General features: G+C 46.7%; 15 protein-coding genes across 15 annotated transcripts; 8 read left to right on the top strand and 7 right to left on the bottom strand.

The window, feature by feature from the left end:
- Positions 1-334: 334 nt before the first annotated feature.
- Positions 335-1,255, top strand: EDB91DRAFT_470299 (uncharacterized protein). The gene has a single exon (XM_041327365.1). The coding sequence runs from the start codon at positions 458-460 to the stop codon at positions 869-871; it is 414 nt and encodes a 137-aa protein (XP_041176106.1). The 5' UTR covers positions 335-457; the 3' UTR covers positions 872-1,255.
- A 3,624-nt stretch (positions 1,256-4,879) lies between these two features.
- On the bottom strand, positions 4,880-8,232 carry EDB91DRAFT_1139342 (uncharacterized protein). The gene is made up of 11 exons (XM_041318920.1): positions 8,106-8,232; positions 7,652-8,054; positions 7,512-7,601; positions 6,568-7,452; positions 6,363-6,514; positions 6,205-6,310; positions 5,869-6,152; positions 5,709-5,810; positions 5,499-5,650; positions 5,393-5,443; positions 4,880-5,338 (listed from the first exon to the last, which is right to left on the bottom strand). The coding sequence occupies exons 2-11, from the start codon at positions 7,762-7,764 to the stop codon at positions 5,153-5,155; spliced, it is 2,121 nt and encodes a 706-aa protein (XP_041176107.1). The 5' UTR covers positions 7,765-8,054; positions 8,106-8,232; the 3' UTR covers positions 4,880-5,152.
- A 2,549-nt stretch (positions 8,233-10,781) lies between these two features.
- EDB91DRAFT_1139365 (cytochrome P450) lies at positions 10,782-13,732 on the bottom strand. The gene is made up of 14 exons (XM_041318921.1): positions 13,466-13,732; positions 13,098-13,409; positions 12,949-13,046; positions 12,755-12,890; positions 12,602-12,699; positions 12,314-12,543; positions 12,011-12,240; positions 11,888-11,954; positions 11,625-11,823; positions 11,400-11,566; positions 11,235-11,342; positions 11,138-11,185; positions 10,963-11,075; positions 10,782-10,913 (listed from the first exon to the last, which is right to left on the bottom strand). The coding sequence occupies exons 2-14, from the start codon at positions 13,348-13,350 to the stop codon at positions 10,885-10,887; spliced, it is 1,776 nt and encodes a 591-aa protein (XP_041176108.1). The 5' UTR covers positions 13,351-13,409; positions 13,466-13,732; the 3' UTR covers positions 10,782-10,884.
- Positions 13,733-13,855: 123 nt separating this feature from the next.
- Positions 13,856-17,330, top strand: EDB91DRAFT_1139375 (p115 like vesicle tethering protein). Its single transcript, XM_041318922.1, has 12 exons — positions 13,856-14,487; positions 14,734-14,921; positions 14,972-15,154; positions 15,204-15,284; positions 15,342-15,572; positions 15,633-15,693; positions 15,883-16,208; positions 16,263-16,375; positions 16,430-16,641; positions 16,697-16,750; positions 16,805-16,923; positions 16,978-17,330. The coding sequence occupies exons 1-12, from the start codon at positions 13,956-13,958 to the stop codon at positions 17,203-17,205; spliced, it is 2,328 nt and encodes a 775-aa protein (XP_041176109.1). The 5' UTR covers positions 13,856-13,955; the 3' UTR covers positions 17,206-17,330.
- Positions 17,331-18,848: 1,518 nt separating this feature from the next.
- On the bottom strand, positions 18,849-21,412 carry EDB91DRAFT_470690 (cytochrome P450). Its single transcript, XM_041327366.1, has 13 exons — positions 21,196-21,412; positions 21,045-21,142; positions 20,857-20,992; positions 20,703-20,800; positions 20,533-20,638; positions 20,409-20,481; positions 20,105-20,334; positions 19,982-20,048; positions 19,719-19,917; positions 19,497-19,663; positions 19,332-19,439; positions 19,223-19,270; positions 18,849-19,160 (listed from the first exon to the last, which is right to left on the bottom strand). Exons 1-13 carry the CDS (start codon positions 21,317-21,319, stop codon positions 18,971-18,973), a joined length of 1,644 nt encoding a protein of 547 aa, XP_041176110.1. The 5' UTR covers positions 21,320-21,412; the 3' UTR covers positions 18,849-18,970.
- Positions 21,413-24,566: 3,154 nt separating this feature from the next.
- On the bottom strand, positions 24,567-26,544 carry EDB91DRAFT_1249509 (PLP-dependent transferase; the record flags this gene model as incomplete). The annotated part of the gene is made up of 5 exons (XM_041323100.1): positions 24,567-24,902; positions 24,954-25,211; positions 25,266-25,637; positions 25,710-25,989; positions 26,048-26,544. The coding sequence occupies 5 exons, from the start codon at positions 26,542-26,544 to the stop codon at positions 24,567-24,569; spliced, it is 1,743 nt and encodes a 580-aa protein (XP_041176111.1).
- Positions 26,545-27,634: 1,090 nt separating this feature from the next.
- EDB91DRAFT_1139413 (pseudouridine synthase) lies at positions 27,635-30,206 on the top strand. Its single transcript, XM_041318923.1, has 12 exons — positions 27,635-27,712; positions 27,760-28,114; positions 28,173-28,258; positions 28,312-28,417; positions 28,472-28,553; positions 28,601-28,742; positions 28,794-28,872; positions 28,919-28,982; positions 29,040-29,060; positions 29,113-29,192; positions 29,248-29,532; positions 29,583-30,206. Exons 2-12 carry the CDS (start codon positions 27,932-27,934, stop codon positions 29,988-29,990), a joined length of 1,536 nt encoding a protein of 511 aa, XP_041176112.1. The 5' UTR covers positions 27,635-27,712; positions 27,760-27,931; the 3' UTR covers positions 29,991-30,206.
- Positions 30,207-30,264: 58 nt separating this feature from the next.
- Positions 30,265-33,174, top strand: EDB91DRAFT_470923 (general substrate transporter). The gene is made up of 15 exons (XM_041327367.1): positions 30,265-30,536; positions 30,592-30,937; positions 30,991-31,086; positions 31,134-31,233; positions 31,280-31,410; positions 31,467-31,663; positions 31,711-31,861; positions 31,922-32,077; positions 32,129-32,149; positions 32,197-32,243; positions 32,302-32,360; positions 32,423-32,559; positions 32,648-32,693; positions 32,768-32,918; positions 32,971-33,174. Exons 1-15 carry the CDS (start codon positions 30,534-30,536, stop codon positions 33,034-33,036), a joined length of 1,707 nt encoding a protein of 568 aa, XP_041176113.1. The 5' UTR covers positions 30,265-30,533; the 3' UTR covers positions 33,037-33,174.
- A 137-nt stretch (positions 33,175-33,311) lies between these two features.
- On the bottom strand, positions 33,312-34,384 carry EDB91DRAFT_1249511 (uncharacterized protein; the record flags this gene model as incomplete). The annotated part of the gene is made up of 3 exons (XM_041323102.1): positions 33,312-33,560; positions 33,618-34,202; positions 34,256-34,384. 3 exons carry the CDS (start codon positions 34,382-34,384, stop codon positions 33,312-33,314), a joined length of 963 nt encoding a protein of 320 aa, XP_041176114.1.
- Positions 34,385-35,871: 1,487 nt separating this feature from the next.
- EDB91DRAFT_471030 (uncharacterized protein) lies at positions 35,872-38,480 on the bottom strand. The gene is made up of 6 exons (XM_041327368.1): positions 38,262-38,480; positions 37,787-38,212; positions 37,188-37,718; positions 36,776-37,132; positions 36,442-36,713; positions 35,872-36,387 (listed from the first exon to the last, which is right to left on the bottom strand). Exons 1-6 carry the CDS (start codon positions 38,328-38,330, stop codon positions 36,078-36,080), a joined length of 1,965 nt encoding a protein of 654 aa, XP_041176115.1. The 5' UTR covers positions 38,331-38,480; the 3' UTR covers positions 35,872-36,077.
- Positions 38,481-39,047: 567 nt separating this feature from the next.
- EDB91DRAFT_471062 (peptidase M24, structural domain-containing protein) lies at positions 39,048-39,773 on the top strand. Its single transcript, XM_041327369.1, has 4 exons — positions 39,048-39,076; positions 39,139-39,303; positions 39,353-39,653; positions 39,700-39,773. Exons 2-3 carry the CDS (start codon positions 39,217-39,219, stop codon positions 39,560-39,562), a joined length of 297 nt encoding a protein of 98 aa, XP_041176116.1. The 5' UTR covers positions 39,048-39,076; positions 39,139-39,216; the 3' UTR covers positions 39,563-39,653; positions 39,700-39,773.
- Positions 39,774-39,796: 23 nt separating this feature from the next.
- Positions 39,797-40,441, top strand: EDB91DRAFT_471105 (uncharacterized protein). The gene is made up of 2 exons (XM_041327370.1): positions 39,797-40,258; positions 40,317-40,441. The coding sequence occupies exons 1-2, from the start codon at positions 39,984-39,986 to the stop codon at positions 40,381-40,383; spliced, it is 342 nt and encodes a 113-aa protein (XP_041176117.1). The 5' UTR covers positions 39,797-39,983; the 3' UTR covers positions 40,384-40,441.
- Positions 40,442-42,203: 1,762 nt separating this feature from the next.
- EDB91DRAFT_1224126 (isoprenoid synthase domain-containing protein) lies at positions 42,204-43,871 on the top strand. The gene is made up of 6 exons (XM_041320948.1): positions 42,204-42,861; positions 42,911-42,977; positions 43,032-43,110; positions 43,248-43,350; positions 43,407-43,525; positions 43,582-43,871. Exons 1-6 carry the CDS (start codon positions 42,330-42,332, stop codon positions 43,693-43,695), a joined length of 1,014 nt encoding a protein of 337 aa, XP_041176118.1. The 5' UTR covers positions 42,204-42,329; the 3' UTR covers positions 43,696-43,871.
- Positions 43,872-45,306: 1,435 nt separating this feature from the next.
- EDB91DRAFT_1082942 (uncharacterized protein) lies at positions 45,307-46,356 on the bottom strand (the record flags this gene model as incomplete). The annotated part of the gene is made up of 7 exons (XM_041315560.1): positions 45,307-45,416; positions 45,518-45,590; positions 45,725-45,838; positions 45,897-45,914; positions 45,988-46,043; positions 46,279-46,299; positions 46,338-46,356. The coding sequence occupies 7 exons, from the start codon at positions 46,354-46,356 to the stop codon at positions 45,307-45,309; spliced, it is 411 nt and encodes a 136-aa protein (XP_041176119.1).
- Positions 46,357-64,050: 17,694 nt separating this feature from the next.
- On the top strand, positions 64,051-64,378 carry EDB91DRAFT_1249517 (uncharacterized protein; the record flags this gene model as incomplete). Its single annotated transcript, XM_041323103.1, has 3 exons — positions 64,051-64,154; positions 64,213-64,287; positions 64,342-64,378. The coding sequence occupies 3 exons, from the start codon at positions 64,051-64,053 to the stop codon at positions 64,376-64,378; spliced, it is 216 nt and encodes a 71-aa protein (XP_041176120.1).
- Between the last annotated feature and the right edge of the window lie 237 nt (positions 64,379-64,615).

Raw genomic sequence — 64,615 nt, forward strand, 5'->3', positions numbered from 1 at the left:
TACATTTATGAGTAGTTAATTATCTTCAACTTCTTGCTGCTGTACCTGTGAAGCTCGGGATGCTGGTTCTTCGTGCTGGTTACCCTGCTATTGGTTGGTTTTCACGACCGGCGTATTGGGCACCTGAAGATGAATGCGGTTGCCATTAGCGTGATCACTTCTTCATCCGCACGGTAGCGTTCGTGTCAGGCACACTTCAAAGCTTCGATACCTACTCCGAGCTGTCTTCTGTGCCTTTGCTGCACGTGGCCACACCAAGGGAACGAAGGGGCGTAGCCAATACTCCGTGTCTTCTCCAACGAAAATGCTATATAGTCTCATCAAGGTGTCGTAAGCCTCAAGCGCATCCTTAGATTCTTATTCTCGCACACAGCCCGCGAGGTTTCTGGTAAGTCACTATAACGATGGTCCCCGTGAGTTTTAACGCATATGTTAGAAGATAACTAGTACTGGGACCATGCCTATATACCGCGAGCACTGCGTTCGATGCCATAAAGACTTCGCAGTCAACTACCCCTCGGCTTGCGTCGTGCCCCATGTATTCGACTCCCGCTGTCACCCACTTCGTCTTTACAGTGGAGAATTCCAATGGATGTCGGAGTGTTGTGGTGGTTACGGTACTGTGACAGAGGAAGAACCTGGAAGTGGCACCTTCCGCATGATGGAACTTACCGCCTGTTATCGTGGTCCGCACACGACGTCCAAGGATGTTGTTCGACTCCAACACAACGGTGTGAGCATCCTCAGGTGCAGTTACAACGGGTCAGGGAAATGTATCCGGAACCACTTGGTGCAGAGAAGCAGACCTGTTTTTGATAAGGAGGTGGTGTATTGCGATGGCGACGAACAAGACCATCACAATGATGGATAGAGGCAGAATGTATCGAACATTTTGACAGCTGAACGGACTAGAGGATAATTAGGAATCTTGAGATCGAACTTTTCACCTCTGTACACATAAACCCTCGGAACTTCGCAGCTGCTCATACAACGGTCCGTATGTCATCAAGTTTTTCGTCCACTGGCACAGTCAACTCAACCAAGACACTGGTGCGGTTTAGTCTGCCAAGAACAGATCCCAGTTGCTCGAATATTAATCAGGTCCTAACAAAAGTCGCGAAAATGTGGAGTCGCGCGAGTGAACCAACTTCCTCGACCATACCTCCATCGGGCACAAAAACAAGGGCATTCAGCAGCGCATTGTCACTACTGTACCAGCCCCTCTTCTCGTCGAAAGCAAACCACCGAAATCTAGGAAACACAGTTGCAGATAAGGGGTGCTGTAAAGTGAATAAGCTCACCGCTAACGGCCAGGGGACCCCTACTACATAGTTACTAGCCACACAACATGCAGCAACTCGGAGGTCAGTTAGAAGTTCTAGAACTAGTCCAAGCCCGGTGTGCCTTCGGCACAGGCAGCGAGCAGAGCGATTGTACTAAGAACCACAAAAGTTCTTGTCATGTAAGAAGAATAATTGATGTATTTTTTGGGGGGAAATGGAGTGAATCATTCCACCTGCGTGTCGCTCCATAGTATAGAAGAAATTCGTCTGCATAGTGGCCCATCCAGAGGAGACTGCGGTGTCGCTCAGATAATCTTTGATGCTGCGAGCAGAAAATGAATCTCTTTGACTCGGACACCGCGAGAGCAATTTTCAACACCCTGAGCTCGTTGGTGGAACGCTGATGACGATTCAGCAAGAGAAAGTAGAATAGATTACTGATTACAAGGCTGCGGTGGTAGAATAGACAAGATCAAAAGCAAAGAACAACGCCACAGACAAAGCGTGATAAGCATACGTTGAAGGTCCGCTAGTCCCGGAAATACTCGGACCGCTTGTTTCATCACAGCAACCTTGCCCAATTTAACGGCCATTCCAGAATCAACGGTTCTCGAACATCAAAACTCTATGGTGGGCGATATTATAAATAGAGCCAGGCTACCAGAGCAACGTTGGTGTTGTTAATTAGAGAAAGTAGGGTGTTTTTGCTAAGGATTTTTTGAGGTTTTCACAATGTAAAATGGCGCTCCACTTGATGCAGTATAAGTGTGGAAATGTCGAGTCGAAGTACCAAATCAACCTAAGTTAAATTGACCGTCCACCAACGTGATGAACCGATCGCGACGTCAACCCCTCGATGCCGTTCAACCATTTCTGGGCCCTGGCTCTTCAAACCCGTCACGATACTATCACAGACCAGCTCTCATTTTATGTCTTTGACTCGCCCGGCGTTAACGTTCAACGTTCAACGACGACTCAGAGAAGACTACGAAGATGAAGGACAGAAATAAGGTTCTCACATTTAACTTAAATCTGTCGACTCCAATTATTCAGGTTTAGTGTAAAATCGACGGGTCCTACATAAACCCTACTCAATAACAGTTTATTTCACCAGTTTATTTGCTGCTCAAACGATAAGCGGTGGGAAATAAACTGACAGCGTTATTGAGTGGCAGTTTATTTGCCAGTTTATTTCATACGCGAAGTTGTCGGAGTGAACTGAGAGTGATTGTGATGCCGAGCAGCCGAAGTACGATTGATGAGGAGCAAAAGTATACCAGCATCGAGTATGAGTGACTACTGGAGCGAAGACGGACAACAGAAGCTCGCACTCGAGCTTGCTTCATGGGACCACATCTCTCTTTTGCAAACCCCCGATTTTTCCGATCAGCTCTCTGCACCCGCTGAACTCAACTATGCTGTTGACCCGATAATTGGGATGCGTCGTTCTCCGCGCAAGCATCGAGATCAGCACCAACACTCACAAAACTATACCCTCCCACCAATTTCATCCCTACTCACCACCAGTTGGTCATATGGTCCTCGTCTACCGCACCTACCATTTCGTCTGTCCTGTCGACGGCGGTCCAAGGCCACCAATGCAAGTGAAACAGCAATGAGCTGATCTCCGGAGTCTTTCGCCTCAGCAAGAAGCACAACTGCGAGAGTTTCCAAGAGTTTCGTAGTAGATTCTCTCTCGCTGATCCGTTGGTGCTGACGTCGACGTCGTTGTCGATGCACTGAGCTATCACGCGCCATGAGTGTTCGTTTGCAGAGTCTCTCGGCAAGTCGGTCGGCGGCTCCTATTTCACTCTCCGCAACACGAATGCACGTCAAACCTTACTTGACAGTTTATTCCAGTTTATTTCGTCCTGCTCGCTCAAAAAAATAAACTGGCGAAATAAACTGTTATTGAGTAGGGTTATAGGTTGATGAAATCCTCGAAAATTTCCTTAGCAAAAACACTAGTGAGATACGAAGACACAAGGGGTGCACGAAGTCCCACTGCCTAATATGGATGCGTGACGACGCTGTGAAGACTCCGAAAGGTTAGTGTTTCTGCCGAGAAACCAAGCATAAAAGTTCTAATCTCTCATGTCTATGAGATCACGAGGCTAGTACTTAGACTCGAGGCTTCATAGAAGCAGACGAGTAAAAATAGGATCCGGAGAGCAAGTTACTAGATGGACTCACGGAAATTTCCTACATACGTATATATGCTTATATGTGTATCATATATCTCACGAATCTCACATACTCAGCGAAGTCCCGCTTCTTATGATTAGTCAATGCGCTCGGCTTGTAAGTCTCAACAGTCTCCTTAGCAGCCCTACAGAAGGATGGTTCCTTCTAACAAGGTAAGTAGTAATAAGTACCTAGGAAGGCAGACCTTTCTTTGAGCTGAATGTTATCGTTCCCAAGCTCAACTCTGTACTCTTCTCTCATGCAACTGCTTGTAAAACTGCCTTGGTGATGCTATCAGCGCTTGGCTACAGCATACTTGGAAGGCCACCACGCCAGCCCCAGAAGATTCAACTTGAGACTGATGTAGGGCCTGGACTTATATTTAACACCAATGCGTGTTTCTATCTATCTTAGTACCGAGGTAAGTAATGTCCGCGTGCACTCGAACACCTTGCGTGGGTGTGTTATGCGACTACTGGGATCTCATTACACACCACCCACGAGGGCGTTCAAAAACGGATCGAGGCCGCGGCCCGCCAAGACCAAGATCGATCGAAGCCCATCCACTTTCCGTGAGATTTTACCCAATGCACCTCTATTCACATGTAAGTACTCGACATTTGGATGAGAGATCATGTCCTTTGGCATTACACCTGTCATGCTAACGCTTTTCGAGGCCTCATCGACATCCTTGCCCACTCCCCGAGGCGTGCTGTTCATTCCAGTGCCCGTTTGACGTAAGAGGCATCAGATCACTGCACTCCTACTTACTAGTCTCCCCTAGTCCTGAGGGGTGACTCTAGTACTACACCGGTGGCAGACATAGTGACTGACAAGGAGAAATTAGACAGACTAGACAGAAGGAATATAGGTAACAAGATACAGCAGACTCGTAGCCGTAATCGAATTGCATGGTGAGACTAACCAAAAAAAACTATCGCGCTCATCTGAGGAAGTTATGCCAAGTGAGGACGAGTAAACTACATGATTCTATTAGTAAAGAAAGAAGGAAATAAAAATAAAATCCCCTTGCACGAAGCAAGGGCGAGCAAGGGTATGAGAAGCCGCAAGAGGTTTTGGGTGCCGTGAGCGTGTGGGAGGACATGATAGGTCAGCAGAGAGTGGATAGAAGAATGCACAGGAAGGAGGCGCGGGAGACCAGCGGAGGCATGGTAGATGGCTGGGGAGCGCAATAGTGTGCATGACGGCGCACAGTGCATTATGCATGACTTTTCCATGACCGGGTAATACTTGGTAATACTACAATGAATCACGCATGGGCACTAAATTACGGTTACAGTTGTTATGATTAAATCATTGCGGCAGTATTGCCTGCGGGGGGACAACATTTACCAGTCCAAGTTCTCATTAAGTATTTCCTATACATAAAATGCTCAATTTACATAAGTTGGGAGAAGTGAACCAATAGTGATTTCCTTGTCCAGAGAGAACAAAGCAAAGCATCGACATAATATACGCCCAAACCCTGTGTCGAGAGACCGGTCCAATCAAGAAGCTACATAGCTATACTACCCAGTCACCATATCTGTAGGTCCGAAAGTAATCCGAAAGCCCGTAAAGACGTACAGTGCACAAACATGCACAACAGACCCACCCTAGATCCTGCAGGCGTAACTAAACTAAATACCTAGCTAAAATAACGGAACGAGAAATTCTTAAATAGATCAGAACTGGATATGCTGAGGCTCGTGCTCCTCAGGTTCAATGATATCCCCCTCTGCATTAAGTGGCCAGAACGAGTTCCTAAAGAAGTTGTCAGGGTCATACTTCTTTTTCAATTCACACAGCCTAGCCCAGTTCTCGCCGTAGCAGGCAATGACACGACCGGGAGGTTCCTGTCTGCCTAAGAACTGTCGGCGATGTGAATGAAAAAAATCTGACGTGGGGACGGAGGAAACGCATACGCTTGGCAAGGGGCCACCGAGCGTCACCGGTGCCAAAGTTTCTGCAATCCACTGACGGCCATGGCGCATGAGCATAAGAAAAGGAATAGACGAAAATAATCCTTACCTCCTCCGCAGAATGGACACAGCGCGGGTCCTGGAAATCAATATCCCACTGATGCAACGCGGCAACAGTAAAGGAAGCCTGGCGTTGTGCCTTCGGTATACAATTATCTCCAAAGTCACCGAGGGCGCCACCAGCCAATTCGAACAGCCACGCTGCATTGAGAAGAATCAATAAGAGATCGAAAACGAGGACGGGACGAGGAAGACGTACTGCAGCCAACAGGCGTGTCCGCAAATTGGATCACCGTCTTATTCACGATATCGTCTGGAAGTGAGCTAATAAGCGCAGATCGTATGAACCATTTGTTTCCTGCTGTAATGGCAAGACACCTCAGAAGACACCTGTCGATTGAAATGATTCTGCTGCTGACCTTTTCCTCGGAGAACCTGCGCAACGCTATCTTGTTGATGAAGGAAGGACTTCTCGTCGACCTCATTGAGAAGACACCGTTCACCGTCCCACGATGAAATGGCCTGTAAGAACTCCTGGCCCTTCACCTTGGGACCGATGTAGCACATCTGGATGACAACTAGGGAATCCTGCCCTGCAGGCCCAGCCGTAAGCAGGACATTGGCATATAACTCCCGGGGAGCACCCTTCACGCAATCGCGAAAGTGCTTGATTAGTGATGGCGCAGTTGCGCGATGAAAACGGCTGAGAACAATAGTGTCAACTCCGATACGATTCAACGAGAGACAGTACTGACTAGATGAGATTACCTGCGAAGACAACGGGAACTGGATAAGCTCTGGCCTTGTAGCGTGTGACGACACCAAAGGCAGGGCCAGCACCGCGCAGTGCCCACCACAAATCTAGATCGTCAGTCAAGACCAGGTGAAATAATATTATATTTACAATACGTGCCTGAGTGTTCGTTCTGGCTGACGATCACGATTTGACCGTCCGCCATAACAACTTCTGCTTCTACCAAGTTGTCAGTGCTCAAGCCGTGTAAACGGCCCAGGAATCCAAAGCCTCCTAAGATCATGATTGCCGAGCCAACGGGATGAGCCGCACTGATCCGCCAGGTAAATTGGGATAGAGATCAGAGGAAAGAAAAAAGGCTTACGATGGGACGTGGTAGGGAACAGCGCCGCGTCCGCCAGAGAGTGCCATTGCTTCTAGAGGGTTTGCTGCCGAGAACTGATCGATTTCCTTCTGTCTCTTTCCTGCACCAAAGGTCATGAAGGCGTGCGAGTATATAGGCGTTGCATATGTCAGAATGTTGGTTGGAGACTCGAGGAAACTCGGTGTCGCAAACAATGCATTGGGCATGGACTGGGCAAGCCGAGAAGTGGAGGCCACAGGTACGGGATTGGTGGGGGTATCTTCCAGATAGGAAAATGGATCATCCAGCGAGGATAAAGATGGGGGCGGAGGTGGTGGGGTAACAGTAGTAGTGACACCATCCATGGATGAAATATGAGAAGCCAAGGAGAGGGTAGAAGCCACGGCGATAGAAGAACTAAGCGAGTTAGGGGATAACAACATCGTCGTGTTATGGCCGGAACTACTGCCCGACGTCGCAGAATAGGTGGACATCTGCTGGGTCTCCGACACGGGAGTTGAGAATTCCAGCCTTCGGCGAGTGACGGGAGGACGATCGGCGAATGGGGCGGATGATCCTCTCGGGTGTAGAAAATTTGCGATGGTTGGGGACGCCAGGTCGTAAGACCTCAGCTCGTCATCATCTTCCCTTCTTCGCTTACCGCTGGACATGGTAGCATAGCTATCTAGAAGTGATGAACCAGCTCTGATCTTCCCTTTGATGCCGAGCAAAGGCATGTCTCGAATACTAGTAAAAGAGCCATCGGCAGCGGGAGGTTCAATGTCAATGTCAGTGATCTTGCAGAGGTCGATGATAATGTCGCCTCCGACAGCCCAGCCAGCGGTGCCATAGCCTCCAGCTTTGACGGAAGCAGAAAGTGAATGCTTTCTGCAGAACACGATGACTCTACGGATGGAATTCGTTGAATCGAATACCTGACGGAGGACTGAAAGTTGCGAACTTACTGGCTAACGTCCGGAGCATCAAGGGGACATACGACAGCACGAGCAGAAACTTTGATGTCGCCGTTGAACATTCGAGAATATTCCAGAAAGCTACACTTAAGCCTATCAGAGGTATCATGGAATAATTCTAGAATGCATACCTAGGATCACCTCTCCGGTGTGCCTCACCGCGAACGGCCGATCTGAGTTCTTGGCAGAGTGCGTCGGATAGAGAGGGGAAGTTAGAAGTCGCATCAAGGTGGATTTCCTCCATGAATTGCTCAAAGCAAAGTTGAAGGCAAGTCTAGAAGAGGGGAATAGTGAGGTTCAGCAAGGCACAAAGCCCACTGGTTTTTAAGGAGGGACGTGATTAATCAGGAGGTGTAAATTTAGGTGTAATTTTCAAATGAATGGTATTAGTAGATCCTGCACAGGTCAGCCTGACGACATTTTGAGTAAATGGAAGGCGTTGGAGGCGATGTTTTCATGAACAGTCATGAACCCAATTTTTGTAGTTCCCGGGACCGTCTCAGCGGAAGTTGGTTTCTTGCTCCAACATTAATTCTGGATCGGCATTAGTTCTCCACCAGGATCAACGTTAACTTTCGGTGTCACCCTGAACTGTTCTAGATCTTACTGCGTGACTGACTTCGTCGCATAGGCCAACATTAATTAACCGGTCTCCTGGAAATTCTTCGGAACCCATCGACTTGTCAGTGAACGACGGAATCTGACGGTTGCTTCTATACAGCGCTCTGATCGAAGCTGTACGAATTTAGAGTGAGAATCGGTGGCTCCTGCAATTGTATGACACCATTGCCGCATGGTCATGGAATACATTGGGTACGTCACGCCGGTACACAGGCTCTTCCGTAGTACGTTGTCGAGCTTCTCATTGTTCTCACCCCAACCGCGGAATGTTGACTCGGGTAACTGTACCAATCTCATCATTACATGCTCCTGGCTCCAATCCTCCAGTGCTAGTGGTGCCACCCTCGACTTGTTATTCATTAGTCGGAGCCAGTCGCCATACCATTTAGCCTCGTGGCGAGCCAAATCTTAGGTTCTGATGCCATCCTGCTTTACGTCTCCGCGAAGGCTTAGTCATCACCGGCACATCCGCTCCAATCGCTTTTTTTATCTGATTGTCTCGTTCCCGACTCGCAAGAGTTGATCACTCCTGGGAATCTGCAACTGGCATGTAATATGTAAAATGTTCAAAACACCTCAATGCGCTGCTTGAATCACCTCGAAAAAATTCAGGTGCTTGTAGGCTACTTAGAGATGATGTGCTGTCCAAGTAGAATAAGTGTTGCAGCTGCGAGAGACGGAATAGTAGTGATTTGCAACCTTGTATAATCATAAATGATCCAGATCCCATAGATCCTAGAGAGATATTCAAAAAGTTACACCCGGAGCATATCAAACACCTTGCCAGGGTGTTAGAACACAATTTTGATAGAGGTCATTCTCTTGTTTTAAGATGCTATAGACAGAGGAAATATTGACGACATGTATGAAAGCGTGACAGCAGATAGGAGAGTACTAGTCTCCTCTAAGTGAAAGTTGACGGTGCCGTTACTGTGCCGATGCTGTGATACGACGTGACCATGGTACCAGTCAGACCCTGAATTTTCTCGGCCTTCAAATCCGACACTCCACCACAAAATCCTTAAAATCAGATTTATATAGAGCAGCTACGAATTTATAAATCCGTAGAAGAAAATATGAGGAGTTACAGAAGATTTATTGGGAAGTGTTGTAAAATTTTCGATCGGTTTTTGGAGTCAGAGGGTCTCTTTTGGATCGTGATCTTTAGATCAGTGGTAGAGACGGGTGGAGCGATTTCAGATTGGGAGTGAGAAAGTCAATGATGACGTCACGCGTCGTTCGCTTTCTTCGTTGATGCTGTCGCTCACGACGTTAAACTATGCGGCCTATGCCTCAGATCGTATTTTTCGAGGTTTGTGAACTCGCTTCTGTGTTATGGACGGCTTGTCTGAAGTTATTACTGGTGATCCCTTGTAGTTTTCCTGGATTGCCAGTGATTTTGCGCGTGTTTTTCACATACTCACTCTTGTCCAGCTGCGAGCGTGTATCTGACGCTTGCGTATTCGCTCGAACGGTACTCGCAAAGCTGACCGTGGATTGTATCGCCGATTTTATTTATTTTACAAACAGGTCACCCATGTCTATGCTCTGACTGAAGAGGAGCTTGAGGCGCTGCTCTCGTCCTCTCCTGTTGCCGAAGAATGTTGCGGTCGTTCTCGCCTGGATTCCATCAACAAGTACTTCGATGTCCTTTGCGGAGAGAAGATGATAGCTGCCATTCATGCTCCCAATGTATCTGTTGGTGCAGAACATATTGATTCCGCTTTGCCTTGGTTGGATTCGGATGCTTCTGTTTTGCTGGTTTTGCTGGTCATCAGGTTGTCTAGATTATCTATCTTGCAGCTTCGTGCGGCACTGGGAAAGTTTTATCCGGATTGCGTCCTTTCGGTCTCTGGCCGTTCGAAGAAGCCTTGCACGCGGGCGTTATTGGAACTCATACGCAACTTTACTGTCGTGGTGTTGTCTCTTGACGATGTTGGTTTCTTTATGTTGGTTTCATTCTCAGCTCACCATCTGATTTCCTCTTGTCTTATTTTGATTGCTGTTTCTTGTGCGAGGTAATGCAGGATGGGCTAATTCTTTTCTGCAAAATTTCGCCAACAAAAACATGAAAACGTGAAAATTAAAAATTATGTGACGGACCAAGAGCAAAACGCCCATGTGGTTTCGGAACGGCCACAGCCGGTGAGTCGTGACGTCTGTTTCTCGTGTATGAAGGACTACTTCCAAGGAACGCTCTGGACCGCTGGGTTGCTTTGTACCGTTTGTTCTCGATTGCATGCAGTATGATAAGCACGAGTCAGTACAAGTCTTAGCCACTCATCGTGTACCGAAATATAACGTGGAAAAGGCACGAGTCGGGGATTGGCGCCTCTGCGCCGCTAAGATCATACTAACGTGAGTTTCAATATTGTTTCAGCGCTCAGTCATGTTTGGTGCAAAGTGTCGACGTCAACGATCCAGTCTAAGTGGCGTACCAGATTCTGCTGGTCATATTCCATGATGCCTATCATTAAATGTCCCCAAGGGATCCAAACTTTTAGGATTAATGAAAACACGTTTGTAGCTCAGCAAGCTCCACTCAATGTCTGTCACCGGCTTTGGAGTCCCGCCAACCAACAACACTACGTTGAAGACAAACACGCAACTATTGGACGTGGCCTCATGACAGTCCTTGTCTCCAATCTGATAAACTTTGCATTGCTTTGAATACTGAGTAAACAGATAGCTATTTATGGGCAAGCCGGGGAACAGCTGCCCGACATCTCGGCGCGTATGACGCTTAGTACTCCTTGTCATTGCGTGGTGCCACTGAAACCCTCAACGGCAGTTGAACCCCGTTCTCAACCTCGCCCTCCACCTGTTGGAGTCATCACCAAGCATGCTTCCCGCCGAATCCGTTCTGTCTTATCAGTCGGCGCGAACTCAAACTTTCCGACTATCTCCGTAAGAAATGCTTGGATTTCGATCACCCTAGGTGAAGTATTAACATCAGGTTCGCTCCACCTCTGCTGAACAACGTCATTAACACTCACGCGAAGCGCCATCCAATACAAGCCCTCACTCCTCCGATGAATGTCATTCTAGACAGAGTTCATGCGTGTTGTTGCATGAGTGGAGACCAAAGCTTACAAGTTGGAGTACACCCCTATTGACGTGGCCTTCTTCTCTTTCGCTGTGCCATCGAGCCATCTATCCGGGTTGAAGACGTGCGCATCCTCGCCCCAGAGCTCCTTGTTTCTGTCCGAGATTCACACGTAAGAAGAAAAGATGTCGGCATTGTGTGGGACCTCCTACCGATTGTACGCTGCAATTGATGCAACAATTCGTGTGCCTTTTGGAACCGGTAGCTCGTAGATGACGTCTCCGGACCGCGTGGTGATTGGCTGCGACAACGGAAGGACGTCATCTTGGCTGGCGTACCGGTGCACATGATACACGATGCAGCAATATCTCAAAACTTCCTATAATTGCAGTGCAGCGTTATAACAGCCCAGATATTGTTTGCAAGACGTCACGCACCTTCATAACAGCAGTAGTATATGTCATAGCCTCGAAATCAGCGATTGTGAAGTCCACATCCCCGCGGGCGTGCACAGCCGCTTCTGTTTCCCATATCTCTGCCCGGAGGCGTGACTGAATCTCGGGATGCTTGGCTAGCTCAAGAAGCGCGAAACTGACAGTGTTCGAGGTCGTCTCATGACCTGCAAAGAGGATCGTACTGTATAGTTACAGCAATCCGCGATCGGTAAGTTGTGCAATTACGAAACACGGAACGGGCTCACCGCATCTGGGCAAACAGTTCTTCTTCCGTCAGCTTCGCCTTGGCATCTGTATCCATGTTGGCTTTGACTGTGCTTTTATTAGGTGCATAGATCTGAATGAAGCTATCGAGACCGGCCACCCACCAAGCAAGCTAAATACATCTCGACTGCCCTTGCCTTGCAATAGCATCTCTGCCTTGTCTTTCACCATCTGCTTTGCGACAGATGTTGCTACACTGCCTGTCTCACGTATGCGCACAACACGTGGGTTTTTGCTTGTATTTGCGAAGTATTCAAGAACCCGAGGTGGGATATACTTCGAAACCCCCTGAAAGAATATTTGCGAGTCTGACTGAGATCCGAACGCATCAGTCCTATTGCCACGAGACGCATTCAATCCAGATCAGTCAAGGGAAACCCAGATGCTTGGTAAAAGACAAGACTGACATCATATTTCTGTATGAGTGCCCAAGGGCACTTTCATTATTATCAATGGAGCTGAAGCGGATATCAAAAGCCGCTGAAAAACAAGATGATAAAAAGGTAATTGTGGAGCCTGCATAGCATGTACCTTGTCCAATAGCATCCAAGGTTGCGCGCGACAGCCAGGCAGACACATTCAACACTGCTGACTGCTCCTTAGAATTACTGATTATGTCTGTCCATTTGTTGCTCATCTGTAAGAATTTACGTCGTTAATGAGTGTTGAGGGTATTGAGTGACTTCAGTGCCTACAGACTCCGCGCAGCCCTTGAACAATGACAAGAAGGCTTTGGATTCCGGTGCACCGAATCCAGGAAGCATAACTCTTCGCTGTCGTTTGTGATCGTCACCTTCAAAAAGTTAACTCCAGACCATTCCACGGTTTTCTCATGCCCAAAGACCTACCATCCGCCCAGATAATTCCCTTTCCGTTGATCATCTGGGAGAGTACGCGGCGATCACACTGTTTTGGAAACCGATAGCCTGACTTTACAAAGATATACTGCAGGGCAGCCGGGTCGGAAATCATCAACTGGTCTTCCTATGAATCGGCGGAGAATCAGAAAATGTATGCCGCAAGTGCGAATGTCATTACATACGCCGAAAGCGCTCTTGAAGCGAATGACATTCCCATACTGAGCTTGCCACTTGAAGTCCGCCTCCGCTGCCTGTCCTTGGTAGAGTTCTTTCATATTCCCTGATGGTTACATCATCAGTAGAGGCATACGGTAAGAGGGAATAGGCATACCCATAATAAATGATGCAGAATCTGGACCGGGAACATCTGTCAAAGAGATACGAGTGTATCGACGATATACCCCGTAGACAATCACTAGAGCCGCGAAACCTGCAGTGACAAAGACAGGACCCATGGTTGCAAGAAATGGAATTTCAAGGGCGCGTGGAGCCAGCTTTATCAGTCTCTCGTATGAATTAGATGACACTTCAACAATGAGCATATTCTCCGGGCTTGCGCGTGCGTCGGACAGGAAGCTGCCCATTCCTGACCTCTTTACAAGTCGATGGTTGCGTGAATTCGGCGCTGATGATGGGAATTGCGCTGAAAAGAGAGAAATGAGATCTATATGAAGAGTTGGGTATGTCATAGGACTTTACACCTGACATTCCAATTCCAGTTCCCCGGAACTGCTTATACACGGTTGATCAAAACTTCCTTGATAAGTATTTTGATGACTCTCATGTTCCCGCATTCAAGTGCTCTAGCAAAAAATAACAGGCCTGGCTAGATAGGTCAACTGATTGTAGTCATTTCGACATTCATCTTCTCATAGACCGCACAAATATAGTACTCACTTATCGCCGCAAAATTTGTCCTATTTTCTGTTCTAAGGCCGTCCTAGTAGAGCACCTGTGATCAGTTGCAGGTTACTAATCATCGACTGATACAATGACTGTCAGCATTCGAACGTATATAATTATATAGTTGACGAATCATGACAGTTATGCATACCGTCGTTTGGGTTTTTGAAGGTGTTGGGCGTTGGTCTATGTCTCGTTGCGCCGACTAAGTTTAAGGCCACGTGACAGTGGCAATACAGGCCCGAACCACGACTACAAGTTGACTGGTCTTCAAGCTGGATTCCGCATGGACTTTTTATCGCAGACATACATTGCCCTTCGTGGTCCAACAGGTGCTCCTCAGTCTGCGCAGGACACGATCGCAAAGCTCAGTGACCGGTTGTCTCCTTCTACCCTTCTTGCGGATAGACGCGCAGCTGTCCTTGCTTTAAAGGGTTTGGTTCGCGATTGCAAACAAGACGTCGGTGACAGGGCCCTTCCTGGTCTCCTCCAAGTCCTACAGAATGATGCGGAAATAGACGCGGAAATTGCAAAAGCCGTGCTCGAGACTATTACCCAGCTCTGCGAATCCGATGACCATTCCAAGGATATCGCGTTAACACACACAGACTACGTCATCGCAAACGAACAGATAGTTCATGTCTTGTTCTCCCTTCTTGGCGACACGCACTTCTATACCCGTTATGCAACACTGCAGTTGCTTTCGACATTATTACAGAACCGCCGTTCTCAGGTTCAAGGATATTTCCTCAAAGCCCCAGCTGGTGCGTCGAGTGTCATTGCCGTCTTGGAGGATAAGCGCGAGATCATTCGTAATGGTGTGTATTTTAGCTACTCCATCTCATTGTGTCCTACGCGTGGTACACTGGTAGACCTGCTCATACTACCTACCTCGACAAAGCTGGATGTTGAACATTACCTTAGTCCTCGCGTGGTCATCTCATCGTTAAGTTTGCAAGGCCCTACCGGTAGCAGGGCTTTTAAAATAATAGTATTCGACGCAGGTCTACCAATGCCGGCATAAGGCTCGTTCATTTCTATCACTGACGCCAATACACTTTCAGAAAGCATCACCATGATTCAAATGCTTATTTCTCAAAGCCCTGACATTCAGAAGGTGCTTGCCTTCGAAGGTGCATTCGAAAAGCTCCTCAATACCGTTACACACGAAGGCGGATTGGAGGGAGGTGTGGTCTCACAGGACGCACTTCGGTGTGTCGACAGTCTTCTTCGATATAATAGCTCGAATCAGGTGTTTAATGATCCCCATCTGAAGTGAATTTCCATTGACATCTATGATAGAGTTACTTCCGCGAAACGTCTCTTCCAGCGTTGTTATGCTCCCTGTTGCTCTTCCCCTCCAAACTTTCCCTCCAAGATGCACCTCCACAGGAGTTTGCATTGCAATTTTGGGATTCACAAAAAGTAGCAAACGTGTCACTGGTGCTTGGTATCATGGGGATGTTGGTTGGGTCTAAAGGCAGCGTCAGTAGATTCCAATCTCCTTCTTAAAGTTGTTCAAGGATTTCCTTAGGGTCAGGAATTATCCGTCTTCGTGCGAGGCTTCGTCGAACTCGCCCTCGCATCCAATGCACCAACACCCCTTAAGACTCAGGTCCGTTTTGATACGGCAATCGTCATAATACAAGACCTGATTGCATTTGTGCATTAGGCGCTCCATCTTCTTCCTGCCACGTTCACTTTCCCGCTTTCGGAAGTTATTCTGACTCCATATATGCCTGTGCCCGAGACACGTGGAGAAGAATGGGATAGACTGGAGCCTGCATCGGCGCTTGATGTACTTGTAGAACTCGCATTGCACGGAGAGTACAACGGACTATATAGTGATAGTCGTACCAAGGATGGGCTTGAGCTGAGGAGTGCAGCTGTGATTGTTTTTGATGTGCGTGTTTGTCCTCATCCTGTGGCAGAGAGGGCTGCATTGATACACTATACACTACAGAACTTTGTGCGGAAAGAGGACATCAAACAGGCCATCGTGCAAGGAATGCTTCCTCCCCAAGGTAAGCAACATCTTCTATGCCAGGAAAATGACTCAGATTGTCCGCAGAACCAAGTGAGGTGCCGATGATATCGCCCCTTCTGCACACTACTCTGCCTCTCCCCATCATCCCCTCTCAACATCGCTAATGTGACCTCTACTCATCTCGCGACCCTCCTTTTTGCACACCTACTCTCCGGCTCCCCAAGAGCAAAAACTGCCGCCCGGTCTATCAAGCCATCTTCCAGCATTCCATCACAGGCCCAAAGTCAAGGACAACTTTTTGTTCCTGCCGACGGTTCTCCTTCAGCGCCAGCTCCGCCAGAAGAAGACGAGGAAGATGCCCCGCAGAGTTTGCTGCACCTCTTTGCCGAGAACCTTTCATTATCCTTCCTATCTCGCTCGAGGGCCGAGGACGACCGTGAGGAACGCGAGTGGAATAGATTGATCGTTGGGTACATTTGTCTGCTTGCACAATGGCTTTGGGACGACCCTAAAGCCGTGAGGGATTTCCTAGAAGCCGGCGGGCTGGGCACAGTGAGTCTTCCACCTCATACTGTGAACACTCACCAGAACTCCAGGAACGCATAGCTAGTTGAGCCTATTAATCAGACTTCCGAGTCGGAAACGCTCATTCCTGGACTTTGCGCTTTTCTCCTGGGAGTTTGTTATGAGTTCAACCGGGAACCAGGAGAGATCACTCGGCATGTGTCTGTCCTCCTTTGTCTTTCACGTGTGCTTATATGGGTATTCAACAGCGCTACCATCCATCCCATTATTTCTCGGTTGGGTGTAGACGTGCTTGTTGGTCATATGACTCGCGTACGAGAGCACGACTGGTTCAAGTCTATCGGTCCTGAATCCATGATACTCCCCTATCCATCTAAGGCACCAAATACTCCATCCGCCGAACAGGAAGGCGAAATCTGGCTTGACTGGTCTTTTGTCGACTTCTGGAAGTCGAATCAACGTGCGCTGCCAGGTTTCTCCCGTCACATGACGTTGATCTTATGTATTTCTTGAAGATACCATCCAGAGAGGTCTGACAACAGACCCTAATACTCTAGCTTCATCGTCAGGTCAGTAGCAAGACAAGGACCATTGCCAGCCGCTTGACTTATTTGTGGTAACAGGTTCAAGTGCAGAGTCCGCAATGCTCATCAATTCTCTCAGAGAAGTCATTCGCTCCCAGGTGCAGGAGATAGACGCATTGCAGCTTCGTCTCAAGGAGCTATCAACCACTGAAGTTCGGGTAAGTGGTTGGGAATGTGTTGGGACGCTACTGCTCACTATGATTGATCGACAGTTGGTTGACTCAGAGGCCCGTGTTGCGGAGCTTGAGGCCGACTTGCAAACGTCAGAGGGCAAGAAGAAGGAGGTCGAGAAAGAGCAGGAGGATCTTCTAGTCCTCCTCGATGACATGAGCACGAAGCGCAGACGGGACAAGCAGCGGATGAGAGAAGCAGGCATGGAGGTCTCCGAGGACGAAGGGGATGATGATGACGATCAAGATGATGACGACGCCGACGAGTAAAGCCCTCATGCATACTTGTAATTAGTAACGGGATACTCATGGTCTCCCCGACCCCGATGTCACAGCATGGCTCCGAAATCAATCTTTGCAGGAGTATCCTTTTGCTGGCTTTCTTCTGCTCCCAGCACCAAATTGAGTCTACGAAGAAGTAGAGCTAATCACGGGGAAATTAAGTGAGATTCGCACGACAGAAATTTGATGGGTGCTCCTGACATGGATAGCACATCGAAGTTGTTTGCATTACGTACAACTAATATTGATGTTCCTTGAGCGACGTGGCCACTAATGGAGGGCATGGATATATATGGTCAGCCTACACGAGATCCCTCCGATAAAACGAAGTCTAAGTAGTATGACCAGGTCAGTCTGGAATGGAAATGTATGGGTGTTCACAAACTTAACATACAGGTGGGACGTACTGTCCAATCATTCAAAGATGATGGGCATGGAATTCCAGCCTTCGAGAGACGGGAGGACGATCGGCGAATGGGGCGGATGATCCTCCTGGGTGAAGAAAATTTGCGATGGTTGCAGATGCCAGGTCGTAAGACCTCAACTCACCATCTTCTTCCCTTCTTCGTTTACCGCTATATAAACACATTAGCAGGGCTATATAGAAGTGATGGACCAGCTTTGACCTTCCCTTTGCTGCCGAGCAAAGGCATGTCTCGAATACTAGTAAAAGAGCCCTCGACAGCGAAAGGTTCAATGTCACAATGTTGATGATCCTGCAGGTCGATGATATATGATGATGTCGCCTCCAGTCTTGGCGGAAGCAGAAAATGATTGCTTTTTGCAGAACAAGAGGACTCTACGGATATAATTCGTTGAATTGAATATCTGATGGAGGACTGAGAGTTGTGAACTTACTGGTTAACTTGAACGTCCGGAGCATCAAGCGGGCATACAACAACACAAGGTGGAGCTTTGATGTCGCCATTGAACATTCTGGAATTCGAGAATACTTATTCCGAAAAGCTAAAGGTATCAGGGAATGATCAGGAGATGCACATTACTACTATGATTTATACCTGGGATCAGGTTCCGCGAATTATCCTCGCATCTAACTATCTCCATCACGAGTACTAAATACCACTTGCCTTGATATGGCCATGCAATTTCGCACAAAAGTCTCCAGCAGGTGAGAATTGAAATCAGCAAGACCAAGATGAAAAGATCCAGTCTAACTCAAGACAGGGTGTGTCGCGGGTCACATGATCAGTGTGTCTGATGTCGGAGTTACAAGACTCGAAATAATCCAGAAACGACGCGACAAGACACCGAGTCAGGTGTGCTGGTCTTGCAAATAGTCGAGTGAAAGAGCAAGGGCTGAGACAAACTGACCGCCGGCGCGTCAAGAACCGAATCCTCGAGTGTGAGGTAGTTGGGGGAAAAAGAACAAAGGGCACGACACTAATACAACAGGGGTCGTGGTGGGCGGGTGAAAAGACTATCGAGTGAGCGAGATGGAGTCAGAAGATAAGAGACGCGTAACCAAACGCGTCACACTTTGACGGGCTCACTCGGTTAGCAAGCACTTGTTTGGGCACTTTGGCTCGCGAGCTCGCCAAGTGCCCAAACGGCACGCCATACAAGTTCGCACAAGTAAATACTTACTGCGCGAGGCCTGTCCTGGTCCTCAATCTGATAAACTTTGCTGTATTTTGCTTTGGCTGTCGCCACCTAAATCACAGCGAACCAGATAGGACAACTATTTATGGGCACGCTGGGGAACAGCTGCCCGACATCTCGGCGCGTATGACGCTTAGTACTCCTTGTCAATGCGTGGTGCCACTGAGACCCTCAACGGCAGCTGAACCCCGCTCTCAACCTCGCCCTCTACTGTTGGACTCATTACCATGCAAGCTTCCCGCCGCATATGTTCAGATTTATCAGTTAGTGCGAACTCAAACTTTCCGACTATCTCCGTAAGAAATGCTTGGAATTCGATCACCCTGGGTGAAACATTCACATCAGGTTCACCCCACCTTTGCTGGACAACGTCATTAACACTTACGCGAAGCGCCATCCGATACAAGCCCTCACTCCTCCTCCGAATGTCATTCTAGAAAAAAATTAATTAACGGGGTTTGCGCGCGTTGTTGTATGAGTGGAGATCAGCTTACAAGTTGGAGTACACCCCTATTGACGTGGCCTTCTTCTCTTTCGCTGTGCCATCGAGCCATCTATCCGGGTTGAAGACGTGCGCATCCTCGCCCCAGAGCTCCTTGTTTCTGTCCGAGATGCACACGTAAGAAGAAAAGATGTCGGCATTGTGTGGGACTTCCTACCGATTGTACGCTGCAATTGATGCAACAATTCGTGTGCCTTTTGGAATCGGTAGCTCGTGGATGACGTCTCCGGATCGCGTGGTGATTGGCTGCGACAACGGAAGGACGTCATCTTGACTGGCGTACCGGTGCACATGATATACTACGCAGCAATATCTCAAGACTTCCTACAATTACAGTGTAGTGTTAAAACAACCCAGATATTGTTTGTAAGTCACGCACCTTCATAACAGCAGTAGCATACGTCATAGCCTCGAAATCAGCGATTGTGAAGTCCACATCCCCGCGGGCGTGCACAGCCGCTTCTGTTTCCCAAATCTCTGCCCGGAGGCGCGACTGCATTTCAGGATGCCTAGCTAGCTCGAGAAGCACGAAATTGAGTGTGTTCGAGGTCGTCTCATGACCTGCAAAGAGGATCGTACTGTGTAATTATAGCATTCCGTGATCGGTAAGTTGTGCAATTGCGAGACACGGAACGGACTCACCGCATCTGGGCAAACAGTTCTTCTTCCGTCAGCTTCTCCTTGGCATCTGTATCCATATTGGCTTTGACTGTGCGTTTATTAGATGTGCTAGGTCTAATGAGGCTGTGGAGACCGATCACCCACCAAGCAAGCTAAAGATATCTCGACTGCCCTTGCCGTGCAATAGCATTTCTGCCTTGTCTTTTACCATCTGCTTTGCGACAGATGTAGCTACACTGCTCGCCTCACGCATGCGTACAAAACGTGGGTTTTTGCTTGTGTCTCCGAGGTATTTGAGAATCCGAGGTGGGATATACTTTGAAACCCCCTGAAAGAATATTTGCGAGTCTGACAGAGATCCGAATGCGTCAGTCCTATTGCCACGAGGACACATTCAATTCAGATCAGTCAAGGGAAACCCAGATGCCTGGTAAACGACAAGACTGACATTATATTTCTGTACGAGTGCTCAAGAGCGCTTTCATTGTTATCAATGGAGCTGAAGCGAAAATCAAAAGCAGCTGCAAAACGAGATGAGAAAAAGGTAATTATGTACCCTGCATAGCATGTACCTTGCCCAATAGCATCCAAGGTTGCGCGGGACAGCCAGGCAGAAATATCGAACACTGCTGACTGTTCCTTGGAATTACTGATTATGTCTGCCCATCTGTTGCTCATCTGTGAGAATTCACGTCGTTAATATTAATGAGTGTTGAGGGTATTGAGTGACTTCAGTGCCTACAGACTCCGCGCAGCCCTTGAACAATGACAAGAAGGCCTTGGACTCCGGTGCACCGAATCCAGGGAGCATAACTCTTCGGTGTCGTTTGTGATCGTCACCTTCAAAAAGTTAACTCCAGACCATTCCACAGTTTTGTCACGTGGCAAAAACCTACCATCCGCCCAGGTAATTCCCTTTCCGTTGACAATCTGGGAGAGGACGCGGCGATCACGCGGTTTTGGAAACCGATAGCCTGACTTTACAAAGATATACTGCAGGGCGGCCGGGTCGGAAATCATCAGCTGGTCTTCCTATGAATCGGTGGAGAGTCAGAAAATGTATGTCGCAAGTGTCATTACATACGCCAAAAGAGCCCTTCAAGCGAATGATATTCCCATACTGAGCTTGCCACTTGAAGTCAGCCTCGGTTGCCTGTCCTTGGTAGAGCTCTTTCATATTCCCTGATGGTTACATCATCAGTGGAGGGATCTGGCAAGACAGGGAATAGACATACCCATAATAAATGATGTAGAGTCTGGACCAGGAACATCTGCCAAAGAGATGCGAGTGTATCGACGGTATACACCGTAGATAACCACTAGAGCCGCGAAACTAGCAGCGACAGAGACAGAATCCATAGTTGCAAGAAACGGGATTTCAATGGCATATGAAGTCTTATTTATCGATTTCTTGTACGGATTAGATGACACTTAGAGAATGGGCATATTCTTTGCCTGCGCGTCGGAAGGAATAGTCTGGAAGCTTGACCTCGTTACACGTCGATGATTGCGTGAATTCGGTGCCAGTGATGGAAATTCTGTTGCATAGAGAAAAATGAGACCTATATGAATGGTTGGGTATGTTATAGGATTCCAGCTCTCCGGAACTGCTTACACACGGTCGGTTCCTCTGATAAGTAACTTAATGCATTTTTTATGACTCCCGGGTATCTGCATTCAAGTGCTCTGGAGCAAAAGGTTTGTCTGATTCTCTGTTCGAAGGTCACGAGCCATCCTACTGATGCCAATGGCTGTCAGTATTCGAAATATCTGACGAGTCATGCTGTTATTTATGCATACCGTCGTTTGGGTTTTTGAAGGAGTTGAACTGTTGGAGACTCTATGTGGCATGCGACATCTTCAAATCGTACAGTCAGAATGGAGGTAGTGACTATGCTTCTATAGTGAAGTTCAGCGAGGTCATCGAAATGGACAACGGGAGAATGCGGTACGATATCTCTTCTCGGCAAATGCTGTCATTTAAACCCTTGAGGGCACCGTGGCTGATGTGATTGATTGCTCGACACTTCCTGCACGTCACAAAAAGCCCTGATTGACGTGTCAGGTGCGTTCGTAGTCTCGTTTCCGACGTTCTACCATATATAGTGGACATGGTATAATAGCACAGCCACCTTGCGGACTTTAAAGTTGGAGGTGATACTAGTAGATTCGTCTGTTGCGTCTAAGATCTTACCGCCCACGTTCGGCGCAATCGAAGCTGAATAGCCCCACTCAATTTGCGGTTTACTTCGCCCAGTTTCTTTCGTGGCATGGTGTTATGCGCTTGGGACAGACGAACACAGTTCATTTCTTGAACACACTTTGTTTGACAGCTCGTTCACATCTCGTATATCGAAGAAATAAACTGCAAATTGAGTATTATATTGAATCCTGAGAAACTTCTCATCAGGAGGCTGTATTAATGTGAGTATCCACATTCTCTTTGTTCTCATCATTGATTTTCTTCTTTAGGAGTTCTTTTGCTAGATTGGCGGTCCTCCCTGAGTCTGCGCGACACCGTTTGTCCACAAAGCAACTCCAAAGTGTAGCGTAACTATATCTATCACGTGACGATGGTTAGTTATACTGGTCTTCAAGTTCCTCCGCATGGACTTTTATCGCGTCGTCCTTCGTGGTGCAACAGGTGCTCCTCAGTTTGCGCAGGACATGATCACAAAGCTCAGTGACCAATTGTCTCCTACCCTTCTTGCGGACAGACGCGCAGCCGTCCTTGATTAAAGGATTTGGTTCGCGATTGCAAATAAGACTTCAGTGACAGGGCCCTTCCCGACCTCCAAGTCCCACAGAATGATGCGGAAATAATTGCAGAAGCCGTGCTCGAGATTATTACCCAGCTCTATCAATCCGATGATCATTCCAATGATATATGATCGCGCTAAAACACAGACTACGTTTTTAAAAACGAACAGGTAGTTCACATTTTGTTCTCCCTTCTTGGCGATACGCACTTCTATACCTGTTATGCGACATTGCAGTTGCTTTCGACACTACTATAGAACCGCCGCTCTCAGGTTCAAGGATATTTCCTCAAGGCCCCAGCTGGTGCGTCGAGTGTCATTGCCGTCTTGGAGGATAAGCGCGAGATCATTCGTAATGGTGTGTATTTTAGCTACTCCATCCCATCGTGTCCTACACGTGTACACTGGTAGACCTGCTCATATACTTATCACGACAAATCTGGATGTTGAACATTACCTTAGTCCTCGCGTGGTCATCTCATCGTTCAGTTCGCAGGCCTCACCAGCTGCAGGGCTTTCAAAATAATAGTATTAAACGCAGGTCTAGAACCAAGGTCAGTAGCAAGACAAGGACCATTGCCAGCCGCTTGACTCTGCACTTGGACCTGTTACCACGAGTAAGTCCGTAATACTCATCAATTCTCTCGGAGAAACCATTCGCTCCCAGGTGCAGGAGATAGACGCATCGCAGCTCCATCTCAAGGGGCTATCAGCCACTGAAATTCGGGTAAGTGTGTCATGAATGTGTCAGGACACCGCTGCTTACTATGATTGGCCGATAGTTTGCTGACTCAGAGGCGCGTGTTGCGGAGCTTGAGGCCGACTTGCAAATGTCAGAGGGCAAGAAGAAGGAGAAGGAGCAGGAGGATCTTCTAGTCCTCCTCGATGACGTGAGCACTAAATTCAGAGGGAACGAACAGCGGATAAGAGAAGCAGGCATGGAGGTCTTCGAGAACGAATGGGATAAGGACGATGATGACGACGACGACGAGTGAGCCCTCATGCATACTTTTAGTTAATAATGGAAGTGCACAGTTTGGGTTAAGTTTGTGATAGAACGCATCGATGTCCAATTTTGCTCAGGCACTTCCACATCTTAACATCTCGCCTGTCCATACTATTTACCCCTTAGGCGGGATAGGGATACTCATGATCTCCCTGACCCCGATGTTCGCGCATGACGTCAAAATCGATCATTGCAAGGGTCTCCTTTTATTAGTTTTCTTCTGTTCCCAGCACCAATGCATGAGACTACGAAGAAGTGAGATCTGCACCCACAACAGAAATTCGATGGGCGCTCCTGACATTCACAGCACATTGAAGTTGTTTGCCATACGCACAGCTAATATTCCTTGAGCGACGTAGTGGAGGGCATGGATAGATATGATCAGCCTAACCGAAGTCTAAGATCCCTCCGATAAAATGTAGTATAGTATGACGAGGTCAGTCTGGAACGAAAAATGTGTGGGTGTTCACAGAATTGGAATGTAGGTGGGGGGAGGGGTGTACGTACTGCCTAATCATAAGAAATTATGGGCGTAGAAGCATACACTAAGGAAGATAGCAATGAGAAGCTACGAGAAGGAAGCCGTAAGAGTCTAAAAAATGACATGTGAGACGGAGGGTCAAATGTAGAATGGCACGTACAAGAGTACAATAAGATGGGTGCTGTGCTATACAGTGATCCGTGATGAAAGAGATGCATGAGTGTGTGACGAAATGAAGAAGCTAGAAATATCCAAGATATCTAAGGTCTAACCAGAAAGGCTCCGCTCTTATTGTTTCTATCCGTCCAATGGGGATCCCCCCCCCTCCGCATACTCAGGAAATCCGATGGCAAAAGCGGTCTACATAGCCTGTCCGATAGGAACGTTCGTCCAAGTATCCCAGAGCGCCTGTCGTGTGCGGCTATCTGCCAAGGATGACGCAAACATCACAATTTTCCACACGTCCTGGAAATTGCTTGCGAGTCCTAGACTAATCCGCACAACACCGAGCTCGCGACCAACGACCCGCTCAAAGTCTTTGAGCGTGACGCCTGGATACAGTCGTTCCATTTGGTCTTGAATACCCAGTAATGTTGCCGCACCCCCGGGATTGCACATGCAACCTGTGCGAAGAGAAATGTTCCGTGACACCGCAACATGTTCAATGAAACTGTTGGATATCATCTCTCCAGAAGGCTGCCGTACAACATTTCATCAAGATGAATAGCAAAGTAGTGAAAATTAAACACTTGCCGAGAGGAAGATAAGAGAGATCGTAGATCCACTGTCAGCCTGTTCTCCAACAGACTTAAGTTGTCTAGAAGGAAGCCTAGATAAAATCTTAACGACAGGGGTTCCAGCCGAATCATGTCTCAAACGAGAGAGCGAGGCGACAAGGTAGTGGGTAAGACATGAGAGGCGGAGAGGGAGGAATGGGAGATATGCAGAGAGAAATCGTAGACCATCTGTGACCGCTGGTAACGTCATGAAATTTATGGTTCCATCCTAGCAATGTCATTATATAAATTCGAAAGCACATAAATTTGGAGAGAAGCATACCTCAAACCGTTCATGAAGATTACTTCCTCTAGTAAAAATCGAACCTGGCACCTGGACGACATCAACGGTTCCTCCAGCGAACCATGGACGCTCCAAGATCTGCAAGAACGACTCCTTGACAATTAGGGCCCCGACACCCGTTGGGTAACCGAACATTTTGTAGAAGCTGACGACCATAGCATCAACAGGGGTGTCCGAAAGAGAGATGACAGATGACGGTGCCAGCGCGGCAGCATCCAAAAGTGTGTGATATCCAAGTGAGGATGCAAATTCGATGATTGAAAGCGGAGTTTTCGCGTTAGATATATTGGAAAGGCCCGTCAGGGCAAAAAGTGAGGAAGCGTTTTGTGGTTTGTGCTGACGCAAGATATCCTACCGCGGAGAAATAAGCAGTCAGCTGCTAGTTACGCGAAGTTGAGGCGCATATATGCGGCAAGGACATACCTTAGCAGTAGATAAAACGAAACCTCCAGTACTAGTTGATGGAATGTAATGCACTTCAGCTCCACGACGTGAAGCGTACTCTCGGATTCCATGGACGCTATTATGGGAGTCGGCACCGAGAATATAGCTATTATTGGTCGTGAAGGGATACGCCTCCCCAATAAGCTTCAATGCAGCTGTTGCGTTTGCCGTAAATATGACGGTGTACCCCGGCGGCGCTCGAAAGAATGAAAGAACCGCAACCCGCGCCTCGTCAGCGTACTGTGATGATAACTTAGAGCTAACGGTAATTATGTAAATGAGTAACGATCGACGACCGATTTATAGAAACCCCATACCTATTACTGACCGAATGTGTATTTCCCATGACGGTTTCGGTGAGGAATGCGCTATGAACGCGAACAAGGCTCTCGGGGTGTTGTGCGCCACCCATGTAGTCTACATATGTTTCCCCGGTTCGGTCCAATCTGGCGAAATCTGTTCTTCGGAGGGTGTCAAGTATCCAGGTGCTCTGATATTCGGGAAAGGATTTGAGAAATGCACTATATGCGCGTGCCTCAGCATCTTGTCGCGAGATGGAGGGCGTCAAGGGCGTGTATGTTGTCAGCAGCGGGGGTAAACGAGTGTCGTTCGGATGATAATTACGGGGTGGCCACACGGGTTTCTCGCTCGATATCGTGTCCGACGATATTGATTTCATTAATGAAGCCTGCGATTTATGACATCTCAAACTGATATGAGATACCGGAGCCGAATGACCGTCATTGGTGTTCACGCCGATGCGCTGTTCGCGAGACGGATGGGGGACAACGGAAGAGGAGTGTTTATTGCCCATGGCGGCGCCTGTCAAATCTCGGTGTATGGGGAGGTCAGTGGACTACAGAGTGCCTTTATATATTTGGAGGACCAGCGCCACCAGTATTTCAATCGGGTCAACGTCACCGCCCGAGTACTAGTACCACACGTCCAGTGACGGAACCTATGATATCGCGCCGCATATGGAAGTTCGTTAGGTTTGCCTTAGGTCATAAGACTAACCAAGAAGTCAGTCTACAGTAGATTGGTCCCCCTGACCGGCAATCAGCTCCAGGGGATATAGATGTGTCCGAATCTACAAGGTTTAGTGTTCGGCCTCACGATTTGAAAAGTCCATCGGCGCCCTGAGAGCAGTCACCAAGCCATCATAGGAGGACCTTAAAATTTTGTTCTACTAATATTCATGAGTCCATAGATATTCCCCAAATATGTCATGGTGAGCTGTGATCCAATTCTGCGTACTAAAGGCCGCCCAGTATACACTGGCAAAGAAGGGGTCTGCAGATACTACTCCCGACTCCTAGAGAAGGTCGTCTTACTGATCGGCGAAATCTTGAAACGCAGCCTGACCGACTGACGTGCGCCGGCAGTGGATGCAATGTCATCAGGAACCTTTGACATGAGAGAGGAGTGAGAAAAGCGATGATCAGGTAACAGCACGGTGACAGCTCCGAACAGCCTAACGCGTAATGACTCGGGTCCTCCTCGGACAGGATTTGATTAGTTAGATGGCCGATATTAGTGGTAAGTGGTACATGCTGTTCGGCCAAGACACTTTCAGCTGACTTGATGCGTTATGATGCGGCTTTTGTCTTCATGGCGGAAAACCCGTCAGGGGCAATGGAGGCTGCTAGTTGGTTGACGCCGTTCCGATCGGCCTTGGAGAGAAAAGTGGAGCCATAACTAGAGAAGGTCGATATGCTCGACAGACGAACGATGAAAGCGGCTAAGATAAGCTGGTAAAATTAGAGAGTTATGATGACCTCAAAGATCCTACTTCGGTACCTTAGCTCCTGCCGTGTCAACACGCAATGCATGAAGGAAACAGCGGAAGACAGTAATTCCCGCTACCTGTATGTAAGTGATGGTGTCCTAGTGTGCACAGCCACACAAGCTTTTCCTTCTGTCAATTCCTAAAAGTACTTCCTCTGACCTCAAGCTGCTTGTACGTTCCCTGTGACGTTTTTGTGAGTAAATCATGGGGTTCGCAGAGCTAGTAGCTGAACTGAATTAGGATCGTTCTGCCGCATTGAATTCACTCAAGGCTGTCAAGCTCTTCTGGAGCAACGTCGTCCGTGGCCCACATTCTCCAATTCAAGCGCGAGTCCCGCGAGCGCCTTCCACTCACAACATTACCATCTCTCGGCCAATTTCGTCACGTCCTTGCGAGGTTCCTAACCGCAGCCATGTCTGATAGAGCCGCATCAGATGAGGCACGATCACCTCCGTCATTACAAAATGATGCGGGATTGAAGAAACTTGCACCGTATTGGTACCCGTATACGACCATGGCAAAGGAGCGCTGGCTTGGGCGGGAGATCCTAGAAATCGTGTCGACAGAATTTAGGGATCGATCCATGGAGTACTATGTAGGTACATACAAGTTGATTGTTTTTCCTTCTCTAGAAGTCACTATTCATCGCGCAGCGGTACGCCCTTGAATCTGGCGTGACAACAATTAATGGCAAGGTCGCAAAACCAGACACAATCGTGAGGAATGGCGATCGTATAGAGTGAGCGCATACTTTCTACGTTGAATGCCTGCCTTTATTCATTTCATGCATAGAAATGTTGTGCACCGGCATGAGCCTCCAGTCACGTCTACACCCGTCAAAATTGTATTGCATGATAAGGAGCGCGACTTCTTGGTTATTGACAAACCTGGTAGCATAGTTCGTCCTTAGTAATTTCCCCAACATTGCAACTAATCTAGTGTCGTGACACAGCCAGTACACGCCTCTGGTCGGTACTACCGCCACAGCTTAGTGGAGATCCTTCGCAATGAATTTCGTTTCCCGAAAATTTACAGTGGGTCTCACATCTGCTCGAAATCAAGCTTACTGACTGTGTCATAGCGATTAATCGCCTGGATAGACTTACATCTGGCCTAATGATTGTACCCTTGAATGCTGATCTAGCGCGTTCGTTATCAGGTGAATTCGTCAATGGTCTAGTCCGCAAAGAATATGTTGCTCGCTGCAAAGGGGAGTTTCCCGCGTGAGTATTTTCGACTCTTTTTCATATAGTGTATTGAGGAATTGGGCACAGCGAGGAAATAATATGTGAAGAACCCCTCCTGACTGTCGATCGACAAATGGGTCTTAATATAGTACACCCAGAAGGAAAGGTACGTGCAGGCCTATGCTGCCAGTGGAGTTTTCGACGGTTTCCAGCCAGCAAAGACGATTTTCAACCGGCTCCATTACGATTCTGCCACCCATACGAGTGTACTCCGCTGTGAGACTTGCAGCTATATATTGTGTTTTTATGGATGCACTCATTCTTTCACCTTAGGTCGCCCCATGACAGGTCGATGTAGGGATCACACAATTGACGCGTCGGATGTTCCTGACCAACTTCGTTGTAGCACATCAGATACGAGTCCATCTACAATACCTTGGTCATCCAATAGCCAATGACCCCGTTTACTCTGAGGAACGAATATGGGTGAGGGTCTTCGTCTAGTCTCAAGAATGCTTTGTATAACCCTCACCCTTCATAGGGACCTCATCTTGGCAAAGGGGGTGTTGATGTTATTCCTTGCGAGCACCGTGCTGCACCAGCGCCACCACCGCATCTACTGAGTGATAATAGTCCGGAAGCTTTTAACTCGAAGCCCTCCGACAACACAGACTCCCTATTATTGCTTGCCTCGGAAGGGGGATGCGATGGAAAATCGAGAGCGAAATTGCTTCCCCGCGAAACTGGACACGATATTGGAATGGGATCACCTGTCCCATTGTCGTCTGAAACAGTGGGAATCATAACAAGGCTCCGGAGTATGAAGGTAGGCGATCCAAAGTATGAGCGGATATGGAACGTACTCATAGAAATTAGGATGAAGACGAGGATTGGAGTCGCTGGCGTGATGTCGTGTTTCGAGCGAAGGGCTCACTCGCACCAAAAGACATCCCTCGTGCGCCCCTTCCTCCACAGAACAAACGCAAAAAAGGAGGTCCTTCTCTCCCTCAAACTCCTCTGCCAGAAGACGTGTCATTGGCCCTACAGTTGACTCAAGGAGAAGCTCTAGCACAACTCTCGCAGATGGAGGCCCCTCCACCAGCTGTTGACCCAGCGACAGGAACACTGTATTGCTCGGAGTGCTACTTACCGTTGCATCCTGATCCGAAGCCAGAAAAGTTGTATATTTTCTTGCACGCCCTTAGATATACCACAAGCCTCGGGTGCTTTGAGACGGATATACCAGAGTGGGCAGCTGAAGGATGGAAGTGGAACCAGGCCTAGGTAGATATTACTCTCAGCGATCCTTTTTACATGACTCTATGGGGCGTGATATAACACCGGCGCGAGACAGTCAGGCGCTGCACAGATCGTTGACAAATTGACCAGATTCTTGTCTGTCTGATTCCTGACTCGTACAACACTGTCGAGCAAGTGACGCTGTACTGTCCCAGCACGGTGAACGATTTTCATTGGCTGACTGGTTTATCAAGCAAGTTGAATCAATCAACGACGCTGGTCGATTGTGGCTCAGCGTCACTAGATCTTAGAGGCCCCTCTTTAGATGGATATAAGTGTCTGATTGACGTGGCTTGTTCTTTGCACGTCGCACACTAGTCCTCTGTGCACCGTCTGCTCGTGCACATCTGCACTGATGAGTTTTTCGACCCACATCCTAGCGTAGATTGATTCAAACAGTTTCTGTCTCGGTTGTATTTACGTAAGCTGCATAAACCGCTTAAGCCTTGCTGCCCTTGCAGGTGACCGTGACACCCCGAGTCGTCATACTCTTTTTGAATATCTGGCTCTGAATAACTTTATGGACCGATGGTAAGTCGACATCCCTATGTACACCACAACTGAATCCTGATGCGGCCTCCTTAAGACACATCATGGCTATGTAACTCTCCCGTCAAACGAGACGGAAGATGTCAGCGAGGGCGTTGATCTCATTTTAGAATCCTTACTAGAAGACAAGAAGGGCGTCACGCTTGACACACCGCATGGAGGCTCTCTAATAGTTCATGAAGATGGTCATACCTATAACTATTCATACGGACCAAGTGGAATTCCAGGTCTAGTTCGCAATCGTTATGCTGTCGCGTGCGCTGCGTTTGCTGGTATTGGTGGTATTTCATTCGGGTACGACCAAGGCGTTATTGCAAATGTCCTCGTCATGAAAGACTTTCTGGCTCGATGGCCAATCGGTCCATGGGAGAAGGGATTAATGAGTATGCTAAGTCTCAGTCTCGTTTAGTATCCCCACTCATGTTGGAAATGGCAGCTGCTGTTCTCGAACTCGGTGCATTATTTGGTGCAATTGCTAGCGGAATTTTGGCAGACAAGTATTCTAGACGTCATTCGATTTTCTTCGCGTCCAGTAGGTCCCTTGTTGCACCCAGAAAACTGCCCTAATCACTCTGTCAGTTATTTTCTGCATCGGTTCAGGTCTGCAATGCGGTGCACAGTCATTGAACGATCTCATCATCGGGCGGGCGATCGGTGGCTTCGGAGTTGGGGCCCTGAGGTGATTTCGAAACTTGAATGTCCATTAATTAACTGAGGGGAGATAGCATGCTTGCACCGCTTTATATTGCCGAGATTAGTCCTCCAGAGCTTCGCGGCTCACTCATGGCGCTTGAGCAACTCGCTATCGTCCTCGGAGTTGTGTGTGGATTTTGGACAGGTTTCTTTACAAGGAATAGTTCGTGCTTCTGTCACGAATCTGAGCTGTTCTCATGTGTTGTGTCGCGTTCCTAGTGGCTGGATCTGCTTCATGGAGGATCCCACTAGCACTTCAGTTCCTCCCAGGTATCTCGCTTTGCCTTGGATGCTTTGTTCTACCGCCTTCCCCCCGACTGCTGGTGCTCCGTGATCGGATAGATGACGCACGGAAAAGTTTAGCCAAACTCCGTTTGCGTACCCCTGACGAAGCAAAGAAAGATCCGTTGATTCAGGTACTTTTTCTCCCCTTGGCGTCTATCCAGTAACTGACGCATCATAGCTTGAGTTATTGGAAATGCGAATCAACGTCGCTCTCATTCAACATGGGATGAATTCAAAAAACGGACTCTCACGCGAATCATGGACAACACTCTTTGGCCGCGAGTACGTTAGACGGACGCTTATTGGTGTTATGATCATGTTCTTTCAACGTGAGGACCATCTTTGTATATTGCATACGAGTCCGTGCCTGAACAGGGACCGTGCTGTAGAATGGAGCGGCATTAATGCACTTCTCTACTATGGTCCTACTCTGGTCGAAAGTATAGGGATGCGCGGGGACACCGTCACACTTCTCGTTTCAGGCGGGATCGGAATTGTTCAGTTTCTCGCAGTTATCCCGGCCATTATATTGCTCGACCGCTGGGGTGGGTTTTTGTCTATTCTGTAATGTTTAGTTCTCAGTGTGCTTCTCATAGGCCGCAAGCCCCTTCTCAAAGGTTCGTATGTTTATACTCGAGTTACCTTGTGACTCACTGCGGCAAAGGTGGCAGTGCGATTATGTCGGTATCACATTTCCTGATCGCAATCCTCGTGCGTCCTCTATTCACGACCAGCATCTTCTGAACCACACGAAATCCTTCTTGTATAGATCTACTTGTTTCAAGATGACTGGGGATCGAACACCATAGCTGCTTGGGTAGCAGTGTTGTAAGTTCCTTTACCCTCTTCTGTTCGCCTTATCCACGCGAGTGATCCGTAATCCCTAACAGTTGCACATACACGTTTACTGCAGCCTATGGCATGTCCCTCGGACCTATTGGTTGGGTTCTTCCCAGTGAGGTGTTCCCTCTTTCTATGCGAAGCAAGGGCGTTTCCGTATCAACGGCTTCTAACTGGATCAACAATTGTCCGTTCCGTTTTCTGTTTCCGTAACTCCACACTGACATAAGTCACATGATTTTTTTTTCTCCACTGACGCTTCCTCTCTTTCGCAGTCTTGATTGGCCTGATCACACCGCCACTCATGGAGATTTCTTCTGCGTATGTTTATCCTTCATATCCAGATATATCGGCAGTCATATAGAATGGTTTGTGGACCCTGCATTCTTTCACAGCGCGACCTTTATGATTTTTGCGTGTGCTTGTTTCGGGGCCTATCTGTGGTCTACTTACGTTGTGCCAGAGACGGCAGGCGTTTCTCTCGAAGAGATGGATGCGGTGTTTGGTTCTGAAGCAGGTCAGGAAGACTGCAAACGGAAATTCGAGGTATGAGACCGCTCTGCACTGATCTGATCATCGTCCTCTAATTTTATCCCAGCTGGAACGCGAACTCGGCTTGCATAGCTTGATTAAAAGTCTCGTCACTTCGGACGCGCTAGCCTAAGAATAGCTGCATTCAACAAGATGTGGTATCTAGTACGTATCTAAGTTTCCCATGCTATAATCTAGCTACGATGTATACAGTATAGCGCTCTAATACTCCGGATAGTTCCTGTCATTATACATGTTGATCAGAATACGAGCGGATTAGCGAGCGTTCCGACTGATAAATATAATTAAGATAACGAGCGTGTATCAGGGCGTGGTGAGGAGCGTGATGAGGAGCGCGTGGGTCGAATCAAGGTGGTGATGTGAATACTATTTAGTGCTTCGGAGTCACTAGTTGGATGTAGTACGCCGCCGTCCAGTGAGCGTGTCGTATGCGTCCGAGAAGAGCTTGAGCTTCCCGGAACGAATATCAGGCGGGTCCTCTGCCATATATTTGCGGCGGGAGTCGCGTTGCTGCGGCACGGGGAAGAAGTGCACCGAGTGATTCGCGTTCTGGTACAACATACGTGACTCAGACGCCGCAAACATCACGCGCTGGGGAGTTTGTGCCGCGTATGATTCAGGGGAAGGAAGGAACGACTTGAATCCCGTGGTCAGACACGTGGTAATTACACGAGAGCATCAGAGAACACTCACAGGTTTGCGTTCCACCCGCATCATGATAGGATCTGGGCGCATCTGTTCCGAATCGGTTGCCCTTTCTGGTTGGGATTGCCTCACCCAGGGCTTCTCCATCAGCTCGGGATGCAATTCTTCATCCTCATCCTCGTCATACACAGCTTCTGCCCAACAGATATCCAAGAAGCAGTCCTTTGGAGCGTGCAGAAGCTGTTCGTCTAGAGCGTTTAGACAGGTAACGTCAAAGTCTACTTCGCGTAACGAGCTGTCAAAAATCCATATAGGGTGCGATGGTTCAAATCCTGGGGTCACCGGGACAGGATCGGCGACAGTAGGACTCGAGAGATCCGAGGTAAGTGCAGGGCTTGGCGGCTCGTGTGAAGTATATACGAGAGCTTTCAAAGCGTGCATAGGCGGACTCGGCGGGTGGAAGGAATCGATAGGCGTCGGTGAGCGTGGGGGGTCAGGGTGATCGTAGCGGTAATCTGGGAATAGGCATGCGAAGCGAGTATTGTGGATTGGCGAATGTGGTCCTCTGAACGCCTCCGAACTCGCTCGGGGGCGAGCAAAGGACTCTCCGGTGGGAGAGTAGAACGGGGAGAGCTGTGTTATATACTTGGTCAGAAGCCATGGTGAGAGGTAATGTCGGTACTTACGGGGGAGTCAAGGCATGAATCGTCAATGCTTGTCCTGATAGATGTTGGGAACGATATCTGGGCGACTCTCGCGAAACGGTCACGAGGAGTGCACCTGTCAACGGTCAACGTCGTACACCTCAAGTTCATCGGAAAGAGAATTTGCAAAAGAATGAAGGGGATTCAACAGAAAATATCACAGCAAGCTCAGACCACCAACACCTCGGGAGGAGAAAATATTAGGTCTCGTCACGAAGCGCCTATCGCTATCTTTATCCAAAGCAAAGTACCCCAACGTGAAGGCGTGAACCAACCTTATATGAAAATGAAACGTAACGAATTGCGTACTACATACCCTTCTCTGTCGAGAAGCAGTAATTGAACTGACAGAAGCCGTTGGGCCGCCGGTATTAGGATCAGGGAATCATGGGAAGTCCACACGATGTGATATGATCAGGTTGATCGCTGGAGGTCATAAACGGCGACTCAGAACGAGCAGACCTCTGCAGCGGAACGAGTGAGACCGCCTACGTAGGCGCCAAAATGAATTGTTTTCCCTTCAAGGACATATATGGGCCATGAGGCAACGATTGCCGGTACTAAGGGTCCTCGAGTGGAGGTTGATCCCAACGACCCTTGATGAAAATGAATGGCAATCAATCACGCTATGGACTCGGGTTAGTGGATCATAATGGAGGTCGACAGCTGATTGGACCATGCCTTGGACGTCATCCCTCCGTGCGTACCTCGACGAAAAAATTTGTCGCTGGGCGTCGGAATGCCGTAGTACTCAAGCACGTTACCCACTGTTACACACTGCGAAGCAAAACCTTCCAGAGATTTTCTGGCAGTGACGATCCATATCAGACGCGGCTGTCGGCCGCGGCAATAATATAATTGGTTGGAAGGCAGGAATATGATGTGACGCATCGGAGGGTGTCGCTGAGCATGAATGGTCAGTATGAATGGACAGCCCCAGCGTCAAATGCACGGGCCCGACAAACGGAACTCGGGAGTTCGCACTTCGACATTCCATGGAAACGATGTGTCCCTGGCAGCCGGCAGTCTATGGAACGTTAGCAGTGAGTTAGCAGTGTTTCAGAGTATAATACCATCTCCGGATCGATGGAACATGTGAACCTTGCAAAAAGATCCGTTCTTCGGAATCGGCCATCCACAGGCAAATCATCCGTTCCCCGTCGTCCAGAGACAAATCAATTCAAGTTATGTACATAGTACACTACGATTGCACAGGGTTGCACAAGAAACGCTGCGATTACTCCGATATATTGCTACTGCACAAATAAACACAGCTGAAAAGACAAACAAACGTATGTAAGTAGGTCGCGAAAACGATGTGTAGTCTCCCGAGGGAGAAAATGAGCTACGGTAGCGGTATGAGCGTGAGTGAAAAAGAGAAATTAGCCACATCGTCTCAGGTCGGGATCGGTATGGGGCGCGATATGTGAGGGGTACAGTCCACGTTGACGGGGTTAATGACAGGCATAAGTGAAGCAAAGCAACGAGCGTGGGATGTGCGAGAAACACAGTTGGACAAAGAGGAGCGAATCAAGTGAGAACATCGAATGAAAAGAAAGTGAAAGATAAAGTGGACACAAAAAAGGTGAATAAGGTAACACTGACAATGGACAGAATGAGGAAGACAAGTGAATAAAAAACACCACAACCAATAGCCCAATGGGTCCCCCCTCGCGAGGACATCCGAGGCCATCCTTCTCATCCACTCGTGGTTGGCGACTTTTGAGAGAGCGGGCGCAAAACACGGGGTATACGGGACACATCCACAGCACAAAGCACATCTCACTCCTTGGGCGATCCAGATTTAAATGGATGCTTCCATCTCCTCTGGCCCAGATATAATGACATTGGCATTGTTCCCTTCGTCCTCAGGAGCCGCAAATCCGGAAGGTTCGACGAGCTCGATAGCGCTTATGGGCTCTGCGCTTGCCGGCCCATTTCCACTAGCGCTCCGCCTGACTGAAGAGCCACCTTGGGGACCCGATCGCGGCGGGTTGGCACATCGGTCCTTGCCATGCGCGATGCGTAGGTTCGCGTAATCTGCCTTGATCTTAATACTATCAATGGCCTTGATAGCGTTAGAGATATTGGTGAAATTGACGAAGGCGCAGTTCCTGCAAATAATAAAGTCAGAAATCACCATCAGCCGCCAGCCAAAATGAACGCACTTCTCCCGAAGGAAATTGACCAGCTCGATATCTCCAAACTCCCCGAAGTCCCTCTTGAGCTTCTCCTCGTTGAACGATTCAAAGTCCTCAATGCTGCCCACATATACGTTTCTCGTGGCTCCTGAGTGCACAGCGAGCGCGAGGCTAGGCGGCAGTGGACCGGAATTTTTGCCCCAGCCAATTTTGAGCCGACGGTTATTCAAGGTGAGGCCTTGGTAGGATGCCACTTGGTAGAACGTGAACGCCGCCGCCGGGTCGACAAAGGTGACGAACTACCATCACCCAAGTATATCAGCAAATACACCTAACTCATGCTAGGAAAAAAAGAGCTCACAGCAATGTGCTTGTCCTGCATGTACCTTACACTCTGCAACACACCACCGCGGATCGCGTTGCACAGATCCTCTGCTGTCGTTTCGGGATGAATGTTGCCCAAGTACACCGTGCGATTGAGGCTTTGGCCGCCTGTCATGTCAGTTGCAAAGGGGTATGGCGTAAATGGCGAGCCGAAGGGGTTCGGACCCGGAGCAGGGCTGAGATTGGCAGAGTGAGCGACGAGAGATTGCGCGGCAGCAGCCTGGGCAGCTTGTGCAGCAGCTTGCTGAGACTTTGGAATGTACGCGCAACGATCCTTGCCATAGTTGACGCGTTTTCCAGCCCAAGCTGGCTCAGTAGGGAGCGTGTTAACCACCTGAATGACCGTATATTGACACCAGAATGCGGTGAAAAATTCAAATAACACACACCTTGGTAGCAACCGAGATACTCAAGAAATGTACGAACCCAATGTTCTTGTCGCGGACAATTTTGACCTGATCAATCAACCCGAACCGGCTGAGATCGTCCCGTAATTGCTCTTCTGTCGTGTTCTCATCCAGGCCACCGAGGTATACGTTCCGGCTTGCGTTGCTTTGGCTGATCGCAAGGCTCACTTGTGCGCTGACAGGAGACGGCTTCCCCCACCCGATCTTGAGTTCCTGACCGTGGAGGGAGAGCTTTTTGATGGTGGCGTCGGCGTGGAACGCTGCAGCGGTTGCACCGTCCAGGAAGGACAGGAAGACACATGATTTTTCAGGAAGAACACGAATAGATTCGAGGGGACCAAAGTGCACGAGATTAAGTAACTCATCAACCGAGGCTGTGGCGGGGAGGTTGCCGACGTAAACAGTGCGACCAGTGGCATTGGTCGTTGCAGAAAGGGCAGCAGAAATAGCGGCAGGCGAGTAAGCACCTGGGGTTGGGGGAATGTTGACATTTAAAGAAGGTAATCGGGATTGCTGCACATGGTACAATATATGAGATTAGCAATGGGACCAATATCCGTGTCAAGAATGATGGGATGTACCTGGCCATAGTTACCAGCTTGCGCACCGTAGGGAAAGGCGCCTAGCATGTTCATTCCGGGTAAACCCATGCCAAGCATGTTGTACCCAAATCCTGCATATGGGCCCATACCGTTCGGCTGGGGTGAGTGCTGCTGTTGTTGTTGGGCAAACGCAGTTGGATGTGCGGGGCTCATTTGAGGGTTCATGCCCGCACCATTAACAGCAGTGTTAATCGTAAGATTCGGAGTAGAGTAAAGCGGGTTTGAGAAGGCAGGAGATGCAGGTTGGAAAGGCTGGTTGATCTGGGCATGTGGACCGTAACCATAGTTGGCAAAAACATCGCGAGTGGCAGTACTAGGTGTCGCAGCGGAAGTATTGGAGCCATTAAATGTGGGGGACCAACGGGCCTTTTTAGCATCAGGGCCGCCAACGGACTCCATAGACCTCTGTTTTGGACGTCAACCGTGGTATGATGAGATAGTAAAAAGGACAAACCTTCATCATGTCGAGATCAAAACCGTAAGAATGGTAGTGAGTTGCGAAAGCTGTGTGGGAGTCGTCCATAGTTGCGGGTATGGTGTAGGGATATGAAATGGATGGAGAAGGAGGGCAACGGCGGAAAATATGTAGATATAATAAAAAAACAGAGGAACAAGTTAGAAAAGGTCTTGCAAGGTATAATGAGTGACAGGAGGTAGGGAGCGTGGGTAGGGCAGAAAATGCAACAAGTACTAGTGCTGTGTGGTTGTACTCTTAGTACTCGTAGCCTGCCCTGTGCAAAATGAGATTGACTGAGAATAAAAAACACGCACAAAAAGACGGAGAAGAGTGCGAGCTGTATAGATAAACGACGCTAGCTCGGAGCCTAGCTAGACAAAGTCAAGACAATAAAAGTCAAGACAGATCGTCTCTTTAATTCACTGTCCCAGCGAAATAATAAACAAAGATCGCAGGAACGTGGGTGACGACGAGCACGACGACGACGACAGCGACGACAGCAGACGCGGCACCAAACGTGAATAAGACGAAAGAGAGAAAAAAAAAGACAGCCAACGACGTCAAAGTGAACGATCCTACCGACCAAACTGGTTTTCACATCCATATCACACTTTCCCACATACATAACGCACGGACCCCAAGGTTGCGTTTCATGTTCATCATGACGGAACGTGCAGATCGCCTGTGAAGGAGGTCTCAGGCTAGAATCAGTTCGTCTTCTGATTGTTGACATGAAATAAAATGTTTTAAAGCGTGTCTAGGTCTCTGCGAGGCGCGGACGCTCAGCGCTCAGTCGCTAAATCATATCGCTGGTAAAACTGAAATTATTGGTGGCAACCGTTTGGTAATTGATACACGGCCCTGCACCCGAAAGGCAGTTGGCGCCTCGAGTACTCCTTAATGACGATGCGAATGGGATTGCTACTCGCAGGCAGTGAGCGGCAACAACTATATGTCAGGCAGGATGCCTGTTGAAAACGGCGGAAGGTTTACTGAGAAAAGTAAGCAGATATACTCTCTTATGCTGGAGATGCAGCAGGTAGGTACACTGTGCATCCTTTGTATCGTCATGTAATGCTTTTGCATAGAAATCGATGAAAACTCTCAGACTTGGTGTCCACTGGGACACCATTCAGCTGCTCTGCCAACAGATTCTTGTGGAAGGGTTCCTCAGCCTGAGACTCTTCAAAAGCTCGAAAGACGAGATTCTGCGATGTGGAATTAGCTCAGTCTTTGTCCCTCACGGAGTCGGACATTTGCTTGGGATGGACGTGCACGATGTCCAAGTAAACCAGTAGACAACACGACTATTCCACAAGACAATGTCGGCCACCCCGGTTTGTACACCTATATGCGGTTCCAGTTGCCTCTCGCAGAGGGCAGGGTGTGGTAAGTCTAGACCTTACGTGGATTATTCACTCGCTTACTTCGATAGACTGTTGAGCTGGAGGTCTGCTTCCACAAACATCGAAAGAAAATCGCTATCATTGAATTAATCCTGAATGTCCAACAGGAGGTGTTACTGGAATTCCGTGCAGTTTATCTCATTAGATCACTGATGACTAGATTTTGTTGAACTCCGATTCACTGCAAGATTCTCGGCGACCTCAATAAGTAATTGCGGACGGTAAACTAGTCCCATCACATTTCTTGGACTGCAAGATCACTCGATAATGATATCGAGGTCGGCATCCCACTCCGATACTCGACCTTTGAGTTATGTTCGATAAGAAAATACACTTTTTTGCCACACACTCGGGATTCACTCAGGGTCCACAGTTCCGAATCGTGCTTCTTCGATCCACCTATAAGGAAGATGGCTTCGAGTCGTTCATCCACTATGGTACTGGGTTTATGAACGGGTCCGACTCCCAAGATTTCCTCCGCACAGGCGACCACTCTGTCCGTGGCCAGGACTTCGCAGATGCCACGAACAAGCCTGCATTCTTAGCATGGCCCACAATATGCATCTCCGTCACTCAGGCTGTATCAATGTAAGTTCATGTGTTTACGGTTTTCATATTCTGAATTGTTCATCCGCCGAACCTCAAGCTTCAAGTCCCGGCTAAATTCTCGCCGTAGAGCTCTACCAGGCGCAACCATTCTGCCAACTGATTAGCAGAACGTCCGAGTCCTGCCCACAACACGATTTTCAGGGTATAAAAGCAAGCCGTCTTCAACGTCCCCCCATCTCAGAAAGATTCTCATTGGGAGATCTCGTATAATCTCGTATAATTAATGCGTTTCCCCTTCCTCGTCATTGTTGCCGCTTTGACAGCATCTATTTCTGTCACTGCATGCCAGCGAACAGGCGTGTAGTGCCAAAGGAACAGTGACTGCTGCAGCAAGAAGTGCAATAATAAGAATATTTGTGAGTAGTGGTTTGCTTTGGATCACCGCGACCCCTTGTGCCTTGTAATACATCTTTTCACCGGTACTAAATTCTGCAACGTAAACCAGTCCTATGAGCTGGCAGCCTGAGTTGGACATCGGGACAGTGAGTCATATTTCTGCTTTCGCATTGGTGCTGTGGTTGATGGCGCAATGCATAGCTTTCGGAGTCTCGGCTACTGCTTGGGCAATAGAAGATAGAGGAACATCTCAAACACTCAATATGATATTGACTAGGAAATATGATGCAATTATGAGTGATTTTGGTCTTGATTGAACATTTGAAATGGCGCAGACATAATGATTCATGTTAGCAGAAAGATTTGCGGTTGGGTGAGAGCAACTATTTGCTGTGGTCACTCATTCACCTTGACAAATTGACAAGGCATCAAATCGGATACCTTCCTGTGTCGGTCTCGTTTAACTGTGGCTTGCCTGATTTCGTTCTGTCGACATTAGTGGCTACCTTATTTGTTCGCACACTGCACAAATGCACCTTTACCCTGTCTTCAGCGTTGTCAAAGTTTACCTGGCAGAAAAAATATGCCTTGCACGTTTCCTTGCCAACCAGTTTGTCCACCTTCTTTGATTAGTATGTGGTCTATAACTCACCCTTTCAAATCAGGAAATGCTAATTCCTGCAGTATCCAGAAGGGACTGGTCTCCCCTATCTACAGACTACCGGTAGATGAACGATATAGCGGGGAGCTCTGGTGCCGATCCTCCGATGAAGTGCCAAGGGTCCTGGCGCAGTAGCTGGAGTCCTGGTCGTAGTAGGTAGTGTTGTAGTCCATCCTCGATATGTAGAGCCACCATAACCGCCTCCACCTTAGAGCCTGTTTGGCTTGGGTTTCCCCTCGCAGTCCGTGCCCGTTCCAACGAACCTGTACGACCATTCTAGTGAAGCAGCGGCTCCAATATGCCACTGAAAGTGCTCAAACTCTTCGAGGTAAAGCATGAGCACAGAGGCATTCTCGCTTGAGTGACCTTGGAAGAACTGAGGATGCAAATCGAGGAGAGAAGCATGGAGAAGCTTGACTCAGGAACTCGCTGCATGAAGTCAATCCTTTGGAGCAGCAAGCACCAGCGTCGTAGTGCGAGCATTCGTCCGGTTCGATGTTTATCAGTCGATCTCGTCTAGCTCGGTGCTGTGATGTCCTGTAGAATCAGAAGACATGGAATTGAGAGCGAACAGACGTGATATTTCCTTCGCCTTCATTCCATCTTTCATCGCTACTCATCAAATTTTGTAGAAACCTTGCCGCTTTGCGTAGATGCCAGTGACTGTTCGGAAACAAAGTCTAGCAGCGGTCCAACGTAATAGTAAAATAATTTGACTGACGACTCCCGAGGGTTTACATAGCTCGTTGATCTCTCTTATCATTTCGGCCCCGTATGCATGTGCATTCTTGATGAAATTACATAAAGCCACTCTACGGCGAATGCAATCATTGATGGGTGTATGTAGTAGTAGCTGCTCGAGCTCTTTATTGCCGATAGCGTAGCTCGTAAGTGTACTACATAAGTAATAGCTAACATATCAAAATTCATCGCATCATCATTTTGGAGTTTCAGAAAGCCGCTGATCGTGACAGGAAGTGACAGCTCATTTCTCTCCCAGGCCTGCAGTACTTGTATCTCAAGCGTAACTTCTTCTCTCATTATATTTCTCTCATGTCGTCTTCCCAGCTCCTCAATTCGCTCCCGTCCGTGCTAGACTCCCAATGGTCACAAGCTAACGAAGCCCTCATATTGGAACCATTTACTTATATTACCTCCAACGCTGGCAAGGAAATCCGCACACTGCTCCTCGAAGCTTTCAACTCCTGGCTTGCAGTTCCGAGCGACCAGCTCAAAGTAATCGAACATGTAATTCAAATGCTGCACAATGCAAGCTTGATGATCGATGACATAGAGGACGACTCGCAGCTGCGAAGGGGGCAGCCTGTGACCCACAAGATATACGGCATCCCCCAAACCATTAACACCGCTAACTATGTATATTTCTCGGCATATAAGGAGCTCTCCAAGCTTCGGCACCTTGGCGTAAACGGGGAGGAGGCGAGTGTCGTGGGCGTTAGGGAATTGGATTTGATAGTTACGGACGAGCTTTTAAATTTGCATCGAGGGCAGGGATTAGAAATCTTTTGGCGCGATTCGTTGCGATGTCCGACGGAGGAAGACTACATTTCTATGGTAAACAGCAGTACGTCCGCGCCCCTTGAGCACGTTAGACACTAACTTTTGTGGCACAGAGACGGGTGGTCTCTTTAGGATGGCTATCAAGTTGATGATGGCGCTCGCAACGAAGAACCTTCATACGTGAGTCTTCCCACTTGAGGATGTGCCGTGAATCGCTGCTCATGGAATCCTCAGCGATTTCGTACCTCTGGTGAATATATTTGGAGTGTATTTCCAGATACGGGATGACTACATGAATTTGCAAAGCACAGAGGTGAGCCTGCCATTCGCTTGCGCTTGTGCCCCGCCTGTCTATCAACCATCATCTGGTCATGATGCACCGTAGACTATTCGTCGTCCATGCATAGCGCATGATTTTTGCCAGAAGCAAAAGCTCAACGTATTTTCCAGTACAGCGACAATAAGGGTTTCGCAGAAGACCTCACAGAGGGAAAATTCTCCTTCCCAATCGTCCACGGAATACGTGCGGAAGAAGACAATCGATTACTGATGAGTGCGTGATAATACACACCTAGTGGGTGCATAAATTTATTAGTTGTTGTCATACAGGCGTGCTACAAAAACGTCCTACTACACCGACTCTAAAGCATCATGCCATCGACCATCTCCGCACAAAGACGAAGTCGTTTGACTACACGCTCGCGGTGATGAGCAGCTTGGAGCGACAGGTCTGTTTGGCTTGTGCCTGCACACTCCCCGCTGATTTTTACACTTGATGATCCAGATCCGGCAGGAAATCGCACGCCTTGGCGGGAATCCCCAGCTTGAGAAGATATTGGATGCCCTACATGTAGCGCATGATTTTGGTGGGTGTGCAGATGAAGGGTTTGCAGCGTAAGTCAAGAGTGAAACTTGAATCGTGACCACGTCGACGAGGTGGAGTTTCGACGTAGCCACTTTGTACATGATTGCGCGTTGAATCGTTTTGCTGTTAGCATCTGTCTTCGTTTCCGATGCTTAACTCACCATCTATATGGGGGTACCAACGAACAAATAGGAACAGGCTTTCAGTCCAATTTGAGTCCGCGTCAAGTCCGCGTCGGTCAAATCATCGACACGATCCCCTCTGAGAATTCACTGTACCTAAAACACGTGCTGAGTAACAATCCCAGTCTTTACTAGGTGGTGTTACATGGAGCTAGTGCGCACGTGCGTTTCAATTCTCCCTTGCTCAGGCTACTTATAGCGATTTTATACTATACCTGACAGCCTCAAGTGACTGTAAGCGGTCACTAAAAACTCGAAAATTAGTATGCAACTGTAAGATTGAACATTGTACATTGATGCAAGAAAGCTACATCAGTAAAACGACCGGTTGCTTTTCTCACTTAATTTGTCACTTAATTACGTGAAAAGGAGCATTAAGTCATTTGAGTGAAAAAGTGCGAGTCACATAATTAAGCCCACTCAATCTCTGAATTTTCGCTTTTTGTACACTTAATTCACTTAAAAAAACCAGAAAAAGCGGAAAAAGCATGTCATGAAAAGGGGTAGTATTACACATGAAAAGCTAATTAAGGAGACTCCCAAAAAGGGGACTTGCAGGGACAAAAGAGTGATAGTGACTCGGATATTCATGTAGATACTGTTAAGGTCGTGCTCAAGGGAGAGGTTACTCAAAGGGCTTCGGCTTCAGCTCGTGCGCTGCACCCCTTACCCGAGTACATGCCCTTTAATTTCCGGGGGACAGAGGGGAAGTCCAACAGAAGTCCAGAGAGTTCTGGAGGACTTAGTGTCAGTGGAGTTCGGCGGAACTCCGGAAGGTTTATACTGGGACGGAGTAAGGCTACTATGGAAGTCCGGAGTAGAAACTGAACAGAGGTTAGACTACCCTAAGGTAGAGCCGGAGAAGTAGTCCTAAGGTTTAACCCCTAAGACTCGGAGGTGGACAAGAGATGAGACTCAAGTCCAGAGATTGCAGGAATGAGCAGAACTAAGATGATATTCAAACTGAGGAGTTCCGGAGTATTACAGGGGTTTATATACTGTAGGTATTATGTAGGTAAATCAGTCAGCAAAGGTAAGGGCTATGTACGAAGCATGTGGAAAGTCTATTACTAAGTATAATGGATCAAAGCAGTGAAGTCGGAAATGAAGTAAGAATGGACGGATCAGTAAGCATAGTGGAATAGGACATAACCGGTAACTGGAGCAATAGTTAATCTAAAAGGAGTTAGGGGTGAGTGCGGAGATGAAGGCGGAGTGCCGGGCAGAATAGTAAGACAGAGGAACGGACTTCAATGAAGTAGATCCGGAATTCCGGATCCGGAGGTACGGGATATGACAGATACAATGAAAACAAATCCTGTAGTAGTCATGGATGTCAGTACTAGTAGGATGAAACCTAAATAACAAAAACTTATGTGGCTTGCTGTCAGCAACAGGAGACTGAGGGCGTTCTAACGCATCCAGAATCAAGGGAAACAGCGCAGATATGGGTGAGATATGGTCAAAAGTATGATAAAGGAGGGGAGAACACATTGCAGGTGTACTGCACAGCAAGCGCGATGTGCAGTAGGGTAAGCATGGTATTGAAATGACGAGGCAAATGAGGGCTTTCTAATGTATCCGGAATTGAGGGAAACAGCACAGATACGGGTGAGATACGAGCTAAATATGACTCTGATAAGGTTGCAAGGAGGGGAAGATGAAATACGCACTGTGAGAGGAGAACTGCACTGATTGTGTCAAGTAAGGGCTTGAAATGATGCTGACGAATGGGGCTTTTGAATGCTAGAAAATGGTAGACATGGCTGAAGAGATGAGGTTATGAGTCACAAAGGATGATACTTTTGCTGGGGTGAGAAGGAATGGGTTTGAAAGTTGAAAAACTTGTAAGTCCCAAAAAAGTATCAACTTGCACACACTAATCGGACTTTCAAGTTGTTACATAGAACATTGAACTTGTTCATTTTCGGCACCGCATCCTCCCCAACTGCTGCATCTGTTGCCACTGGCACTTCGATGTGGTACATATCAGACTAATTGCTGTCAATCGTGTCAGCGATCAATGATTTACACAGCATGTAAATTACTTACAGGATTTTGAGGGCCCATCTGCAAAGTTTTGATGGCATTAAGATGTATATGTGAGTCAATAGTGTTTTAGTTTCGAGTTCAAGATACTTACTCGATAATCGGTGTCTACTGGCAGTTTCTTTTTTTGGACAATATAGGTGACTCTTACTAGTACAACAGTATATATGACTCTTAGTAGTACTACTTATTGTGCTGAATTCACTTTTTTTAATTATCTAACTTGCGAGTTTGAGATGCACTGAATTTGCTTTTTCAAAAGTGTACTAAGTTGAAAAAGCAATGTTTTTAGCTACTTTGCTAAAAATTAAGTAACATAAGCGGGAAAAGCAACCAGTTGTTTTACTGATGTAGAATCACTGCATATACATACACTATTACACACTTGACCTATTATACTTGAAGACTGTCAAGTATAGTATATTTGAAGTCAATATATCATACTACACATAATTTGGACCATAGGAGGTTTGGTGTAGTGCAGTATGACATGTTTTTATGTTTCTTTATATGTTTTTGCAATTCTTCCCATGCAGTTCCTATGTTATATTGCTTCTATAACACTTATCTCATGGCCCTACATCCTGCGCCTATATTTCTAGTATTTCATCAGTGTCCCTCACATATTATAACTGTCTGATTATAATATATCATGTTTGATCTGTGCAGAAGAGCTTATCAGTGAAAATGGGAGATATACAGTATATATCCTTAATCTGCAGTATCTACAACTTATCCTGGCTGAGGAAAGACATGATAGACATGCTACTACAGATAGATAACTGGTCTGGATGATTTACAAGGATATAAGTATCACAAAATGCGAAAATCATCTGTGGTGTACCAGGGGGAGACATTAGCCTGTATAGAAGGTTCCTGTTAGTCCAGTGGTGTGGTTAACTGATCAATATACTCTAGATATACATAGTAATAAGCCCCCTACATTTTCTGAGGGCCAAAGTCCCAGAGAAAAAATTCCCAGGGGAGTGTATCAGCTGGAGGAGGTAGTGATGTGCACGGCCTGGCTTTGAGCCACAGGCCGGCCAAAGCCAGCCCTAATTAGGCCGAGCCAAGCCAGGCCCCAGTCATGGCCTGACCACGGCTTAGGGCTCGGCTTGGGTAATTGAAAAGCCGGAGCTGGCGGCTTGAGCCGTGGCTTTCACTCAAGTGGTGCGCTCACATCTGAGATGATGAGCACAATTATTAACTTATCACTCTGACCCCAATGTTACCAATTGTCTTTTTGAATCTTTGTCCCTCTGAGTCGCATCTCTTTACATAAGTACTGCACTCAGTCACTTTGACTCTTCTCTGGATCATGATTATTGATGTGTGGGTCCGCATGGGGCTGCTGGCGTCAAATGTACTGTTTAACCTCGGTCTGCTCATACAGCTCACTCAAGGACGTTCACCAAGAATGGTAACAGCTCTTTTGTGAGCTCTGGTACAGATGGATTTTTTGCCAACGGAAGGTAAGAGCAATCACTTTTATCAGTACATGGAGTGCAAATGCATTACACCAACAGCTCACTTACATTCATTGGGACCAACTTGTACTGGCTGCCGATGTTGGAATCGATCTGGAGAGTGGTAACAAAGGAGTGGACAGATGCAATATCGAGAACTCTCAGCCGATGTCATAATTGATCCTGCTCATTCTCAGATGGTCGGATTCCAACAGATACACCATTTTCTGCCATCACAATCTTGATAGTACCATTGAGATAAAAGCTACAATAGTACATCGCTATCCTACTCACAAATCCTCAATTCTAATGGTTGGAACCATACTTTCAGATAGTGATGATGAGCCTTGACTAGTGCGTCCAGTATGCAAAGTCAAGCCCTCTGCTGCACTCCTTGAGCATTCTGAGCAGGCGGCTCTCCCATTTCAAACCAAAGCCATCAACACATTTCGTGCAGCAGAAGCTGCAAAGCATGTCAACTTTTGTCAGCTCCTGAATGGACACAGGTTGGTCAATTTGTGGACCTTCTTTCATATGCTGATGTTGCCCAGCAAGCTTTCTCATCTGATTGAGGACTGACTCTCCATCTTGCAATACATCAGTAAACCACAATGGTCTGTACAGAGCTGTACAGAGCTGTACAGTTCACCAGAGCCACAGCTTGGTCCCCACTAGACAGACTGTCACAGACAGGCCCATCTCTGTACAGCTTTGTACAGAGCTTCCCAGAGCTCCACAGTAGGCCTCTAGTTACACAGAACCTTCCAAACATATTAGAAATTGCTTTTTTCATTTTTATATTAACTCAAGTCAAACATGTAAAATTAAATTAAAACAAATGGATTGCAAAATAAGCAACTACTCTACTGGACTCATCAATACAAACAGTGAGTAAGGATGTGAGATAATCAAAGTGCAACAGTGTGAGAGAATGGGTCATCATCATAGTTGTAGTCATAGTTGTTTGTTGTTGTCATATTGTTGTCATTGTTGTTGTGTCGTTGTTGTGTTGTGTTGTTGAGTCACCATCATTGTCATGATAGTGTTGTCATATTTGTTTGTGGCGAGGGCAGTATCTCTGCTTGTACAAGTTGAGGGAGCAGGAGGAATACTGGAGAGCTCGAATTTGCTGAGGAGGTTGTTGTCCTTCGTGCAAGCACGCTCACCTTCGTACACCTGAATCAAGACAAGTTGTGAGTAATGTATATATAAAAGAAAAAGAAAAAAATGCACCTATTGCACACCGCGAACAAACAAGCGCAAACATGAAAAAGCATGAAAATACTACTAAGTAATGTACATACATACATAAAAAACACACCTTCGAGTGGCAAGAAAGATGGGCAAGAGACAGGGCATGACGGGGCACAGAGATGGGTGAGAGATGGGGCAAGAAGACAGGCGAGAGATGGGGCATGAGAGACGAGCAAGACAGGGCATGAGAGACAGGTGAGAGACAGGGTGAGAGATCACACAGGGTGAGAGAGATGGCATGTCGCACGGGGCAAGAGAGATGGGGCAAGAGATGGGGCACGAGAGATGGGCGAGAAATGGGGCATGGGAACGACGACGCGAGAGATGGGGCATATAAGGTGAATAATAAGCAAGCAGTAATAAGAAAATAAAGAAAATAAAAGACTTACTTGAAGGATGGCAGTGGTGCAGGTAGAAGTCAAGAGTCGAAGTGTAGAACAAAGACTTCTGAAAATTTCGACAAGTTGAACAATGACTTACATCAGCATTGCCAAGTTCTGTGAGGTTTTGTGGTGCTGTGAGAGCTGTGAAAATTAGCAAACACTGTGCAAGGTTTAGTTTTAGTAAATTACTGATGTACCTGCCCTCGAGATGCTTCACAAATCTTGGTCTTCACGAGCTGCAAGGCCTAAGTAGGCTCAGTTCGCTAGTGCACTGAAAGCAGCAGCGACGAAACTAGATGAGTATTATGAGAAAACTACAGACTCCCTGGCCTACATCATTGCAATGGGTTCATCATTTTCTGTTTCAGTCAATGTGACTCTGACATTTAATATCATAGTACTTGATCCGACGGCAAAACTTGCATACTTCAAAAAGCACTGGCCGTCAAACTTGCTTGATGATGTGCTTACTTGCATTGAGACCATTGTAGGAAGCCGATTGCTACTAAGCTAGTATCCCCTATCTTTCCGACCCACTTTCCTGCGCTGCCGCTCCACATTGATGTCGGCCGACAGTCGGCCTAGTTGGTCACGATTGATCCAAGTCAGACATTGTTTGCACACGCAATTGGTCACTGTCCATTGTCTCATGTCATTGGCCTGTTGTCTACTGGTACATATATCTCTTACTTTGATCGCTTTCCATCCCCATTCACATAATCGGACCACTTATCAGCCTTTTATTGCCCCACCTCACACCTTATTACATGGACACAGAGAAACAAGTATTTAGTGATCCATGAGGCATTTTAAGCGACCCGAAGTTCCCCTTCATCGCTTAGTCTTATTTACTATATATTCCGCCCATGTTCTTAGTAGTTTCTCTAGCAAATTCTCATTTGGAATGATTTCTTGTGTGATTTCTCATTGAGTCATTGGCCAACTCTCTTAGATGTTCATTGTACTACACACACACCTCCTCTATTCCACTCATTCATCACTCAGGTCCACTCAGGGCCGCTCCACTTCACTCAGTTTCACTCTCTTCGCTCAATTTCGCTCGGCTGAGTCAGCATCAGCATTGGCATTGGCATTGACTATTAGGTTGGACAATACAACTTGTTGTTCATGGTTTGCATTGCACTGCTTCCCCTATAGGGTCAAATGCACTTGAATTGGCCACAGTTGCACTGATATCGAAGTAGCAACTGAAACCCACACCATGTTCAAACAGTGCTACCATGAGCTACATCAAAATCCAGCATCATTGCAGCCCACAACTACGAAAAGCAAGGTTAGCAGCCTCAAGAAACTCATTCGGGAGGTTCAGAGTGACTCTGAAGATGACTCTGCACCAGAACCAGGTGCCTTGTCTGCTGGTGATCCATCAAAACCATGGAGGGCCGAATTCATGAGCTACATTGAAACTATTGAGGCGGTTCCATCAGTGTTACACTGATGGTAATCAAAGGAGGTTTTAAGTCAATCAATCTACTAGAGGTGACACTCTAGAGAAGTCAAAGGAATCAAGGTGGATTTACTAGTGTCTAACTAGTAGTTCAAGGATGTATCTGGGTAATTCCAGCGTAGGTCAAGATGAGGAATCATCGAGACTACAACCTGCTTATATATGATAGTAAGTCAGGGTCCAGGGTCAAGGGTAAGTAAGTAATATGTCCATATAAGTATAGATAAGTGTCCATGCATCAGGAAAATGTGGTAAGGCTATATAGCCACCCATAGCGCTATAGACTGCTATACAGACTCCATAGCCCTATAGCTCATATAGCCAAGTGCCCAATTGTGCAGGCTTACTACACCAGTGTATAGTGCTATATAGCTCTATTAAAGTTGCTATAGCTGGGTGGAACATACCACAACTATTGTAGCTATTATAGCTCAAAACACAAAGCAAAAATTTCTCTTAATAGCTGTTTGTTGCCATGATAGTGTTCTCAAAATTAAAAAAAAGCGAAAATTCCAAATTATATTTCAACTACTACAATATATGTAAACTAATAACTACAAAACAGGCAAAAATGCGAAAATTACAGGAGGAAGAGGCAAGAGAACTAGAAGGAAGAATCAGAGAGGAAAGATGAATACAAAAAAAAGAAAGACTTACCAAATAGTGAAAATTGCGAAAATTCTTGAGGGAAGAGGAGGGAAGGGAGCTAGAAGGAGAGGATCAGACAGGAGGAAGTGAGAGTCAGAGAAAAGACTTGCCAAATGGTCAAAAATGCGAAAATAGTTGGGGGGAGGAGGAGCAGGAGGGAAGAGAGCTAGAAGGAGAGGGTTAGAAAAAAGATTAGTCAAATAGTCAAAAATGCGAAAATTATGGAGGGAGACTTACCAGAGTTCAAAGCACCAGCACCAGTACCAGCACCAACAACATCAACACCAAGAGAAGGATAGAGAAGCAAGAAGAAGAGAAGAGAGGCAAAAACTCGAAAATTGTAAGAAAAATATGGAAGATAATCTAATGAGGGGGCAGTGGGGGGGGAAGGAAAGAATGGGAAAAGACTTGTTGGTTGACCGCATTTTTGCTTACATAAGCAGTGCCAAACAAAGCCACAACACAAGACTTGGTGAATTTTCGAGTTTTTGGTTAATAGGACTAGGATTATGACAGTAAGAAAAAGACAATGAAATTGACTGTTAGCATTAGGATTTTGAATACACATAAGGTGAATTTTCGCATTTTTGCTTACATAAATAAGGTGTACCTTAACACTTTTGAACCCTTCAATTCCAAGTATTTTCCTTATAACTCACTAAGATCTTGACCTATTGAAGTCATTAGACTATGGATAGACTTCCCTTGACAAGGACTACAACTTTGATTTAATCGAAAAAAGTTCCCATGGTCAAGTTGCTTTCTTGAACCCTTCAATTTCGAGTATTTTCCTTATAACTCACTAGGATCTTAACCTATTGAAGTCATAAGACTATGGATAGACTTCCCTAGACAAGGACTACAACTTTGGTTTTCATCGAAAAAAGTTCCCACGGTCTACTGGGGTCTATAGTTGTTGAAATGTTTTACTTCTAAATACACTTACCAAACTTTATGGTAATATATAGACTTTCATGATGTCTATACTGGTCTATAGTGCTGTGATAGCTTGCCATAGACTGTATAGAGCTGTGGTGTGCTATTGGGGCTATATAGAGGATGGTCCTCTATATAGAGATATAGTTTTTCCTGATGTGGGAATACACATGGTGTATGCATGTTAAGGGTCTGTGAGAATACACTAGGTATCAGCATGTAAGTAATATCTGAGGACTTGCCGAGGATAGATCGAGATTGATCTCAGATCAATGAATAGGGGTGTGCACCTGTGATAAGGTGAAGTCGGAGAGTAACCCTAGATAGGGTGATATCAGGAAATGGTGACACTGTGACATGGTGTCAATGTGAAGAGGTGAAGATGTGAAAGGTGAAAAGGAAAATGAAAGGTGTCACAGACAACTGTAACAATCAGCAGGTATGACTATGATTCAGTGGTGGGGTGTAAGTGACTTTCACTTGCTTCGAGGTTGCTTGCCACTGACTGCCATTTCTATTAAGATCAATACCCAGAGATATCCAGTGTGGGCTTCACTGGTGAGAGATTACCTATCCATTATGACAGCATCCATCTCAAGTGAGCGAGCTTTCTCGCAAGGCAGGATCACCATCAGCAAGCGGTGCAATCAGTTGAAAGGAGATATTGTTGAGGCCCTGCAATGTGTTAAGTGTTCTCTCCGTAACAATCTTCTATTCTGGGAGCCTGGTCCATCATCTCTTGCAGAAGAAGAAACTGAAGACTCCGAACACGAGACTGAGGTGTTAGAAGTTGAACCAGCAGATGACGAGGGGTGGGATACATTGATTTTAGGTGATGATGATGACATGTCAGAGTCTGATGCTGATTCGGTAGATGATGACTAGCTGCCAATATATTTATATCGAATTTTGACTCATTTCATTCTTGAAAGCCGTGAATGAGCCCAGGCCGAGCCGCAGCTTTGGCCTGGCCTTGGCCCACAGCTCGGCCTGAGATTTTTGAAAGCCCAAGCCCCCCAAAGCTGGGCCCAAGCCAGGGCTTTACAGGCCAAGCTAGGCCCACACATCACTAGGAGGAGGTAGTGACACCAAACAGCAGGGACTGGTCCTACTGCTTAGCACTTCTGATAGATGCTAGGTACCATATCCACTTGATGATATACCAATTTCCAAAAAAATGCGAACCAATCTAAGTTTCTAGGGGGGTAGACTATAGATCTTGATTTAGAGCACTCCAGAGGGTGAAACAAGCAGCAAAATAGCAACAAATATATATTAGATATGCTTAGGAATCATCCCCTTACCATCATACAGTGCTATACCTGCAGGAAAAGTTTTCCCAGGGATTGAACCAGCAGGAGGAGGGGGTTTACTACACAACACAGCCACAGAGAATATCAGTGGAATGTGATATATCACTCGTTGAAGCAGCACTCCAATGCTACTAATGCATGATAAACCGCTGATGTATCAGTCCACATTTGCCATTGCTACTGTAATGTATCACTCCGACACTTTGTAAGTACTGACAACTTAGCACATTCATGTATCACCATCTTGTGACAGCTACTGTATCATTAATGTATCATTCTCACAACATGGACTCCATTGGGAGCTGTCACTAGGACAGAGGTTTCAGTTCTTCTGGCTGTTCTTGTTGCTGCCAACTTTTACACATTTTTAATCAGGCTGGTGGCACCAAAGTGTGAGTAGGTCATTTAAGACATGTTTCACTTCTCTGGCATAGCATTTTAAGTTTCATGCTTGGTGTTATTGCATTCCCTGTTTGTACCAGGATGTATCTGCTGATAAAGTGCTAGATGCATTAGCTACAGTAGTTTCCTTACATAATGTGTGACTTATTTGGATTTTGAAGATCATACCCTCTGAAGTCTCCCTCAGTACTAGAGTTCGCATTCATTCCTTCCTATTATCCTAAGCAGCTATACGACTTGTGCTGATTTCCTGTAGGAATGCTCATGCTGTGTATCTAGGTGTCCCTCAGTCTTCAAAATGTGCTACAACTGTGATGAAGTTGTGTGGCAGTTTCCCAGTTGCATACTGATAGCAGATCTAAATCTATTACAGATGTGGAAGTTCCATCATTGTGGTAGAATGTGCACTCATGATTGTCCAGTTCAGTGCATGAGTAGTAGCCGCCACATCAATTATGCATGAGAAGATGTAACTGATTATCTCCATAAATTGAGATTTAAGTAGTATGTTGGATTTCATCAGTGGATCAGCCTGCACTGATATGGTCAGGTTACATTCCATGAACTTTGAGAGAGAAAAAATCTGTCACCCAACAGTATGTCATTTCCAGGATTGGACTTGTTGTAGGGTATCACAGCTCATCTGTTAAGGTCATGCTCAAAAGGAGGAGGACTCAAAGCGCTTGGCTTCAGTTTGTGTGCTGCACCCCTTACCCGAGTATGTGCCTTTAATCTCCAGGAAGCAGTAGAGAAGTCCAGAGATATCTGGAGGTCAGATGCAGGAGGAGTTCAGTGGAACTCCAGAGGTTCAAGAGAAGTTAGAGTAAGACTACTATGGACAAGTCCAGAGTAGAAATGGAGCAGAGGTAGACTACCCTAAGATAGAGCTGGAGATATAGTCTAAGGAGACAATCCTAAGACTCAGAGGTAGACAGGAGGAAAGACTCAATGTCTGGAGACACAGGAATGAGCAGGAACTAAGTTAATATTCAAACTAAGGAGGTACAGAGTGTTACAGGAGTTTATATACTGTAGGTATTGAGTAAGTAATTAGTCAGTACAGTACAAGGCTATGTATGAAGCATGTGGAAAATCTATTAGTAAGTCTTAATGGATCAAAGGAAATGGAGTTGGAAATGAATATGGAGAATGGATCAGTAAGCAAGACAGAAAAGAGTACAACCAGTAGCCAGAGGAAGAGAAGTCTAAATGGAGATGGGTGCAAGGTTAAGTTTGAATCTGGAAATGAAAATAGGAGCGCTGGATGGAGGTCAGGTCAGAAGTCCGGGTTTCCAGGACAAAATCTGGAGATCCAGGTCTGGAAACACAGGATATGACATCATCCTAACAGCCTGGTTAGGTTATATGAAGGACACTCATGCAATTAAGAACCAATAAGTGATTCTGACAAGATTCTGAGACCCTACATTTGATTGCTACCAGTGGCCGGAGTGGTGGTGCCAGCTCATTCAACTCCTGCCATATAGTACAAGGAGTGGCTGCAGTGACAGAGATGTTGCTCTCTGCATTCATAATCTTCAATGTCACCCTCCAAATTTTCTCTGCTTGGTTTGGTCCCATTCATACTGGACTCACAATGGTCGAGACTAACAAATTGCTTGTACTGGAACCCTTTATTTATATTACCTCCAACCCTGGCAAGGGAATCTGCACACTGCTTCTTGAGGCTCTTAACATCTGGCTTGCCATCCCTAGTAACCAACTCAAGGTCATTGATCATGTCATTCAAATGCTGCACAATGCAAGCTTGATGATTAATAACATAGAGGATGACATGCAGCTGCGAAGGGGCATGAACTTTCATTATCACTGCCTTTTGGCATAATGGTTAAGGGACAACAGTCTTGACCTACAGAAGTCGAGTTGTGATGAGTAAGTAGATAATACATGCATCTGGATGCATCAATTGACCACTGTTATACAGGCATGCTACAAAAATGTCCTATCACACTGACTCTGAAGCACTATGCCATTGACTATGAACCTATCCCTAAAGTGAATCTAGGCGAGAGCAGGGCCAAATGAGCTAGTAAGAAAAAATAATCTCACTCTCTAGACAGAACTCTTGTATTATAGCTATACCTAGTAAAAACGAATACTACAAGTGTTGTTAGTCTATGGTATGGTGTCTGGTAAACTTTGGGTACTTACATCTCTGTCATATCCTATACCTCCAGATCCGGAACTCCAGAACTCCCCCACTAAAGTCCAGTTCTCCATCCTGTTATTTTGCCTGGTGCTCCACTCTCATCTCCGGGCTTGCCCCTATCTCCTTTTAGGATAGCTATTGCTCCGGCTACCAGTTATGTCCTTTCGGCTATGCTTACTGATCCGTCTGTTCTTACTTCATTTCCGACTTCACTGCTTTGATCCGTTATACACTTACTAATAAGCTTTCCACATGCTTTGTACATAGCCCTTACTTTGCTGACTGATTTACTTATATGATACCTACAGTATATAAACTCCTGTAATACTCTGGAACTCCTTAGTTCAAATATCATCTTAGTTCTGCTCATTCCTGCTTCTCCGAACTTGAGTCTCATCTCTTGTCTACCTCCGAGTCTTAGGGTTAAAACCTTAGGACTAAATCTCTGGTTCTACCTTAGGGTAGTCTATACTCTATTCTGCTTCTACTCCGGACTTGTCCATAGTAGCCTTACTCTGTTCTCTCATAAGTCTTCCAGAGTTCCACTGAACTCCCCCTATGTCTGACCTCCAGACTTCCCTGGACTTCTGTTGGACTTCCCCTCTGCCTGTTAGGTACTGTGCCAGCTCAGGAAGCAGAGGGGTCGGGGCTTGGCTTCAGCTCTTGCACTGCGCCCTTAGCCGAGTACGTGCCCCAAATTTGGAGCGGGTCTGACGATAGGACGAGTAGACTGCTTAGGTCCGCTTTGAGGGTCGGGAGGTAAGAGCTACTAGTGGCGGACCGACTAGGAGCGGAGCAGAGAAGATGGAGGATAATGGGAAGGGTGGAGAAGGAACAGGGGGAATGGTTGATAGGAGCGGAGGAGGTGGAGGATAGTGCAGAGGGCGGAAAGGAGTAGGGGAAGTATTTGATGGGGGCGGAGAAGTAAAGAGAAGACTTAGAGCACGGCTCTAAGTTGGAGCAGAGGGTCGGAGGTGACAACAAGATGAAACTTGTGTCCAGAGGAGGCAAGGTCCTACTGAGAATTCTCACAAGTAGTAACTGCAAGAAGACAAGTAATATTAAGACTGAGGAAAATATCTAAGTACATGATATGTTATATACTTCTATGTATGAGGCAGTGATCAGGATAACTATGTTGTAAAGCTATGTACCAAGGATATAATTTGTAAGTACTTACACAGGTGAAGACATAAGTCAGAGCGGATATCAATATGTACGCGTCGGATCAGTGATCGAACGGTAAGAGGAATTACTGGTGATCTGGGAGTAAGGGTCTATGTGCCGAAGGGGAAAGTATATATCTAAAAGGGGAAAGCAGTTCCAGTTGAATGGAGGCATTTATGGAAGGGGACCGGTTGGGCAGTCGAGCAGAAGCATAGGGGCGGAAGCAGACAATGATTGGACAGAGTGGAGGATGGATGGAGCGGAGGTGGTGGGAAAGTGGAGCGGATATTGATATTAGAGCGGTCGGATCAGGTATATGACACTGCCCCCGGAAATTAAGGGCATGTACTCGGGTAAGGGGCACAGTGCACGAGCTGAAGCTGAAGCTCTTTGAGTTGTCTTCTCCTTGAGCACGATCTTAACGATCTCAGTCTTTAGACAGAACTGAGATGCTCATATGGATCTGACTGTCTCTTTACAGTACATAGGGTAGAAATGAAATTTTGCATACATCAAGTCCTTCAATATGCTAGTGGTCAGGTGCAAGCCAACATCAAAACATCACTTGCCCACCACTCTCTATATTGTGCTCAGACCTTATCTCAGATCCTTTGACCACTTCCTCAATGGATCACTCAGACTTCAACACTCCCCCTTGAGCACAATCCATGCTCATAAGTGTTTGCAGTTTCTAGAGGCATGGGCAAGGTAAGGCCTTGGTAAAGGCATCTGCCGTGTTGTCATCTATTGGGAAATAGGTGAGCCCAAACATCCCATTCTTGATATGACTGTGAATGAAGTGGTACCATATGGCAATGTGCTTGGTGTGGAACTGGAACTTCCTGTTTGATGCAAGAGCAATTGCTGCCTAATTATCGCAATAGATGGGGGTAGGGAGATCAATGGTGCCATAGAGCTCCTCAATGAGTAGTTGGAGGTAGAGAACCTCTCGTGTGATGGTACTCAGTGTAATATATTCTGCCTCAGTTGTGGAGAGCACAATGAGTGCTTGCTTCCTAGCGCTCCAGGCAACTGGTTCCCCATTGAGTAGTACCACATACCCTGACATTGAGTGACAGTGGGGTTGGGAGGCCCAGTCTGCATTGACAATGGCCTCTAGCCCTCGATCATTCATACCAAGGGTGAGCTCTGTGTCTGCCATTCCCTTCAGGTAGCACATAACTCTCTTGGTGGCCTCCCAATGGGGCCTACCAGGATTGCACATGAATTGGGAGAGGATGGCGACTGGGAAAGTGATGTCAGATTGAGTACTGGTTGCTGCATACATGATTGAACTGATTGCCTGCTGGTAGGGTACATTGCTCATGACTTGGTGCTCAGAGTGAGTTTATGGGGATTGTTCAATGGATATGATGGTACTGGTGTCCATGGGAGCCTGGTCAGTCTTGGCATCCATAAGGCTGAAGCACTCTAAAATATTGTAAATACAAGCCTTTTTGGAGAGAGTGATAGTTCGTGCAGTTCGATCACAGGTGACCTTCAAACCTAACAACCAGTTCAACTCACTGAGGTCCAAGATTTCGAAGAACCCATGTAGTTGAGACTTGAAGTGTAGAATATGAGAGACATGGTTTGATATGACATCCATGTTGTCAATGGAAATGGTAACAACTGTGTGCTCCTCTGAGGTCCACTTGAAATAAACAGCTTGATCAACCTGCAAATAGCTTAACCTAATCCTTGAGAAGACAATAGCAAGTTCTTCAGCCCACTCTCATATCCCACCTACTTTAGTCCCGGCAAACTCCTCTTGAGCTTAAGTACCTTGCCCTCCTGCCCTGTATCTAGGTATCCAGGTGGTGGTCACATATAGACGTCCTCCTGGATGTCTGCATAGAGGTAGGCACTTTTGATATCAACTTGGTAGATTCCCAGTCCTTCTGAGCAGCCATGCCCAGTACTGTGTGAATGGTAGTCATGTTGCAGGTGGGTGCAAAGGTATCAAAGTAATCAACTCCATATTGCTGATGCTGGCTGTTTGTAGCACATCAGATCTCAAGCATCAATTACTGTCAATGTTCACTCCTTGTAGGTGATCCAATTCAAGCCATCTTTGGCAAGCTTAGGGACATTGAACAGTAAAGAAGAGGTACTAGGGATCTGTTAAGACCATGCTCAGGGGTAAGACGGAGTCTGAGGGGCTTGGCTTCAGCTTGTGTGCTGTGCCCCTTACCCAAGTACATGCCCCTAATTTTGGGTTGTAGTCCAACTCGAGTTTCTATGAGCTCCGACAGGACGTTGGAGCAGAGGTCCCCTGAAGGAGGACTGACAGACTACTGGATGAGCATGGGAACATCAGGCGGAGATTGGTCCGCCCTACAGAGGAGAGTTGGAGGGCTACTGTAGTTGGAGCTAACAGTAGGAATAGAGCAGAGGAGACTGCTTGGACAAAATCTGAAGCAGAAGGGAAACACAGAGGACAGAGGTACTAGAGTGTTAGCCATAAGTCCGACGCATGGGAAAGGCAGTGGAGGTGCGGGAAGTTGGACAAGCGGAGAAGGCAGCTGACCTAGGGAGTCAATCCCCTAGGCTGGCAAACAGGATTTGGCAAGGGTTTTGCCCAAGAACAGGGACAAGAGAGCAGAGCTTAGAAAAGGTAATATTCAGACTAAAGATCTACAGACAGATGTACATATGTTTATATACTCCAAGTAAGTAGCATAGCATAGCAGCAGGCTAAGTGCTGAGTGTACAGAATTACTAGAAGATGACAGAAACATACAAGAAAGGGGCTTGGAGAACAGTATGTACACAACGGATCAATAATCACTCAGGTATAAGGATTACCGGTGATCTGAAAGGAGGAACTATGATACTAAAAGGAGATAGGACCAGTTGAGTGGTTCCTAGTCTAGGAGTGGACTGGTGAGGCGGTCAGACGAACTAATAGTTGGGTGGACTGATATGGGAGAAACTGAAGGAACCAAGTGGGTTGGAAAAGCGGAGATGGTGGAGGGAGTAGGAGTAGGAGTAGGATTGGGCAGACCAATAGGGCAGAGGAGCGGAGGTAGCAGGGCTAGTCCTACTGAGGTGCACTTCACGCATTGTCAGAGAAGGAGGGATAGAGCGGACAGGGAAACAGGGGGTCAGACCAGCAGTAGGGATGTTCACAGGTGGTATTGGAGGTGCTCGGATCCGGTATATGACAGAATCACATTATCTGTGGCCATAGCAGGGCTCATAACCTAAAATGAATCTAGGTGAGAGAAGGACCAAATGAGCTAGTAAGAACAAATAATCTCAGTCTCTAGACAGAACTGAGATGCTTGTATGGATCTGACTGTCTCTTTATGGTACATAGGGTAGAAACGAAAATTTGCATACATCAAGTCCTTCAATATGGTCAGGTGTGAGCCAATGTCAAGGTGTCACTCACCTGCCACTCTCTATATTGCGCTCAGACCTTATCTCAGATCCTTCAGCCACTTCCTCAATGAATCAATTGGACTTCAACAATCCCAGCCCTTATTTTAACCCCTAGAGCATCCTATATTAATCACTGCACTATACTAGCATAAAACAGAAAACTGGTCCACATTTTTTCTTTCTAGGTATATAGACTTATAAATATGATACCAAGCATCTATTAAATGGTATACACACCATATAAGAAGCCCAGGTCAGCAGGATCAGTCCCTGTTGTGCCATGTGTTTACCTCCTCCTGGTGGTTCACCCCCTGGAAATTTCTTTCCTGCAGCTCCAGCCCTCCAGGACAGTAGGTGACCTGCTCTTATGTATATCTGTAGTACTTGTATCACATGGATACCCTAGAATAGTGCCATGATCCTTTTCTACAATGAAATGTCTCCTCTGCCTACTTTGTAGCATATTTTCGGGTTTTTACTACATCACCATTGCACAGCCTATCTAAACTCACAGGACATATATTAAGCATTCCCATGGCCATGATCAAGCATAAATATGTCAGAGTGTTGAGATCAGAGGTGGTATATATATTAGGGGCAATAGTAGAAATCATCACACAAATGTTATATTTCAACTATGAAGATTTCATTAAAATCAATAGAATACATTGTAAACCACTCAAATATCCTATACTACATTGTGTTCCAAGGGTGCAGGTGATGTGGAAGTGTTCTGGGGTCAAAATGTTGATGTTGAACATTGCTGTCCTACCACCAATCTGTAAACTAAAGTGCATGTTTTCGATGTTTCAACTTTTTTTTACTTTTCCATGACCTTTTTCTTATCTATCAACTTCCCCTGCCCTTGTCTGTCCATGGATCCTTCCAGTAATTGGAGAATGTGTCCCTTGGTATGTAGAGTGTATATAACAATAGTCTGATCATAAGACCTCAGTAGCTATATGTCTGAGAATCCTTATCAGTGAGAATCAGAGAAATCTCCTTGATATCAATACTTAGACATATGTATGCTTGATCATGGTTATGAGAAGGCTTTGCATATGTCCTGTAAGGGATAAATGAATTGTTGAGCAGCCTGTGCAATAGTAATGTAGTGAAAACCCTCGAAAATGCGAAAATGTGCTACAGTGTAGGCAGGAGGAGATATTTGTCTGTAAAGAAGGATCATGGTACTATTATAGGGTAGCTATGCGATCAAAATACTCTATATATGCATAGGAATAAATCCCTCACCATTCTGGAGGGCCAGAGCTGCAGGAAAAAAATCCCAGAGGGTGAACCACCAGGAGGAGGTAAACACATAGCACCACAGAGACTGATCCTGTTGACCTGGGCTTCTTATATGTTGTGTATACTATTGAAGAGATGCTTGGAATCATATTTCTAAGTCTAGATACCTATAAAACAACATGTGTGGACCAATTTTCTGTTTTGTGCTAGTATAGTGCAGTGGTTGATATAGGGCACTCTAGGGGTTAAAATAAGGGCTGGGATAGGTTTATGTATGTGTATAAACATGTTCTCAATACTCTAGAACATCTATATCTAGAAAGTAAGGGAGAAGCATATGGGGGGAAGGGTGGGAATGACACCACCATATGCATGGACACCACATTTTGTTGCATGGTGTTCACGTTTCTCATGTGGACACCATGTTTTTCACACTTATCACACTTATTTCACTAAATTGGCTGAAAAAAGCATCCCACGTGGTTCTGTCAATTGGAGTTTGAATTTCCAAAAACCATCATCCATTACTATATGAGCTCACTGTCTGAAATTGGTTATATGTGCAATTTCGCTCAATTTGGCAACCTCACGTGGTTTTTTTTTCAGCCTGACTGCACCAGATGTGACACAACACAACACTGCTCTACTATATTCCAGTAGCTCCCATCACCTACCATCACATCTGATCACCTGCCACCATCAGCTGTTAAATCCTGCTGCCTCTTGGTGCCCTCATTAGGTACCATGCTTGGATGGAGAAGCAGAGGGGTTGGGGCTTGGCTTCAGCTCTTGTGCTGCACCCTTAGCCAAGTATGTGCCCTGAATTTGGAGCAGAACCGACATTGTCCGACAATAGGACAAGTGGACTGCTTTGGTCTGCTTTGAGGGTCAGGAGGTAAAGTGCTTACTAGTGGCAGACTGACTAGAAGTGGAGCAGGTGGAGCAGGGGAAGGAAGTCGGAGCAGGGGGAACAAGGGGATTGGTGTTTATGATGTGGAGGGAAGTAAGGGAGATTAACTTAGAGCACAGCTCTAAGTTGGAGTGGAGGAGTGGAAGGCAACAATAAGGTGAGACTTGTGTCTGGAGTGAGTAAAGTCCTATGGAGAATTCCCACCAGTAGAAACTGAGGGAAGACAAGTAATATTAAGACTAAGGAAACTAGCTATGTACATGATATGTTTTATATACTTCTATGTGAGGAGGCAGTGATCAGTAGTCCATAGCATAAGGCTATGTGCTGAGTATATACAATTGGTAAGTATTACTACAGAGAAACATAAGTTGGAGCAGATATCAATATGTATATGACAGATCAGTGAGTGACTTCCCATAAGGTTTTACAGACAAATTTCTGTTAATCCTCATGCCTTAGCTGAATAGCCATGCTGGATTTGGAAGGTAGCTGTCAATGCCTGTCAAATGGTTGCTCTCACACTCATCTGTAAATCTGCCAATCTGTGGAGGGGTAGCTACCCCTCTGTAGATTTCTGTAAATTGTTGGAGCACACTAAATGTCTGATTTGGGCAATTTTCTTACTTTGTTTAGATGGCTCGCTCAGAGTCAATCTCATCCAGATCAACTCTTGTTTTTCTGCTATTGTAGACTCCACTCCTTATGTTTGACCTTTGAATCCCATTGTAGTGATGTAAGCACAATCATTGTAGCTTTCATAAAGATGTGTCCATGGTGTCATGAAGTGAGGGCTTGGGAGGAGCTGAGGACGGCACAAATACAAGCATGATGGATTGCAAACACGTATTTTCATCAGGTGTGCCTCTTCCGCACCAAGAATGAGAACACCAACAAGTGCAGCTTGCAGTTGCAGCATCTCATCGTCATCGGCAAATGCATACTGCATTAAAGTTTCAATGTCCATGGCAGGGCTCAAATTATAGGGAAAATAGCTGTATCTATGTCTTACGGTTTACAGATTCTGTCTGTAAATTAGCCAATGTCAGCTTGTCAAAAATTTACAGACAAGCTTGTTTCTGTAAATTCTTACAGGAAGTCACCCAGTGATTGAGCGGTTATAGGAATTGCTGGTGATCCGGGAAGTAAGTGTTATGTACCAAAGGGGAAAGTATATACGTAAATGGGGAAAGAGGTTCCAGTTGAATGGAACCTATATGGAAGGTGAATGATGAGGCGGTTGAGTGGAGGCGCAGGAGCAGATGCGGAGGTCAACTGGATCGAGCGGAGACAGGCAGAGTGGATAAGGGGAAAAGGCAGAAGGGATATGGGGTTGGGCGGAGTGGATATCAATATGTTGGAGTGGTTGGATCTGGTATATGACAGCCCTCAACACTCAACCATGGCCATTTCCAGCACTTCCCCAGCACCTAACAATGGTTTGGATGCATTTTTGGATGCATCACATGATGCAGAGCTCCCTGTCACACTGGGTCACATCACCATGTGAGTTCTTTGGCATCTGTTTTTGTCTGATCACACAATTTACAGTAACTATTCTCAGTGCTTCCTCAGCACCTGATGCTGGCTCTGGTGCATTTTTAGCCACATCATGCAACACTCTGGGCCATGTCACCAGGTGAGTTGTTCTCTCTCTGTGTCTGTCTGATTGTGTATTTATGGTAGATGCAAGGCAGGAGCCCAGACCTACTGTTGACTGGAATGTGTAAGCATGTGCTTACTCTCATGTGATTAACGCGTCATCTGCATCATCTGCATCATCTGCGTTGATTGGACACTGCATTACGATTGTCTGTGTTTGGTCACTAACATTGATTCAGTATAAATATCCTATTACTGATGTACTTATATCTTATCTCTTACCATACCACCGAATCCCATACGCTCTTCCACGTTACTGTTCTCTGACTGCCCGCCAGTGTTTACCGTCTACTGTGATGGTGTTC

Source organism: Suillus paluster (assembly GCF_016628075.1).
Source record: "Suillus paluster strain FC165 chromosome Unknown EDB91scaffold_34, whole genome shotgun sequence".
Taxonomy (NCBI): domain Eukaryota; kingdom Fungi; phylum Basidiomycota; class Agaricomycetes; order Boletales; family Suillaceae; genus Suillus; species Suillus paluster.

Bases quoted from the DNA above. Each gene is read 5' to 3' on its own strand.
- EDB91DRAFT_470299 (XM_041327365.1), top strand. From the start codon at position 458: ATGCCTATATACCGCGAGCACTGCGTTCGATGCCATAAAGACTTCGCA.
- EDB91DRAFT_1139342 (XM_041318920.1), bottom strand. From the start codon at position 7,764: ATGGAGGAAATCCACCTTGATGCGACTTCTAACTTCCCCTCTCTATCC. The intron at 6,515-6,567 runs GTAAGCCTTTTT...CTGGCGGATCAG, and splicing joins GTTCCCTACCACGTCCCATC to TGCGGCTCATCCCGTTGGCT. The intron at 5,339-5,392 runs GTATGCGTTTCC...CATCGCCGACAG, and splicing joins TCGGTGGCCCCTTGCCAAGC to TTCTTAGGCAGACAGGAACC.
- EDB91DRAFT_1139365 (XM_041318921.1), bottom strand. From the start codon at position 13,350: ATGGGCAGCTTCCTGTCCGACGCACGCGCAAGCCCGGAGAATATGCTC. The intron at 12,700-12,754 runs GTAGGTCTTTGG...AACTTTTTGAAG, and splicing joins GGGAATTATCTGGGCGGATG to GTGACGATCACAAACGACAG. The intron at 11,343-11,399 runs GTAGGAGGTCCC...AATCTCGGACAG, and splicing joins TCAATTGCAGCGTACAATCG to AAACAAGGAGCTCTGGGGCG.
- EDB91DRAFT_1139375 (XM_041318922.1), top strand. From the start codon at position 13,956: ATGGACTTTTTATCGCAGACATACATTGCCCTTCGTGGTCCAACAGGT. The intron at 14,922-14,971 runs GTGTTTAATGAT...CATCTATGATAG, and splicing joins GATATAATAGCTCGAATCAG to AGTTACTTCCGCGAAACGTC. The intron at 16,376-16,429 runs GCATGTGTCTGT...GGTATTCAACAG, and splicing joins GAACCAGGAGAGATCACTCG to CGCTACCATCCATCCCATTA.
- EDB91DRAFT_470690 (XM_041327366.1), bottom strand. From the start codon at position 21,319: ATGGATTCTGTCTCTGTCGCTGCTAGTTTCGCGGCTCTAGTGGTTATC. The intron at 21,143-21,195 runs GTATGTCTATTC...TGTAACCATCAG, and splicing joins CTCTACATCATTTATTATGG to GGAATATGAAAGAGCTCTAC. The intron at 19,271-19,331 runs GTAAGCTGATCT...ATTTTTTTCTAG, and splicing joins ATAGGGGTGTACTCCAACTT to AATGACATTCGGAGGAGGAG.
- EDB91DRAFT_1139413 (XM_041318923.1), top strand. From the start codon at position 27,932: ATGTCTGATAGAGCCGCATCAGATGAGGCACGATCACCTCCGTCATTA. The intron at 28,418-28,471 runs GTTCGTCCTTAG...GTCGTGACACAG, and splicing joins TTGACAAACCTGGTAGCATA to CCAGTACACGCCTCTGGTCG. The intron at 29,533-29,582 runs GTAGGCGATCCA...CATAGAAATTAG, and splicing joins CAAGGCTCCGGAGTATGAAG to GATGAAGACGAGGATTGGAG.
- EDB91DRAFT_470923 (XM_041327367.1), top strand. The intron at 32,150-32,196 runs GTTCGTATGTTT...ACTGCGGCAAAG, and splicing joins CCGCAAGCCCCTTCTCAAAG to GTGGCAGTGCGATTATGTCG. The intron at 32,919-32,970 runs GTATGAGACCGC...ATTTTATCCCAG, and splicing joins ACTGCAAACGGAAATTCGAG to CTGGAACGCGAACTCGGCTT.
- EDB91DRAFT_471030 (XM_041327368.1), bottom strand. From the start codon at position 38,330: ATGGACGACTCCCACACAGCTTTCGCAACTCACTACCATTCTTACGGT. The intron at 38,213-38,261 runs GTTTGTCCTTTT...CGTCCAAAACAG, and splicing joins TTGATCTCGACATGATGAAG to AGGTCTATGGAGTCCGTTGG. The intron at 36,388-36,441 runs GTGCGTTCATTT...TATTATTTGCAG, and splicing joins GTCAATTTCCTTCGGGAGAA to GAACTGCGCCTTCGTCAATT.
- EDB91DRAFT_471062 (XM_041327369.1), top strand. From the start codon at position 39,217: ATGTCAGGCAGGATGCCTGTTGAAAACGGCGGAAGGTTTACTGAGAAA. The intron at 39,304-39,352 runs GTAGGTACACTG...GCTTTTGCATAG, and splicing joins TTATGCTGGAGATGCAGCAG to AAATCGATGAAAACTCTCAG.
- EDB91DRAFT_471105 (XM_041327370.1), top strand. From the start codon at position 39,984: ATGTTCGATAAGAAAATACACTTTTTTGCCACACACTCGGGATTCACT. The intron at 40,259-40,316 runs GTAAGTTCATGT...CCGAACCTCAAG, and splicing joins GTCACTCAGGCTGTATCAAT to CTTCAAGTCCCGGCTAAATT.
- EDB91DRAFT_1224126 (XM_041320948.1), top strand. From the start codon at position 42,330: ATGTCGTCTTCCCAGCTCCTCAATTCGCTCCCGTCCGTGCTAGACTCC. The intron at 42,978-43,031 runs GTGAGTCTTCCC...TGGAATCCTCAG, and splicing joins GCAACGAAGAACCTTCATAC to CGATTTCGTACCTCTGGTGA. The intron at 43,111-43,247 runs GTGAGCCTGCCA...CGTATTTTCCAG, and splicing joins TGAATTTGCAAAGCACAGAG to TACAGCGACAATAAGGGTTT.